The sequence below is a fragment of the Lactuca saligna genome, chromosome 5 (genome assembly GCF_052625555.1).
Source record: "Lactuca saligna cultivar CGN05327 chromosome 5, ASM5262555v1, whole genome shotgun sequence".
Taxonomy (NCBI): domain Eukaryota; kingdom Viridiplantae; phylum Streptophyta; class Magnoliopsida; order Asterales; family Asteraceae; genus Lactuca; species Lactuca saligna.
In genome coordinates, this window is record NC_136421.1 from 231,194,617 (window position 1) to 231,266,705 (window position 72,089).

The 72,089-nt window shown below is 34.4% G+C and overlaps 4 protein-coding genes, 1 long non-coding RNA gene and 1 pseudogene across 10 annotated transcripts; 2 read left to right on the plus strand and 4 right to left on the minus strand.

Annotated features, from left to right (window-relative positions):
* The first annotated feature begins 7,588 nt into the window (after nucleotides 1–7,588).
* LOC145044970 (uncharacterized) lies at nucleotides 7,589–9,497 on the plus strand. The gene is made up of 3 exons (XR_013681727.1): nucleotides 7,589–7,826; nucleotides 9,049–9,144; nucleotides 9,250–9,497. It is a non-coding gene; the product is annotated as an uncharacterized LOC145044970 (long non-coding RNA).
* Nucleotides 9,498–10,215: 718 nt separating this feature from the next.
* On the minus strand, nucleotides 10,216–23,807 carry LOC145046068 (uncharacterized). Of its 6 annotated transcripts, none has more exons than XM_078994358.1 (26): nucleotides 23,760–23,807; nucleotides 23,568–23,685; nucleotides 23,238–23,366; nucleotides 23,017–23,146; nucleotides 22,822–22,936; nucleotides 22,552–22,670; nucleotides 22,380–22,467; nucleotides 22,194–22,286; nucleotides 22,038–22,127; nucleotides 21,825–21,944; nucleotides 21,642–21,733; nucleotides 21,475–21,532; nucleotides 21,092–21,300; nucleotides 20,306–20,402; nucleotides 20,078–20,162; nucleotides 18,865–18,984; nucleotides 17,902–18,024; nucleotides 17,713–17,796; nucleotides 17,012–17,100; nucleotides 15,382–15,413; nucleotides 15,168–15,303; nucleotides 14,952–15,070; nucleotides 14,293–14,412; nucleotides 14,125–14,194; nucleotides 13,148–13,236; nucleotides 10,216–10,391 (listed from the first exon to the last, which is right to left on the minus strand). In XM_078994358.1, the coding sequence occupies exons 5-13, from the start codon at nucleotides 22,834–22,836 to the stop codon at nucleotides 21,247–21,249; spliced, it is 729 nt and encodes a 242-aa protein (XP_078850484.1). In that variant the 5' UTR covers nucleotides 22,837–22,936; nucleotides 23,017–23,146; nucleotides 23,238–23,366; nucleotides 23,568–23,685; nucleotides 23,760–23,807; the 3' UTR covers nucleotides 10,216–10,391; nucleotides 13,148–13,236; nucleotides 14,125–14,194; nucleotides 14,293–14,412; nucleotides 14,952–15,070; nucleotides 15,168–15,303; nucleotides 15,382–15,413; nucleotides 17,012–17,100; nucleotides 17,713–17,796; nucleotides 17,902–18,024; nucleotides 18,865–18,984; nucleotides 20,078–20,162; nucleotides 20,306–20,402; nucleotides 21,092–21,246. The 6 variants fall into 6 exon arrangements, with proteins under 6 accessions (XP_078850484.1, XP_078850481.1, XP_078850483.1 ...); XM_078994355.1 differs by having other exon boundaries at nucleotides 20,078–20,165; XM_078994357.1 differs by having other exon boundaries at nucleotides 15,382–15,433; nucleotides 20,078–20,165.
* Nucleotides 23,808–34,380: 10,573 nt separating this feature from the next.
* LOC145046075 (uncharacterized) lies at nucleotides 34,381–36,272 on the minus strand. Its single transcript, XM_078994366.1, has 6 exons — nucleotides 36,136–36,272; nucleotides 35,360–35,486; nucleotides 35,125–35,210; nucleotides 34,989–35,053; nucleotides 34,807–34,889; nucleotides 34,381–34,682 (listed from the first exon to the last, which is right to left on the minus strand). The coding sequence occupies exons 2-6, from the start codon at nucleotides 35,438–35,440 to the stop codon at nucleotides 34,590–34,592; spliced, it is 408 nt and encodes a 135-aa protein (XP_078850492.1). The 5' UTR covers nucleotides 35,441–35,486; nucleotides 36,136–36,272; the 3' UTR covers nucleotides 34,381–34,589.
* A 5,772-nt stretch (nucleotides 36,273–42,044) lies between these two features.
* On the plus strand, nucleotides 42,045–44,704 carry LOC145046082 (Pectin lyase-like superfamily protein). The gene is made up of 9 exons (XM_078994373.1): nucleotides 42,045–42,590; nucleotides 42,750–42,881; nucleotides 42,968–43,138; nucleotides 43,246–43,266; nucleotides 43,362–43,569; nucleotides 43,665–43,746; nucleotides 43,858–43,966; nucleotides 44,058–44,174; nucleotides 44,253–44,704. The coding sequence occupies exons 1-9, from the start codon at nucleotides 42,363–42,365 to the stop codon at nucleotides 44,553–44,555; spliced, it is 1,371 nt and encodes a 456-aa protein (XP_078850499.1). The 5' UTR covers nucleotides 42,045–42,362; the 3' UTR covers nucleotides 44,556–44,704.
* Nucleotides 44,705–45,250: 546 nt separating this feature from the next.
* LOC145046359 (peptide deformylase 1A, chloroplastic-like) lies at nucleotides 45,251–46,795 on the minus strand (annotated as a pseudogene).
* Nucleotides 46,796–50,653: 3,858 nt separating this feature from the next.
* LOC145046090 (peptide deformylase 1A, chloroplastic-like) lies at nucleotides 50,654–52,060 on the minus strand. Its single transcript, XM_078994378.1, has 4 exons — nucleotides 51,516–52,060; nucleotides 51,251–51,340; nucleotides 51,124–51,191; nucleotides 50,654–51,034 (listed from the first exon to the last, which is right to left on the minus strand). Exons 1-4 carry the CDS (start codon nucleotides 51,972–51,974, stop codon nucleotides 50,794–50,796), a joined length of 858 nt encoding a protein of 285 aa, XP_078850504.1. The 5' UTR covers nucleotides 51,975–52,060; the 3' UTR covers nucleotides 50,654–50,793.
* Nucleotides 52,061–72,089: the final 20,029 nt, after the last annotated feature.

A 72,089-nucleotide genomic window follows, 5' to 3' on the forward strand; every position in this document is an offset into this window, starting at 1 on the left:
CAAAATAGACCTGCGATCCGGATATCACCAATTACGAGTTCTAGAGGGGGACATTCCAAAGACAGCTTTCCGAACTCGTTATGGACACTATGAATTCGTGGTGATGCCGTTCGGATTAACCAATGCACCAGCAGTATTTATGGACCTAATGAATAGGGTATGCCGCCCTTACTTGGACCAGTTCGTCATCGTCTTTATCGATGATATACTTATCTACTCTCGAAGTGAGGAAGAGCATGGTCAACACCTACGAAAAGTCCTAGAAACACTGCGAACGGAAAAACTCTATGCGAAGTTCTCTTAATGCGAATTTTGGATTCGAAGAGTCGAATTTTTAGGTCACGTTGTTAGCGAAAAGGAAATACACGTTGACCCCTCCAAAATTAAGGCTATTGAGAACTGGTCGGCACCAAAGACACCTACTGAAATTCGTCAATTTCTAGGTCTAGCTGGCTACTATCGCAGATTCATAAAGAACTTTTCGAGCATTGCGAAACCTCTTACTTCATTAACTCAGAAAGGTGTGGTCTTTGACTGGGAAGCGAAACAAGAGAAGGCATTCCAAACACTAAAGCAGGCCTTGTGCACCGCACCGATACTATCCCTCCCCGAAGGGATAGAAGACTTTGTGGTGTATTGCGATGCTTCAAATCAAGGACTAGGTTGTGTTCTTATGCAGAGGGGGAAGGTTATCGCTTATGCCTCCCGACAGCTTAAGACACACGAAGTGAACTATACGACACACGATCTCGAATTAGGAGCTGTAGTATTTGCTCTGAAGATCTGGAGGCACTACTTATACGGAACAAAGAGTACCATCTTCACCGATCACAAGAGCCTTCAACACATTTTCGATCAGAAGGAACTCAACATGCGACAACGGCGATGGGTCGAGTTACTGAATGACTACGAATGTGAGATTCGATATCATCCTGGAAAGGCCAACGTAGTAGCCGACGCCCTCAGCCGAAAGGAATACACTGGTCGGAGGGTCAAATCTCTGACCATGACTATCCATTCCCACTTATCCACACAAATTAAGGAAGCACAAATGCAAGCTTTGCAACCCAAAAATGTGGCGGGTGAATCCCTGCGAGGAATGGAGAAGAATTTAGAAGTCAAGGGTGGCGGAGCCTACTATCTCATGGGCCGAATCTGGACCCCAAAACATGGTGGTTTCAGAAACATAGTCATGACTGAAGCTCACAACTCAAGATATTCCGTTCACCCGGGGTCAGATAAAATATATCTGGATCTTAAGAAACTGTACTGGTGGCCTAACATGAAAGCAGAAATTGCTACCTTCGTGAGTAAATGTCTTACTTGCGCTAAGGTTAAGGTCGAGTATCAGAAACCGTCAGGACTACTACAACAGCCAGAGATACCAGAATGGAAATGGGAGCGGATTACTATGGACTTCATAACCAAATTACCCAAGACGACAAGTGGACTCGATACCATATGGGTCATTGTCGACAGACTGACCAAATCCGCGCATTTCCTACCCATCAAAGAGACTGACAAAATGGAGAAGCTTACAAGAACCTACTTAAGGGAAGTAGTGCGACTGCATGGTGTTCCGATATCCATTATCTCCGATCGAGATAGTAGATTCACTTCAAGGTTCTGGCAGTCACTACAAAGTTCCCTAGGAACTAGGCTGGACATGAGTACAACCTACCACCCACAGACAGACGGACAAAGTGAGAGAACGATACAAACTTTAGAAGACATGCTGAGAGCCTGCGTGATTGATTTTGGAAAGGCATGGGATATTCATTTACCCCTTGTCGAATTTTCATACAACAATAGTTATCATACAAGCATAAAGGCTGCTCCGTTTGAAGCCCTCTATGGTCGAAAGTGCATATCCCCTCTGTGCTGGACTGAAGTTGGCGATAACCAGTTAGCTGGAAGAAGAGTTCTTGAAAGCACTCTCACCGGTCCGGAGATCATACGTGAAACAACAGAGAAGATCGTTCAGATTCGTGAACGATTGAAAGCCTCAAGAGACCGACAGAAAAGCTACGCTGACCAAAGGAGGAAACCTTTGGAATTCCAGGTAGGAGACCACGTCTTATTAAAGGTCTCACCGTAGAAGGGTTTAATACGATTTGGAAAGCGGGGGAAACTAAATCCAAGGTACATAGGGCCTTTCGAGATTCTTGCCAGAATCGGCCCTGTGGCTTACAAGCTTAACCTACCGCGCGAACTTAGTAACATCCATCCAACCTTCCACGTCTCAAACTTGAAAAAGTGTCTATCCGACGAGACTCTTGTTATCCCACTCGACGAAATCGAGATCAACGAGAACCTCAACTTTGTGGAAGAACCAGTAGAAATCATGGACCGAGAGGTCAAACAAACAAAACAAAGTCGCATACCCATCGTGAAGGTTCGCTGGAACGCCAAGCGGGGACCCGAATTCACATGGGAACGCGAAGATCAGATGAAACAAAAGTATCCTCGTCTCTTTCATGTTCACTAGTATCTTTACTACTTTAAATTTCGGGACGAAATTCTCTCTAACGGGGGGATGATGTGACAACCCGATATTTCAACTCTTTGTAACGACCAAAGTGGGTCAAGTATTGTAACCGCTTCTAAGTAATAAAATTTACTTTCATAATAAAATGTACAAATAAGTCCTATTTAATTTCCTTCTATGATTAAATGTCTTTGAACCCTGATCGTACGTGAAAAGAACGCCCAAATCCGACTTCATTTAGCGAAGTTATGATTTTTCCAAGTTCGACTCAGCAACAGACAGCTAAAAACTCGAATCAGAAATCGAGCGACTTTTGGCCGGAATGACCTAAACGAGAATCGAAGGTCTCGACAATGGTATTCCAGCGGTAAAAAGTCTGGCAAAAACCGACATCAGATAAAGAAGTTACGAATTTTCAAAGATATTCCTTAAACACGATAGATTTTTATATTTAATAAAAAAAAATTTTCGGAATTTGCCGACGGAGTCTAAACGAAAGTTGAAGAGCGTAGTCTCACCTACGCGAGGATATAAAGACCATCAAAAACGGAGTTCGTATGAAGAAGATATGAATTTTTGAAGTTATTAAATAAATTAATTATTTATTTTATTCAAAAATTCGGGTATTATCCGAAGGGGAGTCAGCATCCGAGTTACGCGCCGCGTACTCCTGTACGCCCCGCGTACCCGAGAAGCTCGGCCTCAAATCGTCCACGTCGCACGATCCGGAGAACCCGACCCGCTGTCCCGTCCGACCCGCGTGCCAGCGACCCGTCCCATCCGACCCGCGAACCCAGGGATCCGTCCCATCCGAAGTCGAGGCAGTCGAGGCCTCGGTCATGCGTGACGTACGCGTACGCGCTGCGTACTAGCGTACGCCCCGCGTACTAGCGTACGCCCCGCGTACTGAGGCAGACCAGCCTCTCTATAAATAGCATACGAAGGTTTCCAAAGAAAGGACTCATTTCTCTCCTCTCTCTCACAACCTTGCCTCGTTTTCCGTGTCCGTTCAAACCCGAAGCTCTGGTCTTTTTGGCTCAAGTCCCGAAGGTCAATTTTACTCCCGAGATTCCCGAGAATCCCGAGGAAAATCCGTTTCCCGAGACGAAACTCTGCCCGGTTTTTCATCTCGCTATCTCCAAAACTTTCAAGTGAGTTTCATACCCCTTAATCAACCGTTTTAATTATTCTAAATACTTTTATATGCTTTCAAAGGGGGGGATTACAAGTAAAACACACGAGTATTATCGTGTGTTATATAAAGAAACTCTTTTATATACTGTTAAATATTCAAATCACACGCGATTTATAAACCTGTAAAGGAACTTTTAATTATATAAATATATATCATATGTTACAATAACATTCAATCTTTTAAAGTATAAAGTTGTTGTAATGCAGGTATAAAACTAAACTGTTCTTAAATTATTCTTTTCTATCGTATAATCGACACCAAAAATCTATGCTTGCATAAACAAATGATTCTTTTCCTACGTATTTCTAAAAACAAACAAGGCACACTTTGTAAAACTATAATAGGTATAGTTTTACGAACAGATTTCTAACTCTTATGTACTAGAAACATATATTTCAAGAAGTTTACTTTCGTATACAAGAACAAACGTAACATTTTAACCAGTAGATCTGTTTTTATACCACGGGTTTGTGAGACACTAATTTCATGTACGTTCGAGTACACATTTCAAGTCCTATATTATATACCAGAATCCCTTGGAGGGGGAGCATGGTGTTTGTGTATAGATCTATACGGGCTTGACAACCCGCGCCCTGACTGTTAGCTACAGTCCACCGTTTGGGGTGACAAACGTCATAACATTCCAACGCCTGAAGAACGTTGTGTATAGGCATTTCGAGTCAATAGTATGGTTATAAAACTCACAAGGGGTATTTAAAAACGCATTGATTTACAAGGTTTTCAAACTCATTTATTATTTTACCTTTACATATATCTTGGAAACAAACATTGGTCTTGAATGAAGACTACTTTTATGCTAGTAGAAAATATAGGATTTTCTAAAATACATACAAACAAAGATAAAACAGTTCATTTCATTTAAACATTGTCATTTAAATACTTATGAAATTCACTAGCTTAAATGCTGATCAACTCTTTCAAAATTACTTGTATGTCCCAGGGATCCAGTAAATTTCAGGTACTAATATGCTTTTGAAGAAGAGATGCTGCGGCGCCAGTTTAATCTCATATTTTTGACATCATATTGTAATTGGTTTTGAACATGTAACTTTTGACAAATGTAAACTTTCAATTATATATATGATGGTTGTATTGCTTTCTTTACTATGTATTCATTTGTTACGCTACCACATGAAGTCATCCGCCCCGAACGTTTCCGCCGTTCAGGTTTGGGGGTGTGACATAGATCTAGGCTTTCATGCTTTGGTTTGAAATACTAAGGTTGTTTGGACAAGATCTATGTCCTAGAGGAATTAGGGTTTTAGCTAAACCCTTCAAAAAAGGGTTATCAACGGGTAAAGTTGTAAAACTTTACCCTTAGAAAGGTCATTTCCAGTGAACTAGCGAAGTATGGACTATAAATCTAGAGAGCAAGGGCTTAATTTGTTAAGATGGCCAATTAGACAGAAGGGCTCGTGGAGTTCATGAGGGAACTCGACGAGTCAGGTCGTGCTGTCCCGTTTTAGTTTATGGTAGAACTCGACGAGTCTGTAGAGGGATTCGACGAGTTAATTTGCCAAGTCGCAGCTATGAGCAGCACGATATGACTCGATGAGTCGGAGGAACGAATCGGTGAGTTGGGTTGCGGTTTCAGGATTTATGAGTTAAAGAACTCGACGAGTTGGTTAACCCAGAATGTTGACTTCGACCAGATCATTGACTTTGACCAGGGGTAAAATGGTCATTTTACCCTTACATGGTTTTTCACTTTTCCGACTAAGTATTATTGTATAAAGTTAGCCGTGGAGTCGTAGGAGCAGCCAACAAAGATTCCCTATGCACAAGTTCAACATCTAGTTTGAGTGGTTAGTTTTCCTCTAATAGGAACGGGTTTAAGGCACCAATGTCGTCCCGTTTATGTATGTTAGCATATGCCGGACTTCAGTCCGATGTCGGGGTTAGCCTAATGTAAAGTATGTGTTCCGGGCTTCGGTCCGATGTCGGGGCGGACCCGAGAAATGTTTATGTATGCTTGATGTCTTTGTGATTCATGCATGTTATGTGTTATGTGTTCCGGAGCTAGGTCCGATGTCACGATGTATGTTAGCTTATATGTATTATGTGTTCCGGGCTTCGGTCCGATACCGGGGGCAAGCTCGATGTATGTTATATGTTTATGTTATGTGTTTATGATATGTGTTATGCAGTGTGTATGTCGGGGTAAGCCTGATGTCGGTCGAGGCCCGATGCCTGATGTGGTCTGATGCTGGGGTGAGCCCAATGCCGGGTAGGAGTCCGATGTCGGGTTCGACCCAATGCAACTGGGTGGAGTCCCAAAGTTATGTTGTATGTTATATATGATACGTTATGTGTATGATATGTGGTAGCTCGGGGGATCTCATCAAGCTTTGTGTTTACAGTTTTCAGTTTTGGTTTCAAATTCTGCTAGCAAAGGGAAGGACTTGGGGTGATCACATGTCACACACACACACACCATAATTTTCTAGTCTATGATATTTCACTATGATATTTGATATAATATTTTGATACATTGACATATATGATGATGTTTTTGAGATATATGGTTTACAATGTTTACTTGATGATGATATTTGTGGTTTTAATAATGAATTAAAAGCGAAATTTTTTGACCGTATTTTTGGGATGTTTCACATATTTTATGAGATTTTTTAAGTTGTCATTATTAAAAAAAACTATTTAGACGAGGTGTTCATGTGTGTGTGTGTTTTTTTTTTTTTTTTTTTTTTTCCTAAATATACTCTTTTATGCCATTTAATATATATTCTAGAGTAAATTACACGAATGGTCCCTATGGTTTAGGGTAATTTGCATGTTTGGTCCCTAACTTATTTTTTTAACTCGGAAGGTCCCTACTATTTGTTATTGCTACACACTTGGTCCTTATTGTTTGTTTTTGTTACGCATTTGGTCCCTATCTTACGTAAAAAGACAATTATTTAAATAAAGAAAAATAGTAGGGTAGGTAAGGTAAGGAGAGAAGATGGGATTGAGGGTATGTTTATTTAAATAAATTAAAAAATTAAGAGAAAATTAGACTTTTTATGTAAGATAGGGACCAAGCGTGTAACAAAAACAAACAGTAGGGACCTTCCGAGTTAGAAAAATAAGTTAGGGATCAAACGCGCAAGTTACCCTAAACCATAGGGACCATTCGTGTAATTTACCCTATATTCTAGCTAGCTTATTAGCTAGTTTTTGTCAAACATTATTTTTTATTGGTTAGTAAGCCAAACATAATTTAAATATGATTTTTTTTTTAATTTATGTTATTCATAACTAATATTGTTTTTAATTATAAATAATTGGATTTTTAAATAATTATAATTATTTCAACTTTTGATGCCTAAGAACCAATATATAGAAAATAGAAAATGAATTTCGATAAAAAATAATAAATTTAAATATGGAGAAATCTTATTATACATACGTACAAACAAATAGTAAGTTTGTAAAAACAATTTGTAAAAGAAATAAAAATGTAGAAGAAGCTATAAAAATACTTTTTGTAAAATATATAAAATGAAATAAAAAATATAATTTATAAAAACAAAGAAGTTTTAGAAAACATACATAAAATACAGATAATAAAGTATTTGTAAAAAACTACTTTTTATATAAATGAGTTTCTATAAAACTATCAAAATAGATTTTTAAATAAAGATTTTTTTAATAAAAATATATAAAAAGAAAATTGTAAAAAAATTAAAAGGAAAAAAGTTTTGACCAAATAAATATTAAAAAGGAAATATAAGAAACCAATTTTATAATAAAAGGTAAAAAGATGGATTAAAACCCTAAAAATCAAAAGTTAATGGTAAAATGGCTTAAGATTAATGGGAATGTTTTTTTTTTGTTAATATTGGAATTTAGAGATTTTAAGTTTGGAAAGAAGTTATATAAAAGAACCGTTGAAATGGAAGTCGAAAGGATCGAGTCGGTGAATTGGCGCTTAATATAAAAAGAATCTTTTGTTCTTCCCTCTTCCACTCTTCACCCATTCCGCTCGCTGCTCTCCAAAAACCGCTGGAGATTCATCCCGCCCGTTCTCCGTCACTCCACTCTCTTGAGATCCTCGCACCCGAGTCCTTCGCAGTACACTCACAATCATGTCTATTATCCAACGAAATTATCAAGATCATTGTAAGTTTTCCTTCTTATTATTTTCCCTTCTCGTGCTTATTTTTAGTTCTCTAGGGTTTTTTTTCTCCAATTTCGAGTTGAAATTTCTTCTGTATATATCATATATATGGACAAGAAAAGATCGACGTTTAGTTGCTGCTTTTTTTAACTCTTTTTTCTTTTCCGAGTGGCGAGTTTTTTCTGTAAAATATGACTTTCTAAGTTCTCAAGTTCTATCGCAACATAAAATCATCATGAAACTACGTAATATTTCTGTAGTTTTATCTATCCTTTTTAGGTTTTATTTTCTATCTTTTTATTAGGTTTTTTGGTTTTTCTGTAAAATCTTCATTAAGCTTGTCTGGTAGGCTTATTTCAGAACGTGTTTCTGTGGTTTTCATGATTATTTGATAATTTATGTGTGTTTGGATGATTTTTTGTTGGTTGTTTGTGAACGTATTTCAGATTCTGTCAGCATTCTTATTAATAACCAATTTTATCAGATGATGATGATGTTCTATTCAAATCTCTTTTTATGAGTGTGTGATCATGGAATACTTCATTAGCTAATGTTTATTATGTTTCCTATTTGCGATGTGCCCCTGTAAGATCATCAACAACCCAAAGAAACATTAATACTAGAAGCCAGTGTTATCAATAGCGAGCATGGCGCTCGCTATAGCGTTTTGCGAGGCGAGGCGATCCATTGTCGCTATAGCGACGTAGCAAGCTGTTTGATTTTTTTTTTTTTTTTTTTAAATATGGTATAAATAGACCCGTATTAGGGTTTTTAGTTGGCTAATTCTGTCTTGTTATCATGATAGCAAACTTAAACATCTCCAATCACATGAGTCAATGTTTCATGACTTTTGCCATTTTGATTATTGATTTAATGGTAATAACTTAAAGGTAACAAGGAACTTTTTACCAAAACGAATCTTTCATGTTGTTATTTAAAGGTACTCTTAGGTGTTGGGTGATTTTTCTTCATTGAAATGTACCACAAAAGGGGTGTGTCTATTATCATGGAATGATGAAAAAATCTGCAAAAATGTCGATCAATAACATAACCCCTAATCTTTGACTTTGTTGATTTCAAAATTAGTTAGATAGATATCTACCCTTGGTGACTACATGTATTATTTTTCAAGATTTGAAGTACATTTTATCACAAGATTTCTATATCTACATTGATGCACTTAATTCCAAAATATTTTGAAGTCATGATTCGATAATAATGCAGATAGATAGATGCTCATAGATCCCCATTGGCTGCAAACAACATCCTAACCGGGGACATTCGTTAATTAGGGTTCATTCTGTTTCAGAAGCAACCAAGGTGAAAAGCAACATACATAAACATTTATGTTGTTTGGTTCTTCAAATCTATCTCATTCCATTTGTATGTTATACTAATACCAAAGCTTTTTGATCTTTTATTCAGTCTTATAGTTTCCGAAGGGGGACATGTCCATCAGCTGTATAGCTTCCTCATCTTCTTGTAGCTACGTTCTCCAGTCATTTGAAGGTGAAGAAACTATGATAACTTTTGCCACTATACTAGTAGTATGATGCTGTTGATCATCAAGGGTAAACTTGTCCAAAAATATCCATTTTGGCTGGAAAGTATTAGTGATGGGTGAAATAGTACATAACCTTTTTGTTAAATGAAAACTGATAACTTAAACATTCTCCAATCAATTACCACTTAAATTTTATTTTATTTAATTTACCCTCATCCTACTTTCATTGCTATGTCAAAAAAAGCTTGCTACTTGCATTTTTATCCAAATGGTTCCCCCTCTATGGTAAGCAGTTTTCACTGCTATTTTACAAAATATAAGAAAAGAGTTAAAAATTCAATGCTATGACGGAGATTATGATGGTTAAGCATTTGTTTCAAGATTCTTTACTGATAGAATCTGAATCATTAGCAGGCAAATAACATTAATGGACAACAAAATACAAGAACTCATTCATAACTACAAGTGCGTCCATGGAGAAAGTCGCTCCAGCGTTCTTACACAATAATGAAAATTGGAAATAAAACAACATCAACATCAAATATAACCATTTTGACAATTAAGCACCTTAACAACACTAACGCATAACAAAGAGGGACAATGAAACATAAATATAAGTGAAGAGCTCATGAGCGATGGCATAGTCAGGCTCCGTGATTTGAGAAACTTGACTAAAGACTTAACAATTACATCTGAAAACATATATGGAATAAGGTACATAGAGTGTTTACGTGCTTCATGTGAGATTAAAGGATTGTGGCAAATGAATTTGTCGAGGAAAATCCAGGAGATCGATATTGGAATGCAAACTAATAGCAACGAGATTATGTGTAACATCCCAAAAATACAACCTAAAAAATTGTCATAACATTACCAAAAACCCAACATCTACCATTATATAATAAAACCATATATCGTATGTCTCAAAATGCCATAGTTAATGTATCAAATCAAAACTGAAGTCATTATCATATTAAAATATTTGAACAAAACTCCCAGGATAAAACTGTAATTGTGGTATCATGCCATCATCCCGAGCTCTTCCCCTTGCTAGCAGAAGTATCTGAAACAAAAACTGAAACTGTAAGCACAAAGCTTAGTGAGCTCCCCCAAACTACCACATACCATACAATAACATATAAACCATATATTGGGCCTTGCCCACTACATCGGACCGAAATCCGAACTAACTGGGGCTTTGGCCCCTGTATCGGACCGAAGTCCGGACTAACTAGGGCTTTGCTCCTACATCGGACCGGAGTCCGGACTAACTGGGGCCTTGTATCGGATCGAAGTCTGGACTAACTGGGGCCTTGCCCCTGCATCGGACCGAAGTCTGGACTAACTGAAAATAGCATAACATGATCGTAACATATAGCATAAGCACATATACTGCATACTACATCGAACTGAGGTTCGGACTAACACATAAACATGCCTGAATCACAAAGACACCAAGCATACTGAACTACTGCATCGGACCAAAGTCCGGAACTACTGCTATCTAAACGGGCCGGCATTGTGGTCGTAGACCTGTTCCTACTGGAAGGAAAACTCATCTCGTAACGCTGGCTACTGAGATGCTAAATCTGAAACTGTCTGACTGCTACTCAAGAACTCCCCGACTACAAATCCCATAAACAATAAATCAGAGTAATGTAAGGGAACTTGTGGTTCACAAGATATTTTTGGAATGAATGGAATTTGTCAAAGGAATTGGAATAAGATTTAAAAGTACAGTGTTCTTAGAATAAGAGTCTTAAAACTGAAAAAATAAAAATAAAAATTGAAGTCCAATGTCCTATGGGAAATAATTGGATGTATAGTACTATAATTGGTAAAAAAACAAGCTTCCTTTTTAAAAATACAATGTCTTAATAGAATGTATAATGCTAAAGTTGGCTGGACTTTCAGAATACAATGTATACCAAAAGGACAAGAACTAAAAATACAATGACTTAAGAGTACAGGTGTTCAAAGGAAAGTAAAATATTGGATTTCAAAGTACAATAACTTTCATGTGCTCTTTAAAAGAAAAAAAAAAGGATAAAAAGTAAGTATAAAACAAGAGTGAAAAAAGCTTAGCTCTCAAGTCTCAACTGCTCCAGTTAAGTTGTTCTTCTATCAAAAAGAGGATTTGTTAGATGATAATAATTGAAATACATAAATGTGGCAAATTATGTGAGCATATTAGATAAAATAAGGTTAAAATGGAGTAAACAAACATAACACATTCAAACCATGACTAGATCCCAGTAAATGTAAAGCAATGGAAAAGAAACTAGAAACACAATAACCATCAAGCCAGATTTTATACTTTATAGAAAGCAATGTACACAAAAAAAGATAAATAAAGCACTCCATTCAATAAGACTAAAATTAACGAAAACCAAAATCTTTTTAATGCCTGATTACAAAAAACCATCATCTACAGACTTATCAAACAAAATTTCGTTGCTACAGTTCTCATTTTTGGACAAAATCTTTAAGATGTTGATATTGTGGCGTTTTAGGGTAGCAAAAGAGAATAAAGACAGTTTTTTTACCATAAAAAGGGGAATTTGGAAAACAAAAAACCTACGTCACCATTAATTTTTGCAAGGTTAAGTGAAGATGTTTATGCCCAAATTCAAAACTTGAAGCTGATAAACCCAACTAATCCTAGAGTGCTCTTAGTTGATTTGCTTTATTAGAGTTATTCTGCTATCTTTTTGGTTGTAGGGGTAGTTTGGTCCTTTTGGTGTTATGGCTGTTATTGGCTGTTATGTTAGTGGGAACAACACTTGGCTGTTATTCCCTTTTGTTCTTTTCTTTAGTAGTAGTATATATATGGTAGTTAGTAGTATGAGTGAGGCAGCTAAGAATTAATTTGTAAGAGAACATTGTTCTTTTGGAGAGACTCTCACCTCTAGAATTGTGAGAAACTATCTTTATAAATATTATCAAGAATTTCTGTTAGAGTGAGCTTTACAATGCCTAGAGTATTCAACAAGGGTCTATCAGAAGCCAAAATTGTCTATTTACTGTTCATTAGAAAATAGTGAAGATTGCAACCATCAATATATCTCAATTCTCAATTAAATTTTCCATTTCAAAGTAAAATCATCAAAAAAATATTTAAGATTCGAGTGAAGTAATAGTACAACTTCCAAACTCATAAACCAAAGTGACTTTGTTTAGAGTTTTTAGTTGCTTTGTTTGGCCGTTCATTTGTTATCTTAAGAAGCATCATTATTTATTTAGTAGAATTTAATGAATAATAAATAATAAAATAGTAATAAAAAAGATCACATTTTGCAGAAAAAATAAAAAAGGAAAGCACATCATCAGGTTTATAGTACAAGACTTGCATCACCAATTTTCAAAAGATAACTTTTGACAATGATCAATAAGAGGGACTGTTACTTCACAAACCTAGACATGAATAAATATGTATTTTTGTAATTATAACAGTTGTGATATAAGTTATAGTAGACCATGCATTTTCTCCCATCACTCCAACTTCCTAGCCAAAATTGATAATTTTGGACAAATTTACCCTTGATGATCAATAAAATTATCTTAGTATAGAGGCCATAAGTGCTTTACTCATTACCACATGGTCCATATTATCCCTTTGGAAACTATAATACTGAATATGATCAAAAAGTTGGAAATTAACATAAGCAAATGGAATGAAATGCATTTAAAGAACCAAAGAAAATAATATTGAAAGAGAAAATGATAAATTTTGAATATCATGTCTTCAACTGTTACTTTTGTAATTATAGCAGTTGAAATATAAGTTATAGTAGAAAATGAATTATGTTGTAAGCTAACCTCCAAACACCGGTCAATAAGTACACCATGCATTTTCTCCCATCACTCCAACTTTTTAGCCAAAACTGATATTTTTGGACAAATTTACCCTTGATAATCAATAAGATTATATTAGTATAGTGGCCATAAGTGCTTTACTAATAATTACTACAGGGACTCATTATATGTTTTCCCAAAAAAGAAAATCATGGATTTACAGTAACAAAAGCTTTGATGAATAGCCAATCCAAGAAACAAAGCATGAACAGAGCCTCAAGAGCTTGTAAATAATAATACATTGCCCCTTTGGAAACTATAAGACTGAATATGATCAAAAAAAGTTGGAAATTAGTATAAACAAATGGAATGAAATGCATGTAAAGAACCATGATGAATTCACAATATTTAGGAAATAAGTGCTTCATTGTAGATATCTGGTGATAAAATGTACTTCAAATCTTGGAAGATAATATTAGTGACTATGGGTTTGGGTTTCAAACATGGGTTTCTCAGAAGAATATAATATAGAGCACACAAACTTAGAAACAAGAGTAAAATATACTTTTGGTCCCTGAATAAAGCAATTTTACAAGATTTGGGTCACCATTTTTGGTCACTGTTCCAAAAATAGCCACTTTGGTCACCAAATATAGCAGATTTTTGCGACTTTGGTCCCAAACTTGAAAAAAACCAGCTACACTCGGGGACCAAACATGTTCAGTTTTTCCAAATACAGTGACCTAATAAGAAAAATAATAAAATTACAATGTGTTAATAGGTTTGATTATGACAACATAATCTTTGAATGGAAGTTTTTATACCTTAGCATCTAAACAGCATTCAAATTTATGAGGCAATATGGAAAGACTTATTCCCTATTACACATTTTGCATGTATATTAAAATTAAGTAATAGCTTTTTTTTTATTCCAGATTTCTGGTTGCTCTTGACTGCTCCAGTATTACTAAATTTACTAAAATACATAAAATTTATCATACCCATCATATCATATACTTTGTTATGTAATCACACAATAGGTCTCAATTCTGCCATGTCATCCAAGTTGTCCTACATTAAGTCAAAATGAATCAACAGTTTTGTCATGCAGTAATCAAGTACAATAAAGAAATCATTATCATGAAATTATGTTGGAAAGAGCATTAGACCTTTCATATATGTGATGTGTGCCAATCAGGTTTCCATGGGAAAGCACCTTTGGTGTTCACTTGTATAACAGATCATCCATCTACTTTTGGTGGACAAAAAGGGCGATGCTTGTCATTTTCCTAAAAAGCAGCAATTCATATGGCAAATAAATCAGTAATCAAATTGGCTGAAATCATAAAGTATAATTAATGGTGCCAATCAGGTTTCCATGGGATAGTACCTTTGGTGTCCACTTGTATTGTTAATAGGAAAGCATTATAAGATGTTGAATGTTGTAAACATCTAAACATAAAAAAACTATACAAACTATGCATCTCTTAGGTGGACCTCTTCTTTACATTTTGTTAAAATTCAAAATTAAACAACAAAGACAAATTTTTTTAAATGAACTACAACATGAGTTCAGGAGAGGGTCTCCCACTCTTCTACTAGTTTTATGTTGGACTAACAGAGGCTCTAAGCATTCTTTTAGGGTTAAATGCAACAACTTTAACTTTTTTCGTATCACCATAGAATGAGATTTAGAAACAGAGAGAATTTCACACAAATACACAAAAAAAAAAAGACAATAAAAAATACAACAGTTTTGTCATATGATGTAATCAAGTACAATAAAGAAATTCATTATCATGAAATTAATTTGGAAACAGCATTAGACCTTTCATATATGTGATGTGTGCCAATCAGGTTTCCATGGGAAAGCACCTTTCGTGATCACTTTTATAACAGATCATCCATCTAGTTTTGGTGGATGAAAAAGCGATGGTTGTCATTTCCCTAAAAAGCAGCAATTCATACGGCAAATAAATCAGTAATCTAAATGGCAGAAATCATAAAATATGAACTCAAATCAAAGTTTTGAAAATGATACAACCTTCTTAACCCCACTTGCTGATGGAAGAGATGGCATTACCAGTATAATTAATGGGGGACAAACCAGGGTAAAGGTAACATCATATAAAAGACACAGAGATGTATGTATGTATATATAGTCCAATACAGGATCCCTGCTGCAATGTTATAAAATTTCAGTGAAGAAAGTATAGTACAGACATGTAGAGAAAAATTATCTTGTAATTATAAGGTACCAATGTCAGGAACTAACTTCAATGGAGATGATCTGTCACCAAAAGGGAACATCTGTTAATTAACAGGAATGCATTATAACATGTAATCAATGTTGTGAACATCTAAATAGAAAAAATTATATAAACTATGCATCTCTTAGATGGACCTCTTCTTTGTAACCCTATATTCCAAAAGTCGAGGTTTGGACAATATCTCAAAAATAATGCATTCCTCAGGGACCATTTTTGCAGTTTTGTCTACAGTTTAATTCATACATTGTTAGATTTTTAAAGTATAATGCCACAATTAGTATAAGTAGACATTTTTAAACTGCAATTACAAAAAAAAAAAAAAAAAAAAAAAAAAAAAAAAAACATGTCTTACGAAGTTTGACTTTGAATGAATAATATTAAAAATAGAAAAAAAAATAATGTTGCATATGGTTAGATTTTAAAAGTATAAAGTTTTAATTAGAAAAGGTACGGAAAGGACAATGTTTTCATAAAAACATATTTAGAAAATAAAAATAAAACCAATTTAGATTACAACATCTTAATTAGTTAGTTTTTGAAAGTAAAAATATATAAGTGAAAATATAATGTTCCATACAGTTAATTATTAAAAGCATATTCTAATAGGTTAGATTTTAAAACTACAATGTATCAAATACCTGGTACATGTTCTTATGCAGTCGGTACAAATATTCATACTTCCAATACGATGTCTTAATAGGTTACATTATGAGAGTAAAAAGCTATAACTAAAAATATAATATAACAACCAAAACCAAAACAAATGAAGCTTAATTTTCAAAAGTACAAAGCATATATAGTTTATATACTACAAAAAAGAATGCTATAAAGCGAAGGTATAATGTTATAATGCATATATAGTTTATATATTAAAAAAAGAGTGCTACAAAGAGAAGGTATAATGTTATAATTTGATAAGAATATTTTTAGTCTTAATAGAAAAAAAAATAATACAAAATTGAACGTCCTAATAAGAAAAATGTATAACGCAATAAATAGTAACAAAAATCAGAAAGGGTAAAATTTTAAAAGTACAATATCCTAATAAAAAAGATTTTGAAAGTATAATGATAATGATATACATGAGACCATAATGCCATAATTGGTTATATTTTGAGAGTAAGAGTCTTAAAACTGAAGAAAAAAAATGGAAGTCAAGTGTCCTATGGTAAATAATTGGATGTATAATGCTATAATTGGTAAAAAAACAAGTTTCCTATTCAAAATTCAATGACTTGATAGAATGTATAGTGCTCTAAAGATGGCTGGATTTTTAGAATACAATGTATTAAAAGGACAAAGTCTTGATAAGAAAAACAAATGAAAGTAAAATGTTGGATTTCGAAAGTATAATGTTATATTTAAAAGTGTAACCTTATAGATGGTTAGATCATCAAAGTACAATTAACTTTCATGTGCTCTGTAAAAGGAAAAGAGAGAGAGAGAGAGAGAGAGAGAGAAAGAGAAAGTAGGTATTCTTAATAGGTTATTTGTTGAAAAAGTAATGCTATAACTGTTGAAAGTATAAAACAAAAGTGAAGAAAGCTTAGCCTATGAGACAGACATTTTGCATGTATATATTGTTAAGTAATCAACAAAGTATAGTTTGGCTTCTTACCTTGGTATCCACATCATATAATTGTGAGTATTTTTTAGCTTTTTTCCAGATTTGTAGGCGCTCTCAACTGTTCCAGTTAAGTTATTATTCTATCAAAAAGACACAAAAAGAGGATTTGTTAGATGATAATAATTGAAATACATAAATGTGGCAGATTATGTGAGCCTAATAACAACTCATGACAGCAATGTTGTTGTTAGCTAATATTAACATAAGATTAAAATGGAGTAAACAAACATAACACATTCAAACCATGACTAGATCCAAGTTTTTGACCAGTAAATGCAAAGCAATGGAAGAGAAACTAAAAACACAATAGATATCAGGCCATATTTTATACTCTATAGAAAGCAATGGATCATATACACAAAAAAAGATTTCAATGAAACAAAACCATCTAAACAAACCAGAAATGACAAAGATAAATAAAGCACTACACTCAATAAGACTAAAATTATAACATTTAACAAAGAACAATCTTTTTAATGCCTGATTACAAGAAACCCTTAGAAATTTGTCATCATCTTCATACTTATCAAACAAAATTTCGTTGCTCCTACAATTCTCATTTTTGAACTAAATGTTGAAGATGTTGATATTGTGGCGTTTTTGGGTAGCAAAAGAGAATAAAGACAGTTTTTTTACCTTAAAAAGGGCAACTTGGAAAAACAGATAAAAATTGTATGTATTTTGCTTTTCACCTTGGTTGCTTCTGAAATAGAAATTTATGTCCCCTGTTCGGATGTTGTCGCTACTATGTGTGCAGCCAAAGAGCATCTATCTGCCTTATTTATAAAGCACACAAACTTAGAAACAAGAGTAAAATACACTTTTGATTCCTGAATAAAGCAAATTTACAATATCTGGCTCCTTATCTAAGGTTTTTGTACCATTTTCGCTCCATGTTCCAAGTAATGTGGCTATTTTTGGTCACCAAATATAGAAGATTTTTGCAACTTTGGTCCCAAGTTTTTTGTCATCTTATGTGGAACAAGTAAAAACACATTACAAACCTGAAACAAGAACCAAATTAGAAAAAATCAGCTACACTCGGGGACCAAAAATGTAATATTACTCTAAACAGATGAACAAATCATTCATATATTGTTACTTAAGTATTGATATTCAATAATGAAAGAATGAGATGAAATTCATACTTTCTTAACATAATTGGTTTGGCTAAAACTTAACAATAAGGTGCTTGTTGAAGCATCACAGCTGTACACCAGCATATCATTTCCATGAAGGCATAATCACCCAACACAACATCCTTTAAACATTAACAGAGTAACTAACTAAGAACATAAAAAGCATGAAGTAACTAAAAAAGAACATAAATGCAATATTCAGAATCTTTTTTGATTGATTTAATAAATGACCACAAGTTTTGGGAGCAGAGTGGTTCACAATATATTTTTGAAATGAATGGAATTTGTCAAAAGATTTGGAATAAGTTTTGAAAGTACAGTGCTTTAATAATAAAAACTTAGAAGTTATATATAATGATATAACTGGTAACCAAAACCAAACATGTTCAGTTTTTCAAAGTACAGTGACCTAATAAGAAAAATCATAAAACTACAATGTGTTATTAGGTTTGATTATGACAGTATAATCTTTTAATGGAAGTTTTTATACCTTAGCATCTAAACAGCATTCAAATTTATGAGGCGATATGGAAAGACTTAATCCCTATTAGACATTTTGCATGTATATTAATATTAAGTAATAGGTAATGTACAATTTGGTTTCTTACCATGGCATCAAAAAGAATCAACAGTTTTAGTCATATGATGTAATCAAGTACAATAAAGAAATCATATCATGAAATTAATTTAGAAAGAGCATTAAACCTTTAATATATGTGATGTGTTCCAATCAGGTTTCCACGGGAAAGCACCTTTCGTGATCACTTGTATAACAGATCATCCATCTAGTTTTGGTGGATGAAAAGGGCGATGGTTGTCATTTCCCTAAAAAGCAGCAATTCATATGGCAAATAAATCAGTAATCGAAAAGGCAGAAATCATAAAATATGAACTTAAATCAAAGAAACTAATGTTATTGGAGATGTTTAAGTCAAACACTAACTAATGAATCAACAAAAAAGGATTTGAAGTTGCACTAAGATGTATTAAAGTTTTGAAAATGATACAGCCTTATTAACCCCAGTTGCTGATGGAAGACATGGCATTACTAGTATAATTATTGGGGGACAAACCAGGGTAAGGGTATCATCATGTAAAAGGACAGAAATGTATGGATATATATAGTCAAATACAGGATCCATGTTGCAATGTTATACAATTTCAGTGAAGAAAGTATAATACAGACATGTAGACACAAAAATACCAATGTCAACTAACTTCAATGGAGATGCAGCAGAAGATCTGTCACCAAAAGGGAATATCTGTTACTTAATTAATAGGAAAACATTAAGACATGTAATCAATGTTTTAAACCTCTAAATAGAAAAATTTATACAACCTATGCATCTGCATCTCTTAGATGGACCTCTTATTATATTCAAAAAAGTTGAGGTTTGGACCAAACCTCGAAAAATATGCATACCACAGGGACCGTTTTTTGCAGTTTTGTCTAAAATTTAATGCCATATATGGTTACATTTTGAAAGTATAATATGCCACAATAAGTATAAGTTGACATTTTTAAACTATAATTACAAAAAAAAAAAAAAAAAAAAAAATTCTTAAGAAGTTGGACTTTGAATGAATAATACTGAAAAATAGAAAAAAAATAATGTTGCATATGGTTCGCTTTTAAAAGTATAAAGTTTTAATTGGAAAACGTATAGAGAGGACAATGTTTTCATAGATACATATTTAGAAAAAAAAATAGATAAAAAAAATAGATATTCTTAATAGGTTATTTGTCGAAAAAGTAATGCTATAACTAAAGGTATAATGCTTAAAGTCAAGTAGAATATCTTAATAGGAAGAAACTATTGAAAGTATAAAACAAAAGTGAAGAAACCATAGCCTATCAGACAGACATTTTGTATGTATATTGTTAAGTAATCAACGAAGTAAGGTTTGGTTTCTTAACTTGGTATCCACATCATATAATGGTGAGTCATTTTTAGCTTTTTTCCAGATTTGTAGGTGCTCTCAACTGCTCCAGTTAAGTTATTCTTCTATCAAAAAGAGAATAAAGACAGTTTTTGAACTAAATGTTTAAGATGTTGATATTGTGGCGTTTTAGGGTAGCAAAAGAGAATAAAGACAGTTTTTTTAATCATAAAAGGGCAATTTGGAAAAACAGAAACATACTTACCACTCACTTCAATTGTCATCTGTACTTTTTGCAAGGTTAAGTGAAGATGTTTATGCCCTAATTCATTCAAAGTTTGAAGCCATAATTTTCTATTTACCTGCAGAAGATTAACTGTTCATTAGAAAATAGTGAAGATTGCAACCATCAATATATCTTAATTCTCAATTAAAGTTTCCATTACCAAAAAATATTTAAGAATCTGAGTAACTGTAATAGTACAACTTCTAAACTCATAGACCAAAGTTTCTTTAGAGTTTTAGTTGCTCTCTTTGGCTGTTTATTTGTTATCTTAAGAAGCATCATTCTTCAATTAGTAGGATTGAATGAATAATAATTAAAAAGTTGTAATAAAAAAGATCACATTTTGCAGGAAAAAAAAAAGGAGAGTTTATCTTCATGTTTATAGTACAAGACTCCACCAATTCTCAACAGCTTCTGGATGGCCAAGGTGAGCTACAGTTAAAACCAAGGAAAAAATACAATGGCACTAAGATTGGATTTAAAGGAAGACAGAAGAAAATAATGAGAAAATCTTATATGAAGTTTGAATTCAAAGAGAAAATGATAAATTTTGAAAATCATGACTTTTGACAATGTTTTCCATTTTTATCATTGTAGCAGTGACCCTTCAATACCATTCATATAATTATGGTTATAAAATCTTACAATTGATCAATAAGAGAAACTGTTACTTCACAAACCTAGACATGAATAAATATGTATTTTTGTAATTATAACAATTGTAATTAAAGTTATAGTAGAAAATGAATTATGTTGTAAGCTAACCTCCAAACCCCGGTCAATAAGTACACCATGCATTTTCTAGCCAAAATTGATACTTTTGGACAAATTCGCCCTTGATAGATTGAACCGTGATTAATGCCCCCTGTTCGGATGTTGTTGCTACTATGTGTGCAGCCAATGGTGATCTATGGGCATTATTAATGAACCATGAATTCCAAATATTTTGGAAATAAGTGCATCAGTGTAGATATCTGGTGATAAAAATAATAAAATTACAATGGGTTAATAGGTTTGATTATGACAGTATAATCTTTTAAAGTAAGTTTTTATACCTTAGCCTCTAAAAAACAAATACTTGACAATTCTTTAACCTCAACAAGTCTTTACATTTTTTCAATAAATCAATAAAAGTATAAAAAACGAACCTCAACAGGCAGCTCAACCGGGAACAAGTTTATGCTACTGGGATTAAACCTGAAACCACTGCACATGTAACAAACTCGATTTTAAAAAGTAGAATAAATAAAGTGAAAAATTTGTATTTTTATTAAATTAGAAATTTTAAAAATAAAATGGATATTTATGGATATACCTGCAAGAGATTAGCAACTGCCAGACGTAAGGAATGAAGAACTCTTCCGGGTGGCTTTCTTGTTCACATGTGAAGCGTAATTGGGTGAACATCTGAATTTACACCATAACATTGTTAATAATATGAACATTTACCATTTTTTATTTTTTACTTTTTCAAAAAAAAAATGTAGATTATTATTACCTTCATCCCATCTCCTCGCCAAAATCTGCAGTTTGTGTTGATTACTTGAAGCACCTTCTCAACTGACCATTCACCATCCAACTTTTGTGCATCCATTCGGCTATTAAAGAAGTCCAACACCTACCAAACATCATCAATTCAATGATTTTGTATCAATAATATACATATTATATATTATTATATGATTAAAGTAATGGTATTTTTGGTGCATACAGAAAAAATGTTCTCCAGCAACTCATTGAAGCGTGGATGATTCCGGAAAGGTTGAAAAACCTCCTGCCTGTGCATAATTGCATAAATCACCTGCCAAATTTTTACAAAGTCAATCTCAAAGGGCATTTACGTCTTTTTGGGCAATACTGTTTGTACCTCTGGGTTCCTTGGAAGTGCGTAAGTCAGGATTGCATTCAGTATCTCCATCACGATCCTCAAAAAATCCGTATAGATATGCAATTCTGCTGACTGGTCAAAAAACAAACAACATATAGGATATAATACAACCTTGAATGATGCTTTTAATATTAACAATTTAACCATGTAATAACAATAATTTACCGTATCTTCAGGAAGTTTATCATCATCTTTGAGTTCACTATCATTTATCTGCATTTTATCATTCTTTAGCTCTGCTAGTTTTGCATATCTGTATATCATGCCCATGAAAAACAGTGATTAGTAAAAAAACAAATAAATGAATGTACAATGTTGTTATCAGGAAGATGCTTACTTGCGTGACAACAAATCAAAAAGACTAACAAGGCATTGTGATGCATATGAACTTAATCGATGCACATGAGGCGCCATGTTAGCTAAAGCTGCAAGGCAATTTGTATGTAGATAAACATCCTGTTCCAATTTATAAAAAAGTCAGTTCAAATATAACTGATATAAAGTATAAACACACATATACATGCAACTATATCTATATTATATAATATATATATATAGCATAATATTTATTATAAGTAGAATTAGATTCTGTTATATATTGTCTTACCCGCATTTTAGACATGTTTATACTTCACTGTCCTAATTAGAATGATGACCATAAGAGAACCAAGAGATGTTTGATGAAGAAGCCGCTCTTGATACCATGGAACAGAAGGCAGAATCTAAAATATATATTAGGTTAATTTCCCCAATAGATTAAGACTAAACTCAATAAAAAAAAAACCCAGTAAAAGAAAGTTACCAGCTTGTGGATGCTAGCATTAAAAGAAGCATCTTGACTAAGTATAAGCAGAATAATCAACACCATGTAGATTTGATTTGATGTTCTCCTTGAAGCATCATAGAGTGAGTGTCTCCAACAAAGGCATTAACTGGCCATTTTAATTGAAAAAGGAATCTCAGACAAGATACACAACAAACAAGATTAAATGTATTTTGCTTTTTGCAATAATAGATTCATACCAATGTATCTATATCAGTCCGCACCAACACATATTCCAAAAAGTCTGAATTCCCATGAACCAAAGCATACAGTAGCAAAACTGCAGTTTCATCAGCCATAAATGTTGAGAATACTTATAATGCTCTCATCTGCAATCAACAACAAAATACATAAATGTTGAGAATACGAATGAATTGTTATATTTATGTAAGACACTTCAAATCAGGAAAAAAGTATTAACATATTAGATGAATTACCTTTACGGATATTGCTTTGTACTTAATCCCTATTAGACATTTTGCATGTATATTAATATTAAGTAATAGGAAAAGTACAATTTGGTTTCTTACCATGGCACCATTGTAAATGTTCATTTAGCCTTTTTTTTCTTCTTCCAGATTTCTAGTTGCTCTTGACTGCTTCAGTATTGCTCTAGTTTCTCTCAGACCATCAGATGAGATGACTTCACTGCAATAACCACACACCTAATTCAGCATCAATAAGCCTTACCAAATTTACTAAAATACATAAATTTATCATACCCATCATATCATGTACTTTGTTATATCATCACGCAATAGATCTCAATTCTGCCATGTCATCCAAAAATTTCAAGTTGTCCTACATGGATGTAATCAAGTACAATAAAGAAATAATTATCATGAAATTAATTTGGAAAGAGCATTGGACCTTTCATATATGTGATCATCCATCTAGTTTTGGTGGACAAAAAGGGCGATGGTTGTTACCTCCCTAAATTCATAGAGCAAATAAATAAGTAACCAAAAGGTAAGGTCTGTTATTTAATAGGAAAACATTATAATACGTGTTGAATGTTGTAAACATCTAAACATAAAAAACTATACAAGCTATGCATCTCTTAGGTGGACCTCTTCTTTAAATTTTGTTACAATTCAAAAATTAAATAATAAATACAAAGTTTATTAAATAAACTACAACAGGAGTTGGGGAGAAAGTCTCCCACTCTTCTACTGGTTTGATGCTGGACTACAAACATAAGTCTAAATATTTTGTGGCAATGAAATTCAAAAATTGCTTCAAATATGTAAATTACACTTCTATTTCTAATTAAATTGAAAATACAAACAATAACTTACCTCTCCCTAATAGCAAAAACAACTCTTTAACTTAGTTAAGACATTTCATCAAACACCTAAAGTGCACAGAAGAACAATCTACAACTAAACAATACTCTTTTGGGTTTCAAAACTATTTAAGTTTTACTGACAGCACATCACGACTTTCTTGACCAATCATCTCTGTCTGATGGATGCTCTAGTTTCAATTGGGTGACACAATTCAGAAAACCAACAAAACAAAAAATAAATGGAGAAGAAAGAGAAAGAAACCTAGAGAGGTCGTATGTGTTAATTAAGATTTATACTTTTGTCATTAATTTACCTTTCAAAGGCCCTGGACAAAAAACATTTATAATCTACGTGGTGTAAATAACCACCAAAAGTAAATCCGGTAGGTTATTACTAAATCATATGGGGTTGCTTGATTTTTAATACTAAATATTAAAAATCATATCTAAAATGCTAAAAAGTGAGATCCGTACCTGAAATTGGTGTACAAATTGAAATCAATTGAAGGTTAGCCTAAAACGCTACCTGGAGATCAGAAGAGAAGATATGTACTCTGTTTGTCTTGATTGATGACAGTGAAACAAAATGACATCGCAACCAGAAGTCATACAACTACAATTCATAAGGGTACAACCCAATAGCATGATGAATCCGGTAGTGACGAGAGACACGAAGAATCTTGACCTAATTGAAAATACCAAACAAAATCAATAATACACAAAAACAAATTTGATAAAACACATAAAAGAATCAAGAACCTTACCTAAGAGACGAAGAGGGAAACACAGAGTATTCTCGAACGCGGGAGAATGAAAGAGAAAGGAAACGTTGGTCTCGGTGGAAGATAAGAAAAATAAAGCAGTGTGAACGATATCCCCTCAAAACAAAACCCTCTTCAAAAAAAAAAAAAAAAAAAAAAAATTGTCTACAGAGGTGCTTGGAGAGCAGTGGGATGAGTGAAGAGTGAATGAAAAGGAGAAGAATGAAAACTTACGACAATCTTTGATAATTTCTTTGGATTATAGAGTCGATGGTTGTGAGTGTCCGGCCGGGGACGGGGGTGCTTGAGTCTTCGAGGAGCGGAGTTACAGAGATAGCGATTGGCCTCTTCGTCAGGATGAGTGACGATCGAATGGAACAGCGAAGAAGGTGTAATATTAAGCGCCAATGCACCGACTCAAACCTTTTGACTTCCCACTTCCTTCTAACGGTTCTTTTATAATGTTTCCAAAATTAAAACCTTTCTGAATTACATTTTTAAAACCAACATATTAAATCATTTACTTATTTATTTATAAAACAACTTAAACATATTGATTTGTTTAATTTTTATTTTTTATAAAAAAAAAGTGAATTTATTAATATGTTTATTTATGGGTTAATAGTATAAATTATAAAAAACACTAAGTTTATATACAATTTTAATTTGACCCTATATTTTTTTTTTTATGTTTTTAAAAAAGAGTAATTTTGACATTATATTTTTCAATTTGTTGATTGGTCAACCTAGTGAGCAAGTTAGCTAACTGCTGAAGTGCATTGTGATGTATCAATCTTTGATGATGGGATGTTGACATGGGACGAATTATAATCTTTGATGATAACTACATGGAATCAAACGCGCCTATTGGCGCTGATTTAGAATTTTTTTTTTTTTTTTCTTTAACTTCTAAATGTAGTACTGAAAAAAGATAGCATTATATTGATAAACGGTTAACATACATAGAAGATACATAGATATTTCGAGACGTCTTACATATGTAATCTGGAAACAAAATATTTGAGGACAGCAAAAGATCAAAAGATAATAAGACAACGAAACATATTAGATGTCTTTTTTTATTTTTTTCTTCAGGAAGGTTTTTTTATGTCTTTTTTGATCAGCTCTCCTCATATTTCTTCTCCATGTCTTGCATGGCCCTCAGCAGCTTTGCACTCTCGTATTTGTTGTCCAACAGAAGTTTCTGTATCTCCGGGTAGTTATTGTAGCATGGTTTGCAGTCCATGTCCGTGATAAGCTCGCTTTTATATTTTCGATGCTCCAACATTCCTCTTGTGCGTTTTTTATCGATAGCTTCTCAGCCTCATAGTGATCTATGAGGTTCATCTGTATGTGCTCCATGTGCTGTGGTTTCATATTTCTTGAGTGATTTTTTTTCTGGAATATGGAGTGTTGAAGAGTAACCATGGTTTTTAAATATACAAATATGCATTTAAGTTGGTTGTTGGGTGTTTAATGCAGGTGTTAGTTCTCGAGGAGTAATCATGCATGATGTAACGTATTGGTGGCGTTTGAGATTTTAGACGATTTGGGTTATCCATATATTTGATTTTGTTGGTATAATGTAAAAGAATGTATGAAAACGTACATTAAAGGCGTGAAAATATTTTTTTTTATTGAAGTATAATAATGTAAACTTACATTATTAAAACATTACACGTGTTGTATGATAAAAAGTCGAAAAAAATATTTACTTCACTGGAATATTATCTGGAATTTTCTTTAGTGTTGCAATGCTTTGGTTAATCTCTTCTTCTAACGCGACAACTCCGTTGTTTGCTTTTGTGTTGAAAACATCTTCGGTGTCCAATATTTTAGCTGAGACTGCGTAGTTTAGAAAGTGTGGTGTTTGTGTTAGCGTTTTTGCTAGGTTTCCTTGAATGGCTTTTGCTGTTTTGATGTTGTGTTTCAGCGTACGAATGGTCTTCATCATTTGATTTTTGTGATGGACTATAATGTTGATCATATGTTCGGCGTCGCAGTGTTTCATAGCGAAGTAGAGTGGTGGATATTTTTTCTTGGTAGTTTTCTATGGAATGTGTTTGTGTTTGGAGTCAATTATGCAATTTATACTGTGTTTTAAGAGAATTTTTAACATTAGCTGACACGTGTTGCACAAGACGTGTGATGAGTAATCTCCTAATGGAATACGTGTTTTTCATATGTGCAAGTGTAGTTGGAGGTTACGCCTTTGAAATTTAATTATCTATGGTTGTTTTAATATTCACACGTCCTTTAATAGATAAAGTAATTTTATTTATAAACATTGTGACGGTTACACTTCCTATTTACATTGTTGTATATACATAAGACGTCTAATATTTTAACACTAGGAAATCAGGTCTTCAATCGGAGGTTGTGTCTTTCATGGTACGTTTGTACTTCCCAATTCTCTTGTGGATTGATCCCAACATGAAGGAGATGTTGTCCTCTATGGACTGATCTTCTGTTTTTGCTTTCTCAAAGATGTTATGGAGTGTTTGGACATCTACATCGTCAGGATGATTTGCTATGTATAGTATGATATTTCCGTCGATGCAGAAACTTTCTTCTACTCGGGATTGGATTGCTTCAAGCATGTTAGCAATTTCCCTAACGAAATCGATCATAATCGTCAGACCTTTGTTGTAATCGCTCTTATTCATTCTGAGTATATTGTTTTTAACGTCGTGGTTATGGCATTTATTTATAGAATAGACAATTTATATGTGTGGTACATTGAGTAATAGTATTAGACTCCCATGTGTAATAATTTTTCGTAGCTATAGCATAGCTTATTCATACGTTCTATACTTCTATTGTCTGTCCATGCAACATGCGTTGTCAACTTGTTCGTTAAACAACGTGGCTACATATGGTTTTCGTTTGTAAAAATTATATATATGATTTAATGTAAATCGTAGATAATGCTCAATAGTGGACAGATAATGACTACTTTTATTTTTAATAAAAATAATGGTTTATATAATGTTTTTAAAGTATTAAATTTAATCATATATTTCCAACATAACAGTGAATAGTAAATAGATAACGACGACTTTAATTTGTAGTTGGGCGCAAATGCGTTTAATGGTATGTTGATGTCTATGTGGTAGTCATACACATTAGAGGGTTAAATGGAAATGGTGGAATACTGTGACGTTGTATTACCGTTTTAAATAATTGCTAGAATAAAATACGAAAAAGGTTTTTATATTATTCAATCTTATGATAAAAGATAGAAAATTGTTAGAATAGATAAAAAATATATCTGATTTTTAATACCAAAAAGCTTACGATCGTTGAACATTATAAGTCAGGAGTTATACTATGTTAAAGGTCAATATATTTGTTATGCTAAAAGGCCATATGAAATTAAAACGTAGGGAAAGAAGCCCGTTGTAAAATGTAATTTAAAAATTTGTCGTGCTTGTTATTTGAATTAAAGTTAATATAGGACGATAAATGATAGATTAATGAACATGTTACTTATATTTACTATCGTACAAAACGAAAATTACAAAGTCTGAGACTAAACATGTTTTCTGGACCTTAATTTATACATATTATACAAAAGTGATAATGCGATCATTATCAACATAGGAGGGGAGATGCATCATTCTGTCTTGCGTGCGCTTTTACGTTTTGTACTTGATGTGTCTGCAATGGTAAATTTATACACATAATTGTATACATAGTTGTTAACAAAATCTAAGAAGTGACTTTGTAGTCTAATTAGATCACTGAGAAATATTTACCTTGAGTTTCAAATGGTAATGACCTTCTGATGTCTGCTCTGCTGTGTTGAGGAACCGAAGAAGAGTCCTTCTCACTGTCTTTTAACGTAGATCGATGGTTTGGTGCTGGTGTTGTTGGGTATACTGTTTCATGTGGGTAATTTTTTTCGATATCTGTAATCATAAACTGAATGTTCGTATCTGTCGATGTGTTTGTGATACAAAGTTTCATTTTTTTGGGTATTCCTTGTACAGTAGCAGCAATTGGAGGTAGTTGTCCTCTGCAGTTTATGTCATCGTCGGGTATAAGTTTCTCAGCTGCTAGAGCCGAATAAGTCTTGTGTTGCGTTATCGGAGAGCAGAGCAACCATATAATTATTTTCGTCTGTAATTGTTGCACTAAGCTTAAACCTGAGGTTTTCCATAGTAAATGTAGGTATAAAATTTATGATTTCATAAAATATTTTTTAACAAAAAAGTTATAGATATGTATACTTACGTTATAGTTTGAGCATTGACTACACCGTCTTAAGGACAGAACCAAGTTTTCCCCTGTTTGAAAGCTGCGATCTTGCAATTTGGACATTGCACTTGGTACCAACAATTGGAAAATACATACGCAGTTATGACAACTTTTGTAGTGAAACTTTTGTTCTGAATAACAGATATGTTGTCATAATTTATATAATCTAAATTGCAGTAATAACGTAATATACCAGGAGTTCAGGATGACTTCTTTGTAATATGTCCCCTAATGGTGTTGGGATGTCAAAAAATACAGACGATTCACCAAACGTACGAAAACTACACATTAAGAAGAAGCTGATACCTGAGATTCTTCGGTTTTTAAAGCATATTAAGAAGAAGCTGAAAGAAATTTGATCAAAATGGCAAATTCTTTTGGTAGCAATTAATGATTTTAAACAATACAAACTGCAACTTTATAATTTTAACCAGACAATAGTACAATTCTTTTATGATATTTGGCATGCCATAAAATATTACATATATTATAAAATGGAACAAATGCCATAGGAACCAAATACATTTTCTTATGTTGTTGTGAATTGCAAAGAAAATAAGAACTCTATCAGATTAGGGTTACACCATGTAAACTTTAATGGACATGACCTTCCATATTCCTTAGGATCTATGGGTTTATACCTCCATGGAACTTCCATGGGTTGTCACATGGGTTTTGCCCAACCTAAGGAATCACGGATAATTGGTCCACACCTAAAGAATGAATGATTTACCAATCAACCCCTTATATTTAATTAGCCTCTTTTGATCACAAAATTAATTCTAATTTAATTCTTGATCAATACTAATTAAATAATATGATTTCATATTAATATATTAGAACTTACAATATATTAACAAATCATAAATAACCTCTTTTCAAAAGTCCATCCTATCAAATTGTCCTTGTGATATGCGACCCAAATGGACCATGCTACTCTCGGGTCAAGTACATACCAATAATAGTTATGAACTTAGACACATAATCCAACACCAACACCCTCACATCCAATGTCCTTGAGGCCTCATCTTTCTTCCGCAAAGAGAGTGATGGTAGTCTTACATGGTTGGTAAAGAAAAAACCACATTTTCGAGTTCTTGCTAGGGATTTCAGCTCCCTCCAGCTCAAGCAGGACATCACTCAAACTTGATGGTTATTACCAAATAATATTCCTGCTGAGCCCATCCCGCGAGCTCCTGAATGGATGATTGTCGACCACGAAGACAAAGCTCAGGCTGATCCCTCCATTCCCCCGCTCACTTTACTCATCCCACTACAGGAGATCTGCTTCTGTTGCCCCGATAGAGACCGCACGTTACATCTACACCCGTCGGGCGACTCAGTACCATGACTATTAGGCATGTTAAACCCAACAAAGAATAGGGTACAATAGACTCTAAATACACTGCTTTAATGCTTTAAAAAGTAGTGCGAGGCAAGCATGGTCGAACCACAGATACACAGGATAAAAGTTTATACCTCTTTGTGCAAGGTACTTTGATCACCAAATGGAGCTTTGTTTGCAAAAGTGAAATAATAAAATAACACTCTACTTTAAAAACACGCAGAAAGTAAAATAAACTTGTAAACAATTTGATTAAAGGGTTCTAGATCTAGTTCTCAATGTTGCTATTTAACTTGATTATGGCTTGATGTAATTCATGATTGCTATTCTAAGTTAGTATTGAAAAATATTAACACACTCTAATACCTTTGAATTGTCTAACCAAAACACACTCTTTGACTAGTTTGACAACAGTCAAATTAGGTCAACAATCGTCACTCGCAATCCGACGAACATCAAATGTATTAGCCTTGATTTGTAATATTTGACAAATTGTAATAAAAATACAATATGTATTATATATATATATATATATATATATATATATATATATATATATATAGAGAGAGAGAGAGAGAGAGAGAGAGTAAATTACACGAATGGTCCCTATTGTTTGTGGTAATTTGCACGTTTGGTCTCTAATTTACCTTTTTAACTCGGAAGGTCCCTACTGTTTGTTTTTGTTACGCGCTTGGTCCTTGTCTTACCTAAAAAGACTATTTTTTGAATATGGAAAAATGATGGGATAGGTAGGGTAAGGTGAGGAGAGTACGGTTGAGAGTGTGTTTATTTAAATAAATTAAAAAATCAGGGGCAAAATAGTTTTTTTAGGTAAGACAGGGACCAAGCGTGTAACAAAAACAAACAATAGAGACCTTCCGAGTTAAAAAATAAGTTAGGGACCAAACGTGCAAATTATCCTAAACCATAAGGACCATTCGTGTAATTTACTCATATATATATATATATATATATATATATATATATATATATATATATATATATATATATATATATATATATATATATATATATATATATATATATATATATATATATATATATATAGGGTTAGGTTCATTTGAGACCACCTATGTTTTGTGAGACCGTGAGACGCATTTTTTTATTATTATTATTTTTTATTTTTTTAGTTAATTCAAGTTCCGAAAATAATATTTTAAAAAAAGAAGAATTTTTGGATTTTATCATTTATTTTGCATTTTAAAATTATTTTTTTAGAATATGTACAATGTAATATTCTATTAGAATATTTCACGTATTTAAAAAAAAAAAAAAAAAAAAAAAAAAAAAAAAAAAAACGGGATTTTTTTTATTTTTTTTTAGTTAATTAAAGTTCCGAAAATAATATTTAAAATAAGAATTTTTAGATTTTTTCATTTATTTTGCATTTTAAAATTATTTTTTAGAATATGTACAGCGCAATATTTTATTAGAATATTTCACATATTTTTAAAAAAATGGGATTTTTTTTATTTATTTATTTTTTATTTTATTTTTTTAGTTAATTCAAGTTCCGAAAATAATATTTAAAAAAAGAACTTTTAGATTTTTTCATTTATTTTGCATTTTAAAATTATTTTTTAGAATATATCAGTGTAATATTCTATTAAAATATTTCACGTATTTTTCAAAAAAACGTATTTTTTTATTTATTTTTATTTTTTTAGTTAATTCAAGTTCCGAAAATAATATTTAAAAAAAGAATTTTTGGATTTTTCCATTTATTTTGCATTTAAAAATTATTTTTAGATTTGGTCTCACGGTCTAACAAAATTAGAATGGTCTCAAAAGAACCTGAACTTATATATATATATATATATATATATATATATATATATATATATATATATATATATATATATATATATATATATATATATATATATATATATATATATATATATATATATATATATATATACATCGAATCATCAAAATAGTTAAAAATTTAGCTGCACAAATTTTGTATAAATAATAAACATGTATATTATACAAGATTGGTTATGGATTTTATATATATATATATATATATATATATATATATATATATATATATATATATATATATATATATATATATATATATATATATATATATATATATATATATATATATATCGAATCATCAAAATAGTTAAAAATTTAGCTGCACAAATTTTGTATAAATAATAAACATGTATATTATACAAGATTGGTTATGGATTATATATATATATATATATATATATATATATATATATATATATATATATATATATATATATATATATATATATATATATCGAATCATCAAAATAGTTAAAAATTTAGCTGCACAAATTTTGTATAAATAATAAACATGTATATTATACAAGATTGGTTATGGATTATTTATATATATATATATATATATATATATATATATATATATATATATATATATATATATATTTTATAAGTTATTGATTTATTAGTTTGATCAATTGTATATTTATTATAAAATAATTGGGCACGTATATAAATGTTTTTATCCCTGCAATATATTTGATCTTCCTTTCAGATAATCGTTGTGCCTCATTTAAAAAAACCCTTTTAAAACTTCTATTGTGTTTTGATCCACATTTCGAAATGTTTCATCTAAGGAATTATCTCTAGTGAAACCAGTTTCCCCACCCTTTTTATACAACAAAAAGGGGGAGAATGATTGATTATTGTTTTCATTATTTGCATATAGATTTATCTGGTTGTGGTTCATTTTTATAATATATCAATTTGACCACAAAATTGCTATTAGTTTGTCATCTAAAAAAAAAGGAAATTGTTGGTCAATTTTTGTCACCTTTAATGATTTATTTGAATCTATGAAATGGATGATATGTGATATATCTCCTTGTATTATGCATGATGATACGTTTTAATTTGCTCATACTATGGAGTTTTGCCTTTTGACATCTGTGGGTAGGTGGAAATTTACTTAAGTTGGAGAAATGAAACCTTGGCTTGGGGACAATTTTGGTTCAACCTAGACCACCAAATTCAATTTTTAAATGTAAAATAGTTTTCTACTTTTGATTAACTACAGTTGTATATGTTATGTAACCTAGAGATCATGAAATGTATGTTTACTTTATCAACTTGTGCGATTCATTATCATAGTATGAGTATTTGATTATACTTGTTATTTGAAGCATTGCATCACTGAAGTTGTGTGAAACTCAATCATTTGGTTACCACTCAAAACCTATTTCCAAAAATTGTTCTCATCTTTTTTATTTCATGTGCATGTAAATATTAGTCACTCGATTATCAAACAATGGTAAAGAAAGGTATTGTTGTGGTTAAAATGAGATGTTGATGTTGATGTTGATGATGATGATGATGATGATGATGCTTGTAGTGTTTTTCATTAGATGAAACCAACCAACTTTGTTGCTTTATTGAAGATTCCTTCCTTACAAGCATATATATGAATGAACAAGAGTTTTGAATCTATCGAATTGTCATTCATTGTACTATGTATGCATCGAATTTGTGAGGTCTGGTACTCTTGTAAAATGCTAAATTGATAAAGAGTAAATGACTATTTTACCCTCATGTCTAAGAGATGATGCCGAACAAAAAGGATGTTTATATGAGAATGGACAAATAATGTATGGTTTGGGTGTGAATATGAAACAAAGAAAAGAATCTGACAAATAATTTCAAGTTGCATTACATATTGATGGAGATCCAAGTATTTTCATTTCACAAGAGATATTTTGAAGCTTCCATTTTCACAGTAAAAGTAAATGCTTAATTGACATTGTCACAACATATTACACTCTAATTTGTGTCCCTCTCAATAATAAGTATTTTCACAGTAAAAATCAAAGTGAAAATGTAAGATGAAGGACTCATATCATAGGTACTTTCTTGCAAGGGCTCTTACCTTGGTATCAAAATGTGAAGATGTTACACGGGATCCTGGTAGGTAGAGAGGATTTAGAAGTATCTGCAAAAAATTGTCATGTAACCATTTTATATTATATAACATATTGCCTAAATGATCCATTTAACATGAAGTAATTACAACTCTTATAGTATTTGAGAAAAAAGATAGACTTCATAAATGTCACCTTTATATAAAGCTCATGGACTTCCTGAAAAAAGCTCTTAATCCCATCATCATTACGTGAGTCATGAAGCAGCATCAATCGTGTATGTGTAACTTGAATTAAGGAATAGACATATTGTTCTTTCATGTAATATATATGATTAAGAGTAAATTAACCAATTAATTACCAAAAATTAAAAAGGATATGACCAGCTGTAACGTATACTGACACCACCAAATCATTGAATCTATCGATAGATTTCAAAAACCTGAAGCCAGAAAAGTTGGGAACTTTATAGATGAGAGAGAGAGAGAGAGAGAGAGAGAGAGAGGGTCTTACATGGCACTTGTAGTCCATGCAAGATCCTGGACAACATCCAAAGCTGCATGAAGGATGAACTGGTGCTGATGTGCAGCCTCTTCTTTCTATAATGTAATTAGAAGAGTATATGTCAGAGTTAAAGCTTTACAATTCAATTCAAAATGTTTAAGTTAATTAGAAGTAAGCCTTTTTTGTATGTGTAATCTAACATGTTTGGTGAAATCTTGAATTGATTAGTCACAAGAGATCATACTTTAGGAGCAGATCCAACTTCAGCTTCATAGATAGGAATGTCATTTTTGCTAATGATCATAAAGCATGCTGTACTAGCCATTTTGATCAAGTATACAGTTACTGATTAACTTGATTTCTGTATTGATCTGCATCAAGAAATGGAAGTGAAGCAAAGCAATCAGATTCCCATAACTTATTACTTCATGGAAACAAACCCAAGATTTGCAAATACAGTCTCCACATATAACAAGGATGCTTAAAACAATAATCAATTTTAAAACGTCTAATTGCAAACTCAAAATCAGACCTCCAACAGAGACTCGGGTTTCCACTTTCCATTTCCTGTCGATTTGAGCTTTTAACCCCATTTACTTAATAAACAACTACTTAAATGTGCTCTATAAACCTCTAACCACTTGAAATTCTATTCTTTTGCTGGAATTCAGACATAGTTACATCTTAATTTCATAAAGTATTGAGAATTTCATACCTGGAAATCCACATAAATACATCATTCAACCAACCGGGAATTGAAATTAGCAACCCTAGCCTTTTTCATGATAATCAAGCGCAATCTTTATGCTTTACCAGAAAGATCAAAAGATAGATACAAGAATACGACAATGTGACACATCAATTGGATCATCTTATCAACATAGACATGTACAACTACACAACTGTGCCCTAATAAGATCGGAGTGAAGCAATGTCCGGCAGGTAATTAAGGTATTCAAATCTAGAACGTGTATGTACGTGTGCCAATTGGAATAAAATGAAATCGGCAGGGGAACTTACACTGTAGTATGATCGGAGATCTTCACTGAAGAGGGATAGAGATGTCGGGAGAGAGGGTATGAACTATGAAAGATCTGCTTAGTGCCCTCAAAATACGTTTACCAAAAAAAACGGGATAAAGTTTCACTTTGGCCCTTGTAAATTACACCAACAAAGTTATGGTCCTCTTCGAGGTAAGATCATTGGTTATATCATCGTTTTCAAAATCGTGATTTTTATCGTACAATCCTACGATTATAATTAGGTAAATCTATTCTGGTTTTACTAGGATCGTTTTTCGGTAAGATTGTAAAATCGGATAATAAGATCGTAAGATCATGAATATTTTTTTAAAATCAAATTTTAATATTTTTTATGGACTAACTACGTAAAATACCAATATGAAATTATTTGTCACTAAATGATGTATTGAATATGTATTTTTTATGTTTCAAACAATTTATTGTTAACTAAATGGAGATGGATAAAAATGTATTTTTTTATGTATTAAAATGTTTTCGGTAGGATCTTACGGTCACGGTTTTGCAAAACAAAAAACGATCATATGTAAGATCCCGATCTTGACAACATTGGTTATACTCATCACTAACCATTATAGCTGTGGATACCCACCACTAACCACTCCACCCCACATCATTTTTTATTAATTTTAATTCAAAAATACAATAAATTTATAATTTTTGAAAAAAAAAAGAACATTGAATTTTTTTAACTAGTTTTTCATTAATTATAAAAATAAAAATACAACTTCAAACTACATTACTTAATTAACCTAGAATAAAAAAAAACATTACATTAACTTAAATATCCTAAATTGAAAAAAATAAAAATAAATAAAAACTAATCTTCTTTCATGTTGACTTGGTACAAATGATTGGTGACATTTTCTCGAATATTGAAACACACTTCGCTGTTATGAATTTCAACAATTCATGATAAAAATTCACTCTTTCCGGGTACAAACTCTTCTAGCGGGATGACGACGTTGTCCGGATCATACGTGCAAATCGTTTGATATTGATCTTTAATGATCATGTTATGCATTATAATACATGTGAGGACCATTTTTTTTAATTCTATCCTTATCCCAAAGTCGTGTAGCGTATTTCACTACATGTCATGTCTGCTTGAGGACTTTAAATGCCCTCTCGATATCATTCATTGCTGATTCCTGCCTCTTTGTGAACAACTTTTCCTTTTCACTCCGAGGAACCGAATATGCCATCATAAGTGTAGAATAATCCGAGTATATCCCATCACAAATGTAGTAACCATATTTATACGATTGTCCGTTCACCGTGAACGTCATATCATGTGCTTTGCCGGTTCAAAGATCGTTGAAAAGTGAAGACTGGCCAACAACGTTAGTGTTATCGTTAGACCCTGCAACTCCAAAAAAAGAATGTCATATCCATAAATCTTGAGATGCAACAGCTTATAGGATTATACTTGGTTCACGTATATCTCCTCGAGTGAATTCACCACGCCATGCAGTTGGACATTTTTCCCAAGCCACATGAGTACAATTTAGACTGATACCTGAAAATTCATGCCTCTCTTCATGAGCCTAATATAATCTCTCAATATCCCGGGGAGCAGGTTTACGCTAATATTATTGGTGAAAAATCTCATACACACATGCACAAAACCAATCTACACAATTAACTACGACCCTCTTAGATATTTTCAAGTGTTCGTCGGATGAATCAAATGCTATACCGTATCCTAAATACATAAGCGCAACCGCACGCTTTTGTATACTACTAAAAGTTATTCTTCCTCTGTGATCGGGTTTTTTGTTTCAAAAAATCATAACGGGCTTATAAAGCATTACTGATTCGTAAAAATATAGCTTTATTTAGACAGAAACGACGTTTGAATGAGTTATCAGTGTAAAGACAATTATTGGCAAAGTAATCACGTACCAATAAGTCATGTGCGGCTTGACGATCACGATTGATGACCGCCCTTGTACGAGCAACATCAGAACTTTCTTCATCGTGAATGTGTTGCACAACATTCAAGAATGTCAAGATGAATTCTCTGGCTTCATCTGAATCAAAAATTTTAAATAATTCCAAATCCTCCATGTGTTTTTTGGTTTATAGAATGAGAGTAAAATGTGATGAAAGGTGAGTATTTTATTAGGTTTATATAGGTATTCAGTTTTTGTAAAAAATAAAAAATAAAATAAAAACTTAAAAAATGATCGTTGAACGGTCAAGAAGGAGGTAACCATTTTGATTCATCGTTTTATGTTCGTCGTCGGCAACACGAAGGAGCACGTTCACGACCGTCCGCGATGGTGTGCATGGTCGTGGTCATGGTCCAGCTCAACCACAAAGATTCTCGTGCAATGTATACCACTTGGCCTAATACAAGAAATCATGTGCCTTATTTTTTAGATTACGACTTGCTTATTTTAGACTATAATTTTGTTAATTTTAAGTTTATATTCAATAACTTAAAGTCACCTAAAGTCGATGTATAAAAATTGAAAGTTTTTAGTTTTTTAGCTTTTTTATATTCTGTGAAAATTTTAAAACATGCATATCTAATTCGTTTGAATTCGGATTGACATGTGTTTTTTCGCAACTTGTAGTTTAGAATTTGTATATGAGTTTAGACTATAATGTTATCAGTTTTGGTGTAACATCCCAACTCCCAGGTATTTATTTAAAGCTTTCATATTCAAAATTCTAGACCTACTCGACGAGTTGGTTACCCCAACTCGCCGTGTAGAGACTGATAAAGCCGTGTGGATTCTAGTATATACTCAACGAGTTGGAGGACCCAATTTGAAGAGTAGAGGTTGAGCATGAAAACCCTAATTTTTAGGGTTTGCACCCTATTTAACGGACCTTAAGTTCTTTCCCCTAGCCTCCTTACCACCTTTCACGTCCAGAGAGAAAACCCTAAGCAAGCTAACCTATATTTTGAGTGTGTGGGAGGCTAAAAGTATGTATTTGGTGCATTTTTGAAGAGGCTTGGAACGAGAGGAAGATTGTGGATCCAACATCTACATCGTGTTGGCATCCATTTGGAGGTAAAAAGTCTTTACCTTGGCTTTCCATTTCATAGATCTCTTCTTATGTAAGAAATGGTCATTTCTAGTGCAAAACTGAGTCACTTTCGGGTTTGAGCTTGTCACAAGGACATGGTTTCAGATCTGGACTCATCTAGGCCCTCTTTGACATAAAGCCTAAAGCTTTGGCCATTCTCCATGCCCTAAACTTCCTATTAGACTTAGTTTTATTAGACTTAATTTTGGTGTTTTAAGCCTTCTGAGACCTTGCATGCATGTAAAGTTAGCAACTTTACGTGGTAACTTCATCCTAGAAAGCTAGATTTGGAGTTTGGAGCTATGAACTCGACTGGAAGCTAAATGCGCAATGGCTGAAGGAACTCGAAGAGTTGCATAGTCAACTCAACGAGTTGGCTACGGTTTACCCGCTTTCTAGATTCTGAGTAAACTCGACGAGGGTGAGATGACTCGGTGGGTTGATGAGGATTTTCCGGATATTCTGGATGTTGCATGGACTCGACGAGTTACTTGGTAACTCAGCGAGTTGACTGGGGTTTTCACGACTTTTTGAGTTCTGAAGGAACTCGATGAGTCTGTAAGTTGCACTCGACAAGTTGAGTCAACATGGACTGTTGACCTTGATCGTTGACTTTGACTTTGACCAGGGGTTATCGAAGTTTGACTTCTGAGGGTATTTTGGTATTTTGGGAATTTATGGATTTGGATCAATGGTGGTTGTAGGTGTTTGAGCTTGGAGTCGTGCTTCGGGATTTTGATCTTTTTAGTTCGGTACAGTTCGACATTGTGAGGTGAGTTGTCCTCACTATACTAATAGGATCGAAGGCACCAATGTCGGCCCTTATTGGATTATTATTCTGGTTATTGCATGATGATATGCTTAGTGACCTGTTAGGTCGGTATCCTGGTATATAGGATGATGATATGTTAGTGACCTGTTAGGTCGGTATCCTGATATATAGGATGATGATATGTTAGTGACATGTTAGGTTGGTAACCTGGTATATAGGATGATGCTATGATTAGTGATTTGTTAGATCGGTTTGACTATTTGTACATGCTAGCTAGCTTATGATATTATGTGTTGATTGTGTATGTGGGGTTGGGTTGAGGCATACTTGCTTTATGCTGAAGGCCAACAAACTCAGCGTGGACCGGATAGACTACAGACCCATTAGGGCATATCAGTTAGGCCGAAGGCCCGGAGAACGGTCCAGACAGGCTGAAGGCCTGGGTGGGCGGACCAGACATGCTGAAGGTTATGAGAGTGGGCTAGTTAGACTGCAGGCCCGATAGGGGCAATCCAGTCTTTATGTAGACTCTATATGTATATTGTTTACTTGCTATGATATGGTTATGATTTGTATGTCGTTGGTATTTTGGTGAAACTCCCTAAGCTTCGGGGTTACAGTTTTGGATTTTGTTTCAGGTACTTCGGATGATCGCGGGAATGCGAATGCGTGATAGTGCACCTCCTTGCATCTTTATGATTTTGACTTTGGGATACTCTGATATGATACTATTTGAAAACATTTTGTAATAAATAATGGTTCTGGATGTTTGAAAAAGTTTTAAATTTTCATGAATTTTATGGGTGTTACATTTGGTTTAATATTCAATAAATTACAGTCCCTTAAAGCCGGGATATCAAAGCTGAAAATTTTCAACTTTTCAGATATTTGTTTTTGTACTTTGTATTATGTGAAAATGTTAAAACATGTATATCTCATTCATTTAAAGTAGATGTTAAAACATGTGTATCTCATTCATTTAAAGTAGGATTGACATACAGTTTTTTCCATAGTGTATTTTAGAGTTTTTACATGATTTTAGACTATAATTTTGCAAATATCAAGTTCATATTCAATGAATTATAGCCTCCCGAAGTCGGGATATCCATATGAAATTTTTCAAAGTTCAACCTACTAAATAACAAATAATTACCAAAAAATTATGGTTTTTCCAGATTTTCCGGTTCTAAATCTACTTTACCCTGTTCTACCCTACCCATTTTAATATTTCCGAGTTTTCTGGTTCTAGACCCACTTTACCGATTCTGTACCCGAAACCGATTCCTATATATTGGTTCGGTTTTCAATCCTACAAAATCCCGTTAACTGACTTCGAGTTTTTCGAGTCCGAGTCCATCCGGGCTAGGTTTGGACTCATTTTCATCCCTACCTTAGACTAGCTTTATAGGTTTTCTTTTTTAAATATTATAAATACACCCTTAATTACTTATACAAACTCACTATTCTAAATATATTTTTATATCATTTTATATATTTCAATTAGATTATTAGCTAGTTTTTAACAAAATATATATTTTTTTTTATTAGCTAGCTTATAAATCATAACTAACTTTTCAACTAAAAATTAGTTTTTTCAATTTTCAGGAGTTTTTAAAAATTTCATAAATATACTGTTAATTAATCATAAAAAAAATATTATTCTAAATACCAATGAACAAATAATTCAAACGATGGATGGTCATTGGTCAAATACGATAATATATATTCATTAGTTAAACGCACATAAGATTACAGCAAAAAAATAAACTTCTTTTTAAAAAAATTTAGGTTTTATTTTTTATATTGATTTAATAAAAGATGAATATTATTTTGCATTACTTTGATTCCGTAAGGTCAATAAATATAACTCTAAAAACATTTAATAAAGTTAAAGATAAAATAATATCACTTAAATCTGAATATAAAAATACCCGAATCATTCCTATAATCATTCCAAATAAATAAATCACACTTCACCTCCATGTCAAAAAAACAATAATATAATAATAACTAATTTTAGTATATTTGTATATTAAATATTTATAAAATTTATTAAAAATTTTGGTTCATTTCAATCGAACTAGCTTTGGAGCAATTTGTGAAAGCTGAAGGAGTCAAAGGGTAAATAAACAATCAAAGGAGTGAGAAAGAGAATAGCATCTACTGTCCTCAAGGCTCAAGCTTGCTTCATCAGTCATGATTCTTTTGTGAAATTAGAGAGAAAGAAGATAGAAGAGAACAAGGAAATGATGTTTCTGTTATTCTAAATTACAAAAAATAAAACGTGTTTTCTGCTCTAAAATTATGCAAATGCAAAAGCAAAAGCTCATCAAAATTAATGAACACCCTGTGAATTTTTCAATGTAATTTGTCTGTAACCTGACAGTAGAGAGATGAGCGAACCAGGATTTTTATATGCTTCAGCTCATAAGTTTGTTAGTCTCATCATTTACTCGGTATTCCTCTTTTCGAATTTCGCAAATGCACGAGTTTTTGATTCTTTACTACATCAGATTCAGCTCTCACAATTCGGAGCTTTCAGCAAGATTTTCGAATCAAAAATTGTTCTGAATGTTAAGGATTATGGAGCAAAAGGGGATGGCATTGAAGATGATACACAGGTAAGGTGATTAAGCTTACATCAATAGTTGTTCTTTAGTTCACCAGGTGTTCGTAGAAATGCCAAAGAGGGGTTTTTCAAATGTTACATGGAGTCATAAGGTCTCACGAACAACACTAATTATTAGGCGTTTCTAATTAAATGAGGGTTTGGACTTCAGGCTTTTGCAGATGTTTGGGACATGGCATGTTCTTCAAAGGTAGAGTCAAGAATCATAATCCCCGATGAAAGTTCTTATCTTCTTCGACCAATCAATCTCGCTGGTTCTTGCCACTCGAAAATTACCTTGATGGTATGAAAAACATCAATCGATCATTACAATATTCTTCAATCTCATCACAATCTTTTCAATCAAATCACTGTTTCATATCTTCATAGATCTTCGGCTCCATTGTTGCTCCAAGTAATCCCGATATCTGGAATGGCAACGACACACATAAATGGATATACTTCCATGGCGTTGATCACCTCACAGTAGAAGGGGGAGGAACCATTAATGGCATGGGGCAAGAATGGTGGGCTAGTTCCTGCAAGATCAACCCTAAAAACGTATTTATTGTTCTATATATACGACCTCAAATTCACCATCTTTCTTTCTTCTATCTGTATCATATAAATACAATCTAATATCTCTCTTCTTTTTTCCTTTTTTCCAGCCTTGCAGACATGCTCCAACGGTTAGTACCAATGGAGAATTGAATTCACATCCAAAAGAGAATAAAAAATTATGTGATTTTACACATTCATGGAAATTAAAATCACCATATTGCAGGCTATAACCTTTCACAAATGCAACAATTTGGTAGTGAAGAATCTGATGATTAGAAATGGTCAACAAATGCAAATGGCATTCACGAATTGTGACAGGGTTTCAGTGTCATATGTGAGTCTTTTTACTCCTTCATGGAGCCCTAATACAGATGGCATTCACATAAGTTCATCCACTCATGTTGAAGTCAAAGACAGTGTCATTAGAACAGGTTAGTTATTACTTTATCAGAATCACAATTCCAGAATGTTATGTTTGTAAATTTTGTATAAAATTAGGGTTTTTACTTTTTAATGAATGATCCAGGTGATGACTGCATATCTATAGTCAGTAATTCCTCAAAAGTTGATGTGAGGAGGATTTTCTGTGGTCCAGGCCATGGGATAAGGTAAATAAATAAATAAAAAGACTTTTTTTTTTTTTTTTTTTTTTTTTTTTTTATAAACTTTTTGTATCAGTGTATAAAAAAAATGAATTTTATGATATTTAAATTTGGAAGTATTGGGAGCTTGGGAAAGTCAGGCACATGTGATCAAGTATATGATGTGAGTGTTCAAGGGGCAATTCTGTCAAACACTGAAAATGGAGTCAGGATCAAAACATGGCAGGTAATTTCGATTCTTGATGAAAATTAACTTGATTTTTGATATGATAATTTTATGTTGAGTTGATGGATTATGTGAAGTTTTAATTCATCAGGGTGGAAGTGGTTTTGTGAAAAATGTTAAATTTGATGATATTTGGATGCAAAATGTATCAAATCCAATCATAATCGATCAATATTACTGTGATTCAAACACACCATGTCCAAACAAGGTACATACATGTCTTATCATATTAAATGCAAATATGGATATATCTAAAACTAAATATACATTTTGTGTGATATTGTAGACTTGTGGTGTTAATGTGGAGAATATAGCGTATGTGAATATAAGAGGAACTTCAGCAACTAAAGAAGCGATAAGATTTGCATGCAGTGATGTTGCCCCTTGTGAAGGGCTATTTTTGGAAGATGTTTATCTTGTGTCATCTTTTGATGACGTCACCACAACCTCTTTTTGTTGGGAAGCCACGGGGACAACTTCGGGGACTATTTACCCTCCTCTTTGCTACTACTCAAATTCGGCAACCTTCATTAAACATATTGTTTCATACATACCTAATCTTCAGCCCATTGAGTCAATAATGCTATAATGTATTAATTAATTATATTTATGCAAAAAAATTATAATTGGTAAAAAAAAATGTATGCCTTTGTGTTGGTGTGTCGGTTGGCAGGTTGGATAACATGTCAAAACGGGTAATTTTAAGATGAATCGAAATAGATCACTTTTTTTTTAAAACCTTTTTTGAAATGTTTCTTTTTTAATTAAACTTTTTAATTATACTCATTTCACTAGTTATAATTAAAAGTAACCCAAAATGAACATTTTTTTTAAACGTAATTGGAGTAAAATCATCCTGTCTTTGTATGTAGTTATGTGAATTTACGCTACATGTGGATTTATGTTCATGAACACATTTCTACATTGGGCCGAATCATAACGAAAAAGGCCGAATGCAAAATTAACAACATGTTTTTATTTATTTATTTTATTAAAACACCCTGTCTTTGTCTCTTTCTATTACTAGATTGTAGTGACTAATAAAGTCTTAACTCAAACAATAGGATATTGTAGTGTGAATACTCTATTCAATTATAGCATTGTAATCAAATTTTTTTTTTCATTAGGATATTATAGTGTGAATAACGCTATTGATTATAGGGTGGAAAATTATTTATTATTTCGATGACATCTATAATTGGGTAGATTCTTGATCTTGCATTTAACCCTAATGAAGAAGAATAAACTATTTTGTACTCAAGTAATGACTAATAAAGTCTTAACTCAAACAATATAATCAATAATTTTCAGAAAATGCTCAGGAACAATGCCAAGCTTAGGACAACCATTTGGTAGAGGCAAGTGCAAATTTTTAACAGTTCTAAATGTTTTTTTAACCATCTTGTCAACATATAAAGTTCCTGGTAAATGATCACATTCATGTTGTAAAATACGGGCCTGCCACCCTGAAGCAACCACCTTTATGGGCTGCCCATATCAGTCCAACCCGGAAACCTCTATTTTCAGGAACCTTTCCACTATTCCCCAATATCCATCAACATTGTACGAAATATCAGTATCAATATCAGCATAGTATAAACATCAGTAACAATAATTATTGATTATTTTACGATGGATAAAATCTCACCTCAAACAGCCTTCAAAAAAATGTGCGGATTTGTTGCTCTTCTTCTGAAGATTTGGGTTTATAATCACCTAAAATTTCCAGAAGTTAGTGAAGATTTTATGTGGGAAAAGAAAGGATAGTTGGTTCATGGTGAAAATGGGGATTAGCATAAGCACTTGCCAAAATATCAAAAGGATGTCTATCTCGTGCCTTGGTGTCTTCCTTTGGTGCATGCCCTATGTATTCTTCGGTGTCCTCCAACGCAATGATCTGAAGAAAAAAAAGCAATTAATTAAAGAAAAGATTGTTAAACATAAATAATGAACCACTAGCTTGGTCAATTATATACACAAAATACTTAATTATGAATTACTATTCATGTGAAAGTTCATGTACTGATGACCCAATGTTAGTTTCATCATTTTTTAAAAAAAAATTCTTCTAATTATTTTTCTCAACAACCACTGTATCATTCCTAAATAAGAAGGTATAACTTTATGTATAATCCTAGATTGAAGTTGTTTTCTCATGTTATTTACTTGATCCAATATATGATACCATGTGGTAAAAAGCTTTGATTTTGATGAAGTTCATATTATCCTAGACAAGTAGCTTCATTTTTTATTTTTGTATTTTTCTTCATTAACAAGTTTATACAAACCTTGAATTATATCAGGAACTTGAGTCATTATTGTTTTCGCACTTTCAATCTTAATTTCCCACCTCGTAGTTGCGAAACATTGTTTAACTAAATTTCTTGAATGCCTGGCAAATCAACAAATTGTAAGTAATGTGCCAAAACGTAACTTAACCTTTAACGGAATACCAATCTGGGGAGCAGCAAGGCCAACCCCAGGTGCTGCCATCATGACCTTCACCATGTCATCGATAATCTTCTGGATACGCTCCGACCCAATTTCCTTGGGTTGTACTTCTCCGATGGGTTTTGCAACCGGTTTGTATTGTGATTCAAAAACTGTACGAATCGGAGCAGTGACACATTTTCCGGTTCCGGCAAGTGGAAAACGCACCACGAACCAAAGAAAAGGCAAGTCACCATTGCTGCTTTGATCGCTTTTTGAAAAATAGGAGTCATGTTCAAAATTCCTCGTCTCCAGCAGGTAACAGACGCGGTAGTAATAGTAATAGTATATCCTTAACCTAATCCCCTCCAAAATTTTAACTGATTCCGTTCTAAACATCTTGGGTGCATAGGGATGTTAACTTATGACACGACATGATAAAAATACACGACACAAAACGAAATCGCGACGAAATCAAAATTTGAATCTATGTTCGAGTCGTGTTTGTGTCAAGTTTAAAAAACACGATGTCATGACGTGCCGTGTTCGTGACACGAAATTGACACGATTGACCATGTTTTTGTCATGTTTTTTGTGTTTGTCGTTTTTGACATTGTATATATGATTAAGGATGAATGAAATAAACTAATAGTTATGTAATGTTATCTTTGTCGTGTTGAGTCGTGTTTTAATTGGCTCGTTTTCGTGTTAGTGAAAAAAACATGACGTCGTGTCGTGTTACAAAAAACTTTGTCGTGTCGTGTCAGACAAAAACAGACGACATGACTGCTCGATTTGACAGCCCTACCGGTGCATACACAATTACGTAAATGGTCCTTGTGGTATGGAAAATAGGCACTTCTAGTCCAATTTTAGAGAAATGAATAAACTCAATCCTTTTATTTTGGGGTCCAACTTTAGAGAAATGAATAAACTCAATCCTTTTATTTTGGAATTATTGCAGAAATGGTCGTTACAACACGGTATCAAAAAAGTGCCATTAAATGTCTATACAATTCATTTTACTCTTCCTTTTTATCTTTTGCATACTTTTGCTTTTTTGCAAAAAAAAGTTTCCAAACTACATGGACCATTTATGTAAAAAACACGTTCATAACTAGAAACTTATCACTACCCGAACAAGCCACATCTCCTTGAAACCTTGACTTTCAGTACTTTGGCCTTCCTCAACCGGTGACACTTCTACACGTTGGTATCCATTTTTCCTGTCAACGACCTTCCATTCCCGATCTCGACCTTGAAAACCAATTTCAGTATCTAAACCATTGTTTATTTTGTCCAAACAATTGTTTTCATCAAGTTACAAAATCAATTTTGGTAGCTCAAAACCTGATCTACGACTTAAACCCTGATCTGTATAAATCAGATGAACAATTTTGTTTCTAGCTTCAAGATAAACGAACAAACAAAGATACAAAGGGTCGTTTCTATGTGTAAGAATCAAATAAAAAAAATAAAGAAATGCTTAGCAACCGATAGTCGATGGTGTTTATTAGATTCATGAACAACTTATTACACAAATATAAAAGATGAAGAATCACAGATCGCATATTAACAATTATAGATCAAACATTGAAAATCCAGGACATTAATATTCACTAATCCCCTCCAACGTACATTCATTTCTCTTCATTATCGTTGCTTCATTGCTTCAAGTATAAGCTCGGCTTCACCATCATTGTTAGTGATCTAGTTGCTTTACCTTCATAGCCTCGTCATTGCTACTACTATGTGATTTTACCATCATCTTTGTTTTTCTCAATCGTTGTTGCTACCATATACTTTATAACTGTTTTCGGTAGTCTAGTAGCAGGTTTCTGGATTCTAGTATTCCACACGTTGAGCAAAAATTAAGAGTGTGATGAGGAAAGAGGGGTCTAAAGGATGTCTCGGTTGAGTGGTCAAAAAGAAGCGAGTGTAGATACGCTCACAGGATGTAAAGGATATGGCTGAAGGGAGAGAGACGCTGATGGACATCTGGAGGTAAAGGTTTAAGTATCTAAGCATGGGGAGAGGGACTGGGTAGGAGAGTGATGTTATGATGGTGCTCTGATGTGTTTTCGACGATTTGAGATGCCAAGAGGGCTCGTCATGTTGTCTTCATCAGACGAGGCTAAGGTGCTATTTGTTTTTTCGAAGCAAAAATACATGAAGTCTACAGAACACATCTACAACCCTCTGCAGTAGAAGAGGTGAACCAAACGATTGCATAAGTCTGTTTATTTTTTAACCTTTGCAGACTGCTGCAATAAACTGAAATTTACTATACAATACAATAGTTAAAAATAAATCTAAGTAAAAAAATTATTTAGTTTAATCATATGCAAATCAAATATAAAGATCATTGTGATGATATGATTATTAAAGAGGTTTATATAAAATAATTAAACATAATATTTGCTAAATAACAATAAATAAATTTGTTAATTTAGCTAAAAACATGTTCATTTTTGTTAAAATTTTGAAGACGATGATTATTTTTCTGATTAACTTCAATAAATTTGGCGATGCTAATGATTAACTGTATAATTTATTAATATTTGGTTATAGACAATACAGCAAAAAAATATTTATTTGAAATTTACCAAACGGTTTAAAAATAATTGAAATTATATAAACTATAATCATATTGTTTACATATTCTTCAAATATTATTAAAATAATAAACATGTTGAAACTTTTTTTTAAACAAATCTATGTGGAGTAATATAACTTAAAGTAAGTGAGAAGTAGTTTGAAGTGGATGATCCAGTGTTGCGTCATGCAACACACACAACAATTTTTAAGTTAGAAGTCTTCCAAACAACAAACAACAAACAACTGTGAAAGACCAATGTGTTGTTTGTTTTTTTTTTTTTTTTTTGAAAAAACCCTCTTCAGACATCTTATTGCTGCGCGGTGCAGAACACGTGCATCACTTTTCATCTCACTATTGTTTGTTTTTTAATCACTTTTCATGTCGCAGTTTGTTTTTTAGAAGTATTCGGAGTAAAAATTCTCCGCGTGTGTTCTGTTTGGCGTAACATTTATATTGCCTCTTCCAACATTTTTTTTCCTTGCTGAAATCTGGATTATATGTTGCTGAAAAGTTATTTCATTTTTTTTCGTTTTCTTTTTGTTTATTCTTGTTGATTTTTTTTTTCGTTTTTTATATTGAATAATGATAATTTCTTGATAAAATATCATTATTTTTTGTTAAAATATCTTTATTTTGTTGTTGAAATATCATTATTTTTTGCTGAAATATCATAAATTCGTGCCGAAATGTTATACATTATTAAATTTTCAGTATTAAAAAACTATATTCAGTTTATAAAATCAGTTTATTTTAATTTTTTAATATATGCAGCAGCATGCAAATGTTTAAAAAAACAAACACGCTTCTTATTACAGTCTGCAGCTGTTTAGTCCATCTCTTCTACTGTAGAGGTTTGCACTTTGCAGAGTTGGTCCGTAGACTTCATAAATTTTTGTTTCAGAAAAACAAATAGAACCCAAGTGTTGCATGTGTGCTGCACGATGCAATAAGAAGTGGTCAGAAGTGGTTTTTTCTGAAAAAACAAACAACATCTCTCTTTTAGTACTTAAACTTTTTTTTTTTTACATAAATGGTCCCTGCAAGTTTAGGGAATAAATAATAAAATTCAATAGCATTTTTTTTTTGACGAACCGTGTCGGAAGCACCATTTCCGCAATATCGCCAAAGCAAAAGGACCGAGTTTGTCCATTTTTCTAAAGTTGGACTAGAGGTGCCTATTTCCCCGTACAACAAGGACCATTTATATAACTTTGTGTATAAATTATTATTATTATTATTATTATTATTATTTTACCTTTTTAAGCCTCGAGTACTTGAATAAGGAGGAATAGATCTTATGAGACCATTCTCCATTAGGCTAAGAGCCCTTTGGTAAAAAGAAAAATAACTATGTACTTCAATAGATTTGTGTATTATATGATCCAAATACAAAGTAACTTTTACTACTATAACGATAAAAAAAAAAAAAAATTATAATGTTATAATTAGAAAGATATTCCAAAGTACTATCTTAAAAAGAAATAAAAGTAAGATGCTATAATACATAAATATATATAAATATATGAGAGTCCATTACCATTTTCTGCACTTAGCCCTTTTATTTTTTAACCAAACTTTCTAGTTTTACCCATTTGACTCGTTCGCTATAAAATATAACCAAAACTGACCAATTTTCACATAAATGGGCTGAACCATAATGAAAAAAGAATCAATTATATTGTACTCAAGTAATTACTTTTAAAGTCTTTCACTCATTACTCATATATAATACAATTAAGCCTCTACACAATCTGAATAACTTTTGGCAAAATATCCATAAACCATAATAATAATAATGCTAGCGAACACCAAGCTTAGGACATCCATTAGCTAGAGGCAACTGCAAATTCTCAACAGTTCTGAATGTTTTCTTAATCATCTTGTCAACATATAAAGTTCCCGATAAATGATCACATTCGTGTTGTAAAATACGGGCCTGCCACCCTGAAGCAACCACCTTTATGGGCTGCCCATATCGGTCCAACCCCGTAACCTCTACTTCCAGGAACCTTTCCACCATTCCCCTAAATCCATCAACACTGCTCGTAGCAAATATCAGTATTATCAATATCAGTATCAGTATTAGTAGCAGTGATTGTTGATTATTTAATGATGGATGAAATCTCACCTCAAGCAGCCTTCAAAAAATAGTGCGGATTTGTTGCCTTTCTTTTGAAGATTTGGGTTTATAATCACCTAAAATTTCAAGATTTTTAGTTATTTTATGAGGGAAAAGTTGGAGAATAAATACTTACCAAAAGATCAAATGGTTGTCTGTCTTGTGCCTTGGTTTCTGCCTTTGGTGCATACCCTATGTATTCTTCGGTATCCTCCAACACAATGATCTAAATAAAAAAAGGAATTCAATCAGTTAAATAAAAGACTGTTAAACATATAAGATACTTCCTAATGCCAAAAAAAGTAAATAATAGTATATTATGTTGATTTTCGTAGGTATATTTATGGATTTAATATTATTCAGATAAAAAGGTTTAAATAGATAAATAAATAAATAATTACTTTCAAGGGAATACCGATTTGGGGAGCAGCAAGGCCAACCCCAGGTGCTGTCCTCATGACCTTCACCATGTCATCAATGATCTTCTGGATACGCTCCGACCCGATTTCCTCGGGCCGTACTTCTCCGGCGGGTTCGTGAAGAACCGGGTCACCGGCTTTCACAATCTCCGGTATATCTGTAATGTTCTTCTTCTTCTTCTCCCCCAGGCCTAGAAACCAGCCGGCCCGAGCAGGACCGGTCGAAAACGAACTGAGACCCAGACCTGTGTTCTTCTTCATGAAATGCACTTTAATGGCGGATTTTGACGGAGAAATTTCGGGTCTTGCAATTGGTTGGTATTGGGATTGAAGAACTGGAATCTGTGTATGAAACGGAGAGGTTCTACCGAGTGTAGAACATTTTCCGGCGAGTGGTGCCGGCGAGAGATGGTGTAATAGCCGCTGAATTTCATCCATCATTGACGATTTTGCTCTCGTACAGCTGAATCGTAGATAATGTGTTCTAGAAACCGGCCCTAACTGGATTTATCTGGATTCACTTTCAATTTTTTTTTGGTGTCGATTATAACACGAGAATTTTGTATATACTTTAGTAAATGTCAGTATTTTTTTAACTTTTTAAAATAGAGAAACAGATTTAGGTAATTAACTTTTCGGTTTATTCGTAACTATTTTTTATTTTATTTTATTTTATTTTTTTTTATCTAGGTAACAAATTTTTTGGAAGTGTTCACATATGATCATTATGACCGGCTGTACATCCGGTCATAACCTGTCATAATGGTAATATGTGAACACTTCTAAAAAGTTCGTTACCTAGATGTGTATAAAAAAAGATAGTTATCCAGATGTGAACACACTGAAAATACAAGAGTAAATTACACGAATGATCTCTGTAGTTTGGGTAATTTGTGCGTTTGGTTACTGACTTATTTTTTAATTTGGATGATCCCTACCGTTTATTTTTATTGTGTGTTTGGTCATTGTCTTACCTTAAAAGACTATTGTGCCATTTTGTAATTAATTTTCTTATTTATGTATTTATTTTTTATATATTTTAAAAAATTAATAGACCCCACATATGTGTATCTCTTTACGCTAAACAAGAAACCACATGTAAAGTCCCGAAAACAGATCTACCAATGATCAAAGATAATCACAGAAGCAAACACGAAATAATAAACAAGTATAGAACGAAATACCAAGCTTGCATACACTTTAATGCTATAAAACGTCTGATACAACTCGGAAGAATACGAAAAATCAACAACCAATAATGACCAACACAACCCCTATTTATAGGCTAGACAAAAGATCACGACCGTACAGAGTTTACGGCCGTAAACTCAATCTGACCGTAAACTACAAACAAACATCTACAATCACACCCCTACTGCTATTAACTACTATACCTAGACCAAACCACTATACAGAGTCTTTCAATCTCCCCCTTGGTTTGGACTAGCTCGACTCTATTCCTTTCTTTACCAGCATGACGTCCATTTGACCCATAGCACCATTCCACATCCGCTTGCTCAAAATCTCAGCAACCATCTTGGTATACGCCTTGGCCCCCTCTTCATAGATGTCTTCAACCACTTTGATCTGAAAATTGCTTAAGTAATGAATGTCCCACTTCCTGAATTGTAGTAGGTCTCTTCGATCATACAATCGTATGCATCCATTCTTAAGCTTAATGACAGCGCCACAAGTACTCTCATCATAAACCCAACACTCCATAGAACCAAGCGACCCATCTTGATAACCTTGAGCAATGGGATACTGTTTAACTTGAGTTGTGGGTGGCCACATAACCACTTGTAAAGGTTTATCAGAATAAGCTTCAAACACATCTGAATGTTCTAGAATAACTGACTCGGCAGTTGGCATTGTCGGGAAGCCCTTTTTGACTTGCTCATCCAGAAAGAACTTAAACTGTGAAACTTGAGGATTATTTAATAGATTGATGAAAGGAGCTTGTGACAACTCCGTAAGATCAACCCTTGTCAATGAACTAAAAGCACGAATATCTTTATACAACTCTGAGTTACCACTCTTGCGAATGATAATCCAAAGTCGAAGAGGATCATGAAATCCCCAAGCGGCTACACCTGAACGATCCCCATAAGTATCTCTAAACCGAACAGTTTCAAGATCAGTCATAGTGATCAAAGTGTTGGATAAGGTGTCTAAGTCCATAACTTATTTGGTATATACTTGACCCGACCGGCATGGTCCATTTGGGTTGCATCTTATCCAAACTATTATGGATAATTTTATGAGAGTTATACACATATGTTTATTAATATATTATGAGTTATAATATATTAATATGAAGTTACGTTATTTAATTAGTTTTAGTCTTAAATTAATTATGAATTAATTTAGAGATTAAAAGGAAGACTAATTAAATTATGGGCTATTTGTTTTATATAGTGTGGGCTAATACTCATTTGTTAATGGGCTAGGCTTATGTGGAAGTCCATGGATGATCCATGGAGCTTTTAACCCATGGATCCTTGGAAAAGGAAAAGACATGGGTTATTAGGGTTTCACCCTAACCATGCACACTATATAAGCATGCTTATGGAGCATGAAATGGAGCCTAAGAGAAAACTAGTGAACTAGTGCGTGTGTGCATGTGTGTGGCCGATTTTATACAAGGTGTATACTCTCTCAAAGAGTTTGTGGTGTTTGTGATTCCATTTGAGGCATTCACACTATTGGTGCTTGGCCCTCAAACTCCTTAGAACCAAACTCACCAAAAGGTATCTAATCTCTTCTAACTCTTTTATGTTGAAATGTTCCCCATGCCATGTTAGATAGGTTATAAACCTTGGAAAATTATTATTTTGCATGTATTTAGACAAACATAGATCCAAGGTTTATTAGGGTTGCATACACACTTAGGAAGTGTTAGATTGCTCAAAACCCAACAGTGGTATCAGAGCCTAGGCTTGCTTGTTTGATACTTGATGCAAAATAGTGAAAAAAGTCGAAATCGTTGCTGTCTGCATGGTGGACTCGCCGAGTCCATTGGGGGGACTCGACGAGTCCAAGGCAAACTTCAACCTACTCGACGAGTCAGTTCATGCACTCGACGAGTAGGATCGAAAGAGTGCAGATTCTCGACTTTTGCTGCTGGAAATGGACTAGAAACATTACCCTAAATTGTTTTGGTGTTATAAAACTTATTTTAGTTGGTGTAATGGTTGTTCTAATCCATTTACAATAGCATATTTTTGATGATCATGTTCATGTTCTTATGAATTTAGAAAATGATAGGAATTATTTGCTGAATTGTTTAGGATTAATTCTTTATCATTTATGTGTTTTAATGGAGTCCATAATTTGTCCTCAAGTTATGGATTACCAAAGGTCACTTTCATTTAACACACACTTAAAACACATAAGTTACATGAAAATGAAGAGTCTTCATTTTTATGAACCTTTAATTCATAAGTTATGAAATGAAGAGTTTTGCAAAGTTACAAAACTTGCCCTCAAGTTTTGGAATTTGTAAAGTTTCACACACTTTAATAAACTTTAATTCCAAACCTTAGAGTTTTAATAGTTAAAATTCAACCCTTATACTATTTATAACATTAATGGTTAATTATTATATATATGTATAAGAATAAGTCGTTTTACCGTTAGTAGGCCTCATTCACGAAGCCGATCTATAAGGTGGGTATAAGGTTGTTGCCTATAAAATGGCGACTTAATGGGTGTATACTCTCACCCACTGCTTGCTTGATCGGTGGAGGGTCGTTAGCCGAACGGGTAGAACAATGACTTTAAATCCTCATTAAAAGTATAATGAATATTATAAAATAACTAAACTCTTTTAATTCCCAATCTTAGTTATTTTAGGAAAAATGTGAACATGGTGCTAGTCCATGGAATTCACACTTTGTACCTTACCAAGTCGTTGGTGGAGCGTGTGTGGTTAACCGGCACACTAACTAGGACTAGTAAGGATCACGAAGGGTGACTTAATGTTTGTCATAGATCAATGGAGCATGTGTGGTTAACCGGCACATTGATTAGGTGATAATATTAAGAGTACCAACTGAATTAGCATGGTTATTCACACCTTGTTTTGTGATCCTCGGCATCCGAGTCACAAAACTTGAAGGGCACAATCGAGATTGAAACATGCCATTGAAAAGTTCAATGAATCTCAAAAGAATCTAGGAATTTCAAATCCAATTAAACCTAATAAATCATTTCGTTTTCATGGTGGAAATTGGTGAATCGTCATTCACCTACCTTTCAAATATATTATTACTTAGATTACGGCATCCCTCTTCTAAGTGTAATATATTGTGATTGGATCCTAGCCTTAATATTACATTTGGGTGTCTTATTAAGGATCCTAAATATCTAATCTAAACTTACTTTCTTCTTTCAGATGTCTTCCAACACTAATGCTTCAGGCTCTAACCCAACTGGTTCTTTCTCTCTCATGAATCTTTGTGGGAGGGTCATCTTTGATGGTTCCAACTTCATGGATTGGATTAGGAACATCAAGATGGTTACTCGTTACGAGGACAAGGAATATATCCTCGATAAGGAGTTAAAAGAACTTGATGAGTCTACTGCTACTCCTGAGGAGATCGCTGAATTCAGGACTCATGAGAGAGATGCTACTAAGGTGGCATGTATCATGATGGCCACGATGACAGCCGAGCTCCAAAAGTCGTATGAAGATTTCTACCCTTTTGAGATGCACCAAGACCTGATGGAAAGGTACCATCAGAGTGCTCATCAGGAGCGGTATGAAATAATCTCCTCCATAATAACTACCTGCATGAAGGATGGTGAATCCGTTACGGGCCACATGCAAAAGATGCAAAGGTATGTGGACCGTTTGCTGAAGCTGAATGTTAACATCCCCGAGGAGTTGGCAATTGACATCATTTTGCACTCCTTGCCTTCTTGTTATGATCATTTTCGAATGACATATCATATGAACAAGGAGGAAGTTACCCTCAGCAAGCTTCAAGGACTCTTGAAGACCGCTGAAACCGGTCTTAAGGGTAAAGCGGTTGTTACCTCTACTACTCCTACTCCAACTTCTACCCCTGTTTTAGCTATTGGGCAAGGCAAAGGGAAAAAGAGGAAGCACCCTTCGAAGGGTACCAAGGGAAAGTCTCTTGAAGGCTCCTCATCAAGGACCAAGAGCGGTTCTGCCACTCCTTCTGCCATTCCCAAGGATGCTGATTGCTACTATTGCCAGGACAAGGGGCACTGGAAGCGAAACTGCTCAAAATACTTGCAGGATCTGAAGGATGGGAAAGTGAAACCCACCCACGCAGGTATTTACACAATATTGTCTCATAACTCACCATATTCTAACTCTTGGGTGCTTGATACAGGATGTGGTATTCACATATGTTCTGATTTGCAGGACCTAAAAAGAAGTGAGGATGTGGAGCATGGGAAGATAAACTTGATCATGGGGAATAGGAAGACTTCACCTGTTTCCAAGATTGGAGTTTATACTTTGTTGCTGAATAATGGGTTAAAATTAGATTTGAATAAATGTGTGTACTCGTCCGAAATGGCGAGGAATATTATTTCCTTTCATGCTTTGTACAAACAAGTTTTTACCTTTTCGTTTGATAATGAATGTGGTGGTATTAATGCTTTCTTTAAAAATGTGTTTTATTTTAAAGCATTACCTTGTGATGGTGTGTATGAAACTGTGTCGATTGTAGACAACTTAGGAAATAATGTGTTGTATATTGATTCTTCTACTAGCCTAGATAAGGCATCATTGTGGCATTGTCGTCTTGGACATGTAAACAAGAAACGCATAGGCCAACTCCAAAAGAGTGGAGTCTTGGAATCATTTGACCTTAAATCAGATGATAGTTGTGAATCTTGTCTACTTGGAAAAATAACAAAATCACCCTTCACTGGAACTTGTGAGAGGGGTGAAGGTTTGTTGGACCTAATACATACTGATGTATGTGGGCCATTCAAAACCGCCACAAGGGATGCTAATCGGTATTATGTGACTTTTACTGATGATTTTAGTAGATATGGGTATGTCTACTTAATCAAACATAAGTCAGAAACCTTTGAAAGGTTTAAGGAATTCAAACAGGAAGTAGAAAATCAATTGGGCAGGAACATTAAGATGCTTCGATCCGATCGAGGTGGTGAGTATCTTAGTACCGAGTTCCTTGACTATCTTAAGGAGTGTGGGATTGTCTCACAATTGACTCCTCCCAGGACACCACAGCTGAATGGTGTAGCTGAGAGGCGTAATCGAACCTTGTTGGACATGGTTCGCTCTATGATGAGTCGAGTTTCGTTACCAATCTCTTTTTGGGGGTATGCCTTAGAGACTGTCGCCCATATCCTTAATCTAGTCCCTACAAAGAAGGTTACCAAAACACCTCATGAGATGTGGACTGGGAAGGTTCCCAATTTGGACCACATCAAAATTTGGGGTTGCGAAGCCTTCGTGAGGCATGAAACTCATGATAAGCTTGAACCCCGAAGTGAAAGATGTATTTTCATCGGCTACCCACAGAAATCCTTCGGTTACCTCTTCTACAAACCCAATGAGAATGTGGTCTTTGTAGCACGAAGATGGATCTTTCGCGAGAAAGAATTTATAAGCCAAGGAGACAGTGGGAGGCAGATTGATCTTGAAGAAATTCAAGAATCAATTGGTGAAGGAACCTCAGACACTAGCAATCAACCTGAGGAGGAAACTCCTGTTGATCCAGCTGACGAGTCTGTACCTCCGAGGCGTTCCACACGGGTTAGGAACACACCTTCATTTTATTATGGTTTTCATATTACTACGGAAGGTGATACGTTTATTAGTGATAGTACACTAGTAAATTTGGATGAACCTAGCAGTGTTAAGGAAGCCATGGCAGGCCCGGAGTCTGCTAAATGGAAGGAGGCTATGGACAGCGAGATACAGTCCATGTATGGCAATCAAGTTTGGAACTTGGTTGACAATGTACCAGGCCGTAAAATAGTCGGGTGCAAATGGATCTTCAAGAAGAAGACAGACATGGAAGGAAAAGTGCATACTTATAAGGCTCGACTGGTTGCGAAGGGTTTTACTCAAACTCAAGGTGTTGATTATGATGAAACCTTTTCGCCGGTAGCAAAGATTAAGTCTATTAGGGTTATGTTAGCCATTGCAGCATTTCATGATTATGAAATATGGCAAATGGATGTCAAAACCGCTTTCCTTAATGGAAAGTTGGCTGAGGATGTGTACATGAATCAGCCAGAGGGTTTTGTCAATGCAGAGTACCCTAATAGAGTATGCAAGCTTGAGAAATCCATTTATGGATTAAAACAAGCATCTCGTAGCTGGAATCTTTGTTTTGATGAGAAGGTAAAAGAGTTTGGCTTCTTGAGAAGCGAAGATGAGTCTTGCGTGTATGTCAGAGCTAGTGGGAGTATAGTTAGCTTCTTGGTACTGTATGTGGATGACATACTACTCATAGGAAATGACATCCCAACCTTGCAGGAGGTTAAGTCCTAGCTTGGGAAGTACTTTGCTATGAAGGACCTAGGGGAGGCTACCTATATCCTAGGGATAAGGATATTAAGAGAAAGGAGTAGAAGACTAATTGGACTTAGTCAGAGTATCTACTTGGATAAGGTGTTGAAAAGGTTCAACATGGAGAATTCCAAGAAAGGAGATTTACCGATCCAAAGCAATACCAAACTGAGTAAGACTCAGAGTCCGAGTACAGAGGCAAAGATAGCTGAGATGAGCCAATTACCATATGCTTCTGCAGTTGGCTCGATCATGTATGCCATGACTTGTACCCGTCCTGATGTGGCATTTGCTTTGAGCATGGTCAGTAGGTTTCAGGGGAACCCTGGCAAGGCTCATTGGACCGCGGTAAAGAACATTCTCAAGTACCTACGGAGGACTAAGGATTGGATCCTTACCCTTGGTGGCTGTGATGACTTGAAAGTATTAGGGTATAGTGATGCTGGTTTTCAGACTGATAGGGATAATTTCCGCTCTCAGTCGGGCTGGATCTTTACCTTAAATGAAGGGGCAATTTCTTGGAAGAGTTCCAAGCAGGAGACGGTGGCTGATTCGAATTGTGAATCAGAGTATATAGCAGCGAGTGAAGCAGCGAAGAAGGCGATATGGCTAAAGAACTTCATCGGAGACCTTGGAGTTGTACCAGGTATTAAGGAACCTATAGAGATTTTCTGTGACAACAATAGTGCGGTTACCTTAGCCAAGGAACCAAGAGATCATGGCAGATCCCGACACATTGACAGAAAATATCACTTCATAAGACACAAGATTGAAGAAGGACTCCTTGTGACAAGGAGGATATCGTCGGATGAGAATCCTGCAGATCCCCTTACGAAGGGACTGACGAGGGTTAAGCATTTTCAGCATGCGAGATGCATCGGGCTGAGGGACGATATTAGTTTTACAGATTAGATAGTCTTCCTGAAACTTGTAAAATGTAATCGACGTTTGATGATGAATAAAATTTGTGATTTATTTATGAGTAAAGTGTTACTATCATTGTCAATTATTTACTATTGTTTCAGTTTTGCATGTTTTGACTTCCAGAATAATTAATTTATTCAAACCTCCACAATCGATCATACGTCGGAAGTAGGTATGAATCAAGATTGTCATGAATTGGGTTTGTAGATGCCTTAAAGGTGTTTAGACATGGCAATGGTTGCTACAACATTCATGAGTACTCATAAGTTATGAGTATTGGTATAAACCCACGCTCACTTGTATCACTTCATGGAATTTATCTCGAGTGATCGTGAGACGATAACATCATATAAATCTTTAAACCTAGAGATATGAGTTGTTACCTATGAGTTGGTTGTGCATTGATTGCACGTAAACGCATCAGTAACTTGATGTTATAAAACGTGCCTTTGTGTACAATTCAATAAGTAGTAGAACAAGCATATCAGTCAAAGTTTATCTGTTCCTTCTAGAAATAGAAGCGATATCTGGGCCCCTCGATGATTTTGTGTTGACCCATGTACCAGGCCTGGTCAGAACTAAACCGATGTGTTCAGTGAAGTTCTTCGTCAAACAAATCGGAAAATCGAGAAACAACTGCTAGACAATAAGCAAGACATAGTTCCATGTGTTTGTCCGGCTGATATCATGAGAACAGAGGATTATGTGATCACTTACCTAAAATGGTGCTTCATAGTTCGACAGAGTCTTCATTGTTCGAGGGAGTTTTCGAGAGCTACGATTGTTGGTTGGTTCCTGAAGTTATAGGCAAATATAGTTATTAGACTTATCCAAGTGGGAGTCTGTTGGATAAGGTGTCTAAGTCCATAACTTATTTGGTATATACTTGACCCGACCGGCATGGTCCATTTGGGTTGCATCTCATCCAAACTATTATGGATAATTTTATGAGAGTTATACACATATGTTTATTAATATATTATGAGTTATAATATATTAATATGAAGTTACGTTATTTAATTAGTTTTAGTCTTAAATTAATTATGAATTAATTTAGAGATTAAAAGGAAGACTAATTAAATTATGGGCTATTTGTTTTATATAGTGTGGGCTAATACTCATTTGTTAATGGGCTAGGCTTATGTGGAAGTCCATGGATGATCCATGGAGCTTTTAACCCATGGATCCTTGGAAAAGGAAAAGACATGGGTTATTAGGGTTTCACCCTAACCATGCACACTATATAAGCATGCTTATGGAGCATGAAATGGAGCCTAAGAGAAAACTAGTGAACTAGTGCGTGTGTGCATGTGTGTGGCCGATTTTATACAAGGTGTATACTCTCTCAAAGAGTTTGTGGTGTTTGTGATTCCATTTGAGGCATTCACACTATTGGTGCTTGGCCCTCAAACTCCTTAGAACCAAACTCACCAAAAGGTATCTAATCTCTTCTAACTCTTTTATGTTGAAATGTTCCCCATGCCATGTTAGATAGGTTATAAACCTTGGAAAATTATTATTTTGCATGTATTTAGACAAACATAGATCCAAGGTTTATTAGGGTTGCATGCACACTTAGGAAGTGTTAGATTGCTCAAAACCCAACACAAAGATCCCCCTTTAGAAGAACCCTTAGTAGAATTTCTCTTGAATAACAACTGCCCCTTCTCAATATCATCTTCTTGATTTTTTCGAATAATCTCTTGAATATGGGAAGCCATAGGAGGAACAACAACAATACGTTCAGCAGAACCAGAAGATTGACCAGTTGGCACATTTACGGGATATGCTTGCACATGTAAATTTATTCTTTGTTCTTCTATGTTCGTTTTATACTTATCACCAAAATCATCCTCCAATTTCCTTTTCAATTCAAAGTAGCTCGAAGTTAGCAGATTAAAATGTTCTTGAAGATCAGAAATCTGCTTACTTTTCACTTTCTTATCCCTTTTAACCTCTGCTAGCTGCCCACCAAGATAAGTTCTATCTGACTGAAGTTTAGACACTTGAGTACGAAGCTCAATGTTCTGAGCACGAAGTTCAGCTACTTGAATGTCAAGCTCTATGTTCTTCTGACTTAGCACATCAATCTCCTTTTTCAAACTAGCAAAGGATGAATCATCATCTGGAGCACCCCCTTCGTCTATAGAAATGATCCTTCCTTGAGGACTGGACGAACGAAGCTGTTCTTCTGCCATGTGTAAAGCCATTCTCTCAAAAGCAACATCCCTATTTAATCTCGGAACAGGAAAACCAGGAGGAACTGAGGGGCCACCAACATCAAAAACTGAACTAGGTCCAGTGGTGAACATCTTTGTCACAGAAAGTCGCGTAGTAGCAGTAGTAATTGGCAGTGTAGGAAGACCACTGACCAAACTTGTGATTAACTCGGATTGTCTTTCATCAAGTCTTCTCCTTTTCGAATAAGGTTGATCAGCTTGTGGAGGTATTACACTAACAAATGGTTCAGTTGTAGAAGAAATAGATACAGGAGGGGAACATCCCACAACTATCTCCATTGGAATTGAAGTTGAAGTTGACACCATTTGCTCAGAAATTGGAGTAAGAGTTTCGCTTGACTTCCTCATTTATGTTGTCGGCAAAACACTATCATCGATATTTTGAAAAATTGTGTCAAGAGTCTCATTGGACACAACATTAGCACTACTAGCTAAGGAAGCTGCGATATCATCATTATCAAATCCCGTAAGATCAAGATCTTCAAATGAATCATACCTATCATCACCGGTAACCATTTCCCTTTCATCTTGTCTCTCAGTCGATTCGTGTTCATGACTAGAAACACCTTGGTCTTCCGGAGTTGGCGAATCTTCATCATCCTCAGTCACATCTATTACCCTCAGTAGATTTTTTCTCAGAAGAGGTCGGTTCTGACGAATCGTATGTTACGGGCGTCTCATCTAATTCAGTAAACTTTCCAAATTTCTCCAGTGGATAACGCCCTCGAAAGACAACTTTTCCTCTTCTATTTTGTTTAATGAGTCCCACAGTATGTGGACCCAAAGATTTCATATCCAAAGTGTCCCCCGCCTTTCTAACCTCAGGAAACTGTATCTCGACAAACAATTGAATGAAGCGAGGATATTGGAGAAAGGTATCCCTCGTAGATGCCCGGATGTTTATTACAAATTCCTCTAGGATGAACTTCGAGAAATTGAAATGAATTCCTGCAGCCAAAGACACCAACGCACCAGTTGTGCGTTGAGAAATTTCATCAGCTCCACTTCTTCTACCCAAAATGCAACTTACGAACACATGAGCTAAAAATCTCCAATACGGATGGAGCAGCTTTTTCAATGTTGGCGGGTAGGTTCCCTCATAACTCATTCGTCGTAGTATTCTCTGAACATCTTCGATACCGATCTCCGTCGAATAACTAGGTTGATCGTCAATCAACAACGCATCTCTAATAAAACCTTCATTGATCACGATGTCTCGTCCTTGTACCTTCGCCGCAACCAAGAAATTTCCATCCTCATCCATCTGCGTCCTAGCCGTTTCCCAAAATTCACGAACAATGTTCTGATATACCACCGGATTGACAGTTAAAGTTGATGCAATACAACATTCACGTAACCTGTGAACCATTGATAGCTTATCGGAATGTACGACAGGTGGATCAGCAAGAACGATTGCCAGATTGTGCATGTCTGCAAACCTGAGATTTGCCATTTGCCTGCACTCAAACGTAATTGTAAGAAACCGACACCAACTTATTTTGACCAAAAAAATTAGGACAATAAAAATATGATCAAAATAAAATAAAAGAAAAAAAGAAAAAAAAAACAAAACTTTTAGCACTTTGGTTCTTTGGCCGTAAACTCTAGTTTACGGCCTAAGGAACACCAAAAAAAAACTTTTGGTTCACGGTTTAAGCGAAAGAGACACGCAATCGTTACCCAATCAAAATTAGTTTGAATTGGCAGTTTGTTCTTGGGCCGTAAACTCTAGTTTACGACCTGGATATTACTTCGAAAACACGATGCACATTTATCATTTAAGTCTTTCAAACAATTCCAGGGTAATTGCACTTGAATTCACGGGCCGTAAACTCTAGTTTACGGCCTATGAATGTTTACTCCGAAAAGTGGCTAAAAATCGATCTTTCTCTTTGAAATGACAAACGAAAAACATATAGTCGTGATCATAAAGATAGATAGCATCATAATAAAACAACTTCGAATCAAAATCATCAATTTTTAGAGTTTACGGCCTAAGCTTACGGCCGTAAACTCCTCGGCTCGATTTTTTTTTAATTTTTAAACACAATGCGATGATGAACTGTGAAACAAAATATATATTCGAGATCTACACAATGCTACCTTCACGATGATGTACTCGTTTTTTTCTGAAAATCGAAGATAAAATTTTTGACACTTTGAGAGCTTTTGGGAGATAGTTTGCGGCCGGAAACTGTTGAGTGGGGAGATTCCGGCCGTGAACTCCCCTTTTTACCCTTTTTACCTTTCTTACTTTCTTACCCTCTTACCTGATAGCTACCAATTATTTCCAATTTTTCGCCAGTTAATTAAAAAACTTTTGAGGATTAATTTAAATAAAATAATAAAAAAAACCTTTTAAAAACAGAAAAGTAACACACCATAATTTTAAATGCTAGAAAAATAAAACTAATCTAAATAGAACAATAAAAATAAAAATAAAATTAACATAGAATTTGAAGTTGCAAAGATTAAATAAGAATAAAATTAAAAATAAAATAAAATAAAATAAAATAAGATTAAAATTAAAATTAAAAAAAATAAAAAAACTTTAACTGCTATTTCTTTTGTGATGCTTGGATCAAAGTTATTTGACGTCCTTATTCTACTTATCAGTACCCTTATCTTTACATATTCGTCTTGACCGATTGCCAGTATTGTGGTCCACTTAAGCGCGAAAGATTTGTGACATTTTTGGACCTTTCACCAATGACAAGATTCGGGCATGTACCTAATTGTAAAATTTTGGTAATTTTGATAACTCCTAACTCTTAAGTGAAATCACCTTATGACCATTTAATTGACTACAACCAGGGATATTGTTGTCCACCTAAATCGAGCAGTGAGATCTACAGGAAATCTGTATGTGTTCAATTTTAAGTGCACTAGAACGTGTTTCCCGCTTCCTGATATGCCCCAGCTATCAAGAACTTCCAGAGTACTCCTTACACCGGGTGAGCAGACAACCATTCAGAGAGAGAAGGGATACAAAATTCTATTGCTAACTACTTCAGAGGGGTTGAGAAAAAGAAGGTTGCATATGCTGTGCTGTGTACCAGGTCGGATTAGAAGTCGCGCAAAGGAGACAACATATGGCTAACAGATGAGAAGTTTTTCACACACACACACACACACACACACACATATATATATATATATATATATTACCTACAGAGAAATAGAGTTGCATATGTTGTGTACCAGGTCGGATTAGAAGTCGCGCAAAGGAGACAACATATGGCTAAAAGAAAGAAAGAAAGAAAACGATTTTCTACAGACCTAATTTATCGGAATTTACCGGTCGCCCCATCCAACCGGAATTAAGGACAGAATCCGCACATCGAGGAAAAGTTAAGCCACAGTTCCAAGTACGGGTTCAATTAGTTTGACGAGTAGATTCTCATGTTTATCTCCCTGCTCAACCTATCCGAGCGTCGTGATGTCAGGTTAAACGGATCTAACTAGGTCAAAATTTGTCGAGTCCTTAAATTCATTAGGTTCAACTTTCCTAGTCAAGTCCCTTTTTTAAAATCTTTCGCGCCTACCAGCACATCGATCACAGAGCGTAGAAGATTCAACTTAGGTACGTTACGCCGATTCAGGTCGTCCTTTATCACTTATTAATATCATTTGCCATCACAGTACTTATAAGGAAGGCTGTTAACAAAAATGCTGAATTGAAACGACACTATTTTTGGATTTTTGTGTAATTTTTGTTGTTTTTGGATTTTCTTTCTCCCCCTAAATTTGTGCATGGTTGAGAATTTAAACAAAAAGAAAAATGCGCAAATTTAACCAATCCTAACAAAAATGGAAAACAAACTTAGTAAAATTTGAAAGTAGACCAACTAGACCAAAAAATAAAAATAAAAATAAAAATAAACATAGAAAAAGAAAAAAAACTTAATCCTCAAAACGTATCATTTTCAGAAATCCCACAAGCACATCAAAACGAGCTTTGTTAAAAGGCTTTGTGAACAAGTCAGCCACATTGTTATCAGTGTGGACTTATTCGATTCGAATTAAAGATTGTTCATAACAGTCTCTGATAAAGTGAATTTTAATATCGATGTGCTTGGTTTTAGAGTGTTGGACTGTGTTCTTAGCAATTTGTATGGCAGCCTCATTATCACAATAGATATGGGTTTCTAAGTAATTCAAACTGTAGTCCAACAGCTGATGTTGGATCCAAATAACTTGAGAACAACAAGCTGATGCTGCCACATATTCCGCCTCTGCTGTCGAGGTCGAGACAGTGTGCTGCTTCTTGCATTGCCATGAAACTAGTCTGTCACCTAGGTATTGACATCCTCCTGAAGTTGATTTCCTGTCAAGCTCACAACCTCCATAATTACTGTCAGTAAAAGCATAAAGATTAAATTCAGAATTCTTCGGATACCAAAGACCCAATTTAGGGCTTCCTTTGATATATCGAAAGATTCTTTTTACAGCAATAAGATGAGAGAGTTTAGGATTAGCCTGATAACATGCGCATTGACAAACTGCAAACATTATGTCTGGTCGACTTGCAGTGAGATACATCAGGGATCCGATCATCGATCGATAAAGAGTTTGATCTACGGGTTCGCCTTCTGGATCTGGAGTCAGGAGGGGTCGTTCAGCCATCAGTGTTGAAGCAGATTTAGCATCATGAAGTGCGAACTTCTCAAGAATATCTTCCACATACTTGGCCTGATGAAGAAGGATGCCGGTTGAATTCTGTTTAACCTGAAGCCCCAAAAACATGGTCATTTCTCCCAAAGAACTCATTTCAAATCTTTTCTTCATTACACTTTCGAACTCCTTGCAAAGTTGTGGGCTAGTTGATCCAAAGATTATGTCGTTAACGTATATTTGAACAAGTATCTGGTCCTTGTCGACATGATTTATAAACAATGTTTGATCGATAGTACCACATGTATAACCATGTTCAAGCAAATGATTTGTTAGAGTTGCATACCATGCTCTAGGAGCTTGATGCAGTCCATACAACGCTTTGTCCAACTTATAAACATGATTAGGAAACTTTGGATCGACAAACCCTGGAGGTTGATCAACATAGATTTCTTCCTTCACCTTGCCATACAAAAAGGCAGTCTTGACATCCATTTGAAAAACACTAAAGTTCATATATGAAGCATACGCTAAGAAGATACGAATAGCCTCCAAGCGAGCTACGGGAGCATAAACCTCAGTGTAGTCAAGACCCTTGACTTGTCGAAACCCGCGAACTACCAGTCTAGCTTTGTTTCGCACAATGACCCCTGAATCGTCCTGCTTGTTACGATAGACCCACCGTGTGTCAAGAGACTTTTTGCCCTTTGGTAACTCAACTAACTTCCAAACACCTAGTTTTTCAAATTGATGCAATTCTTCATGCATCGCATCCACCCAGCTAGGTTCATTTAGAGCCATTTCTACATTCTTGGGTTCAATTTGAGAGATGAAACAAGAATACAGACATGTATTCACGTCTCCACTTTGAATTCTAGTTTTAACACCACTATCTAGCTGGCCGATAACGTTCTCGATCGGATGATCCCGTTGAACCCTAGAGGGTATTTCTTGGCTGATGTCATTGATAGAGACAGGTAGAGTGTGAATGTTAAGACCTCCTTCATTTCCATGTTGAGTAGAACCAGATGGTTCTGCAACATACTCATCTGCAATAAGGTCAGGAAAGAGTAATTCCATCAGGGTTGAAGAGACAGCGGAAGCATCATTTGGAACAAACTCTTTCTCGAATGATAAGAGAGGTCTCGATTCAGCATCAGAGGAATCAATGTGGTCTGAGTGAGGACTGTCATGTTCCAGGAACAACTTTCCTTGAGAAGTAGTAGAGGATTTTTCCGAAGATGTTGCAGAAGACTCCCCCTCAATGGCAGCGGAAGGTTTTCCCTCAGATGAAGCAGAAGACTCCCCCTCAGTTGAAGCAGAAGGCTCCCCCTCAGTTGAAGCTTTAGACTTCCCTTTTGATGAATTTGAAGAGTGAGATACAGGCTGGTATACAACTTCTTCGTCTTCATCTTCAGAGATACTCTTCCAATGCGAATCAGTTCTGGATACATCATTTGAATACATGTTTAAGGATTTGAAGAGTGTTGTGTAATCAAACAACCAGTCTGGACCCACTCTTGCGTCTGTCTCATTCTCTTCCAACCAACGTACGTCATAGGATTCCACAATCTGTTTGGTTTTCTTGTTGTAGACTCTATAAGCAGTACGTGTAGCATACCCAACAAAATAGCAGTCATCAGCTTTGGCATTGAACTTTGGATTGGCATCTAGGTGAAGAAGGGTGCAAGGACAACCAAATACTCGAAAGTGACTGACTGACGGTTTATGACCATAGTAAATTTCATATGGACTTTTCATTTGAGCTTTGTTGATGAGCACTCGATTCTGAACATAACATGCAGTGTTTATTGCCTCTGCCCAAAAGAAAACAGGAAGTTTGGAGTCACACAACATCGTCCTTGCAGCATCTTTAAGTGTTCTGTTTCGCCTCTCAGCAACACCATTTTGTTGAGGTGTGTGAGCTGAACTAAATTGATGCAGGATCCCCTTCTCAGAGAAAAAGTGATTGAGAACAGAATTCTTGAATTCTGTTCCATTATCAGTACGAAGTGCCTTCACCCTTTGATTGGTCTGATTCTCAACAAGTATGATGAACCTCTTGATCAATTCAGTGATGCCGACTTTGTTAGATAGAAAAAAAAACCCACGTAAAGCGAGAGAAATCATCAATCACAACTAAACAGTAAGAACTTCTATTAATACTTAGCACATTCACTGGACCAAATAAATCCATGTGAAGAAGTTGTAGAACTTGACTTATTGAGTTAACTTGCTTTGGCAAATGTGGCTTTCGATGATGCTTTCCCTGAGCACATGACACACATTTCTCAAACGTGATAAAGTCTTTGACAGGTAATCCACGGACCATCTCATTCTTTGCAAGACGATTGAGATTTTTGGCGTTAGCGTGACCTAATCTTCGGTGCCACAACATTGCAGTTTGCTCAGAGATCTTTGAGAACAAACAAGTAACTTGCTCTGGGAAATTGCTATTCATATCGATAATATAAGCATTTCCATCCCTTTTCGACTTTACAAGAATCCATTCTTCAGGGATGACAAAGCCTGGCTTTAAGATCATGCATTCCTTGTCAGTGAAATGCGTAGAATAGCCCTTATCACAGATCTGCGAGACACTTAGCAAGCTGTGTTTTAGCTCTAGAGCGAAATTCACATTTTCAAAACTCAGAACTCCATTTGATACCGTGCCCTTTTGTGTAATTTTTCCTCCATCTCCACCCGCAAAAGAGACGTATCCCCCATTAAATGATTGAATGTTGTTCAATTGGGTGATGTCTCCTGTCATGTGCCGGGAACAACCGCTGTCGACGAACCATGGTCTGACGACATTTCCCCGCAACTGCCCCTGCAAAATATGCGGGTTTAATTAGATTTGGGCACCCAGGTCATGATCTTCCTGGGTGATCCCGATGCCTTTTCAGATTTATTGCACATGAACTTCTCTGAGGATACAGATGATGCATTGGGAGTAGATTTGGGCTTCCATTTATAATTAGGTTTTTTGAAAAATTCAGTCAACTTTGTCATTTTATGTCTAACAATCTGCTTGAAGCATGTGTCACATCTACCAGAATTGGTTGAAGATTCACTATTTCTTTGGGATGAGCTGGACCTAGGTGAGACTATGCTCTTCTTTGGCAAACTGTTCGGGACAAAGTGATTAAAAAACCTTTTATGTCTGTGAAAAATATCTCCTTTTTTATTTCTTTTATCTACCCAATCACCATTTCTAGAGCGATTTCTAGAGGAATTTCTATTTAAAGATCTTCCTCTGAACTCGTTCTCTCCTCTTGGAAGATTATGACTCACAAACATTCGATTAAGACAATTTCTAGCAATATGGCCCTTAGTACCACAATTAAAACAGATCTGATTGTTATTGTTAGAACTTGTGCTGCATGTATCAGATTTGTTTTCCCTACAAACACCCTTGCTTGTCTCACAGAAACATGCACTGTTATTAGGTTGTGAGGCAAGTGAGGGTGCTGTATTTATTGAGGGTTGTGGAACTAGTGGTATCTCAACATTTTTATCACAAACATTCAAATTGTCAACCAAATTGTTCACAGATTTATCCGAAATATTAAAAACATTCAAAACTGTATCAGAGGTAGCAGCTAATGTATCAGAACAATTAAAAACATCACAAGAGATATTGTCACTTAAAACATTTAACACAGAATTGTCTTTATTTAAAATGAAATCTTCAGGTTTGAACTCGGTTTTATTTTCAGAAACACATCCTTCAACTTTGTGCTTTGATTGATTCAAGGATTGATCTGCAGGAGAAGTAGAAATGTTAGTACTTTCAACATTAATAAATCCTCCCGAAATAAAACCGAAGGTCTTGCCATAAATCATGAATGATTCATTGGCAATCTCTTCTTTGGACAGGGGCTTGGACATGTATGAATGATTGAAAGGAGGGAGTACATGATTATACCCTAGACCTTTTGACTGATTCCTTTTAAACTGCATACTTTGGTCTATCATATTTGCAACCACCTCACTTGAGAGATCATATTTTCTAACATCAAGTTTGGCGGTCTCAAATTTTCCTTTCAAGGATTCAACTTCAGCAACCAGTTCAGCGTTTTGTTTGACCACATAATCAAAGTTTTCACATTTATTGCTGTAGTCTTCCTGAAGTTTCCTAAAGTCTTTGATTTTTTATTCTAGTTGAGCTTTAAGTGGTTTTTGTCCCTTTCGAAGTCGGTACCCTTCATATCTAAGATCTTCTACGTCTCTTATTAATTTGTTATTGAGTTCACGAAGAATCCTAAGATTTTCTACTTCATTTCCTAATGTCTCAATTTTATAATGTAAAGTTTTCACATAATCTGCACAAGCTTTAGAGCACGATAGAGGACTTACCTTGGACGAATGTGGTTCATGTGAAGAAGATGCCATCAAGCCAAATTGCAGCTTCATCATATTGTCTTCAGCTTCTGCAGTCCCTGCTTGAGTGTCATCCTTCACTTGTGCTAGATTAGCATTGTTTGGTCCAGACAAATTTAGAGCTTGTATTTGATCATCCCAGTCAAATGACTGTGCAACCATAGCCTTTTCATTGTTTGCTTGACCACTGCTTCGGTTGTTCCCAACTGCAACCATCGTTCTGTCATTATTGACCCTTCTATCAGGGTGTGGGCAGTCACGAGCAAAATGCCCTGGTTCGTGGCAATTGAAACATCGAAGCTTTCCTTTATTGAATCCAACCTTCTTGTCAGCGCTCATGCCCCAATTGTTTTTCCCTGTCTTTTTGGCAAACTGTTTTGCCCTAAATACAGCCATGGCAATTTGCCATGTGATGTCCATTTCCTCAACGTCCTCAGGATGGATTTGATCAAGATCTGCAAATGACAATTGAGGTGGAAGTTCTCCAGCTACAAGAGCATTGTAGCAATTTACAAGCCCTGCAGCAAAGACAAGGTTTTCATCACCCTCCTTCCCCTTTGATGAGGAGGCCATATTTGAGGATGGACAGTTTGAGTAGACATGAGAGGTTGGACTTGTGGGCAAGGGGTAGTTGAACCTGCAGAATTATAAGAGAAAGAAGAGAGAGCATTATTAGTCGAAATTCCAAGATTTGCAGCTGAGTAGGAGTTCACATGATTGATCTCTCGCTGCTTGTCATCAATATCACACGCTTTTTTGACAGCCATCACTTCAGTTAGGGAAAGGCGATTGAGATCCTTAGTCTTCTTAATCACTGCTACGTTCATGTCCCAGGATTTTGGGAGTGCATTTAGTAGCTTCTTATTGATT

Excerpts from the sequence above, each read along its gene's own strand:
- LOC145046082 (XM_078994373.1), top strand. The coding sequence starts at position 42,363 with ATGAGCGAACCAGGATTTTTATATGCTTCAGCTCATAAGTTTGTTAGT. Across the intron at positions 43,139-43,245 it reads GCAAGATCAACCCTAAAAAC|CCTTGCAGACATGCTCCAAC; the intron begins GTATTTATTGTT and ends CCTTTTTTCCAG. Across the intron at positions 44,175-44,252 it reads ACACACCATGTCCAAACAAG|ACTTGTGGTGTTAATGTGGA; the intron begins GTACATACATGT and ends GTGATATTGTAG.
- LOC145046068 (XM_078994359.1), bottom strand. Across the intron at positions 21,945-22,037 it reads TGCTGGAGAACATTTTTTCT|GTGTTGGACTTCTTTAATAG; the intron begins GTATGCACCAAA and ends GATGTTTGGTAG. Across the intron at positions 21,533-21,641 it reads CAGTTGCTAATCTCTTGCAG|TGGTTTCAGGTTTAATCCCA; the intron begins GTATATCCATAA and ends TTACATGTGCAG.
- LOC145046075 (XM_078994366.1), bottom strand. The coding sequence starts at position 35,440 with ATGGCTAGTACAGCATGCTTTATGATCATTAGCAAAAATGACATTCCT. Across the intron at positions 35,054-35,124 it reads GCATGGACTACAAGTGCCAT|GTTTTTGAAATCTATCGATA; the intron begins GTAAGACCCTCT and ends TTCTGGCTTCAG. Across the intron at positions 34,890-34,988 it reads ATACGTTACAGCTGGTCATA|CACGATTGATGCTGCTTCAT; the intron begins TCCTTTTTAATT and ends AAGTTACACATA.
- LOC145046090 (XM_078994378.1), bottom strand. The coding sequence starts at position 51,974 with ATGATGGATGAAATTCAGCGGCTATTACACCATCTCTCGCCGGCACCA. Across the intron at positions 51,341-51,515 it reads AAATCGGTATTCCCTTGAAA|ATCATTGTGTTGGAGGATAC; the intron begins GTAATTATTTAT and ends TTTTTTATTTAG. Across the intron at positions 51,035-51,123 it reads TTTTTTGAAGGCTGCTTGAG|TGTTGATGGATTTAGGGGAA; the intron begins GTGAGATTTCAT and ends TGCTACGAGCAG.